This window comes from Camellia sinensis, chromosome 13 (genome assembly GCF_055761805.1).
Source record: "Camellia sinensis isolate YWXY chromosome 13, ASM5576180v1, whole genome shotgun sequence".
Taxonomy (NCBI): domain Eukaryota; kingdom Viridiplantae; phylum Streptophyta; class Magnoliopsida; order Ericales; family Theaceae; genus Camellia; species Camellia sinensis.
Genome location: NC_138973.1, coordinates 42,655,094 through 42,727,182, shown reverse-complemented (window position 1 = coordinate 42,727,182; position 72,089 = coordinate 42,655,094). Strand labels below are relative to the sequence as shown.

Sequence of the window (72,089 nt, the reverse complement as noted above, 5' to 3'; positions counted from 1 at the left end):
GGCTTGAGGATCAATCCTCCTTCTTTGCCTGTCAGGACTTTGAGAGTGACGAGGGCTGTTATTCCGCCTTCCCCTGCCACTCCTCCTGGAGTTATGTTGTTGGGGCTCCAGATCTGCCATAGGAGGGACAGAGGGTAATCCTTCGCGCCTTGCGCCTCCGTCTGGAGTTAGTCCGTCGACGGCGGACTGCGGTAGTTCTTCAATGTGCGCCATTGATTTGAGAAAAAGGAGAAGCTTAGTCAAGAGGTTTTTGTTCTTGTCTGTTCTTCCCACAGACGGCGCCAATTGTACGGGGAGGAAATAATTCTCCTCGTATAATCCTGTTGACCAAGTTCACGCTCCTCCGTACGACGTCGCTTTGTTACCTGAAAACACAAACGTAAGCTAGCCGGCGGGTGTGTGCCGGAAACCTCTCCGATGCCTAAGTCAGTAAGCTTGACAAATAGACAAAGTTTTATGCTCTCAGAAAGAATTATGTTCAATTACCTCCTCCAAGGTGATGTTTGTGGGCTTTTATAAGTTTCCCGTGGCACAATCCTAGTAGGACTTGTATTTCTACTTGCAGAGTCCTCCTAGGATTCATACTCCTAAGGATAATGCTTATCCTTTTACACCCTCCCCCACTGCTTAAACCAAGTGGGATGGTTTTCTCCATGGCCGAACTACCATTTGACCGAGGTAAAGTAGGCCGAACTAACCTTAGTTCAGCCCTTCCCTTTACTCTTCCTTATATCGGTTTCTCATCTGTTCAACCCATGGTGTGTTTGGACCGAACCAACGACTCTCGACCGGTATAACTCCCAAACTGGTATACCTCTAAGGTCGGTATAACTTAAAGTTGCTCCCAGACCGAAGTACATTTACAATCCTCTAATCGAAGTAACTTTATCATTTGTGAGCCGAAGTAATTTCACCTCCTTGGGCCGGAGTAACTTTGTCTCTCCAAGGCCGGAGTAACCCTGCTCTCCTGGGCCGGAGTATCCATTACGCCCTTTTTACTTAGTCCTTCGCGTTTTGGGCCTCAAAGCCCAACTCGCAGCTCGGTCCAATTTTTCCCAAAAATTACCCTCTCAACAAATAAATCAAGACATACACATAAATCATCCAAAATCATCACTATCAACATAAGGTCTTATATAAAATTGTCTACTGTTCCAAATTCAACATGATTTCTTTATAGAATGGTTTAAATCATTCTTGTCAACAACATGAATTGACAAAAAATTAGGAAACTGAAGAAATTCAAGGACCGATAAACAATACAACTAATAATACTTATCAACGGATCTATGCAAATGAACTTTGATCTGAGAAATCATGAGCGGGATCAAATTAGGATAATAGAATGATGTGTGTAGGGCTGCAAACGAACCGAGCCGAGCCGAGCTGAGCTTTGCTGAGCTCGAGCTCGGCTCGTTTACTTATCGAGCTCGAGCTCGGCTCGTTTACTAAACGAGCCGAGCCGAGCCCTTAACACACATCTCTCTCTCTTCATGCTTTATCAACGATGGAAAAGGGCGACAGGCTGGGTCACAATGGCGAAAGTGAGGGTAGGACTTTGAGCGATGAGGTGATGGTTTTATTCACGATGGAGCGGTGAGAGATGGGGTTGGGTTGTGACAATGGAGATGGCGAACAGGGTCACGATGACGGTGGGGTTGGGTTGGGTTGCTGATGGAGGGCGATAGCGACGAGAGGGCTTACATGGTAGTCGGCGACGGTGGTGGTTGCAGACAACGACAGTGCTGCATCCAGTGGAGATGAAGAAATTAAGGTTTGGATGGTTTGAGTGTAAGGAGAAGAGTGAAGGGGAGGGATGAGGGTAAGAATGGTATTATAAAAATTGTAAAAAAATAAAAATCCAAATTTTAAGGGTGTAAGGAGATAGTTTTGTGGTGCAAGTAGAATCACCCATTGCAAAAAGGTTAATGACTTTTTATTTACAATTTTAGCCCCGGTTTGGCATTTGTTGTGGGGCTAAATAATTACATATGGACAAAAAAAAAATTATAAAATCATAAAATGCCAAAACACTTGAGTTGGAATGCAAAATTACCAAACTAACCCATATACGAATAAAAAGTAAAAAAAGTATCATTTCCAAGTAGAGGAAATTTTGTCATTTCACTTTGAGAACATCATTTCCAATGCAAAAAAGTCAAAAAAAACCAAATAAAAAAACCAAACAAATAAAACAGTCTCAGGCTAAAAAAGTAAAAAAAACCAACTAAAAAAGTCAGTGCTGAATGAACCCTTAATTGTTCCCAATAAACTCAACTCATATAGAATTCGTTTGGAAGCTGAGTTAGCTTTTTAACTTTTTGATTATTTTAATTTGAGGCTAAAAAATCTCATTTAGAATAGACTTTATGATTTTTATAAAAGAAAAAATAAAATAATTATAAATTAAATATAATATTTTTTCTTATTAAACTTAAAAAACTTATTTTTGTCTTTCTTATAACTAAAATAGTCACAAATCCAATCCAATCTAATCTTTCCTCCCAAAGGAGTGCAAGTTATTTTATTTTATTTTCATTCTTTTAACTTCAATAGTCGGTTTTTCATTCTTTAAAGAATGGCTCTCGATCGATCGAATCCCTAATTTCTTTCTCCATAGAATCAGTGGTTTGTTGATTTCGATCCCTAATCTAATCTCTGAGACTCCTAATCTGCACTTCCAATGTTAACAAGAACAAGAACGCTGTAGCATCATCTACATCTCTTCGTCAGAAAACCCTAAGTCCGATTTCGGAACAAACGCCATATCGATCGCATGCATTAGGAGATACTCAAGGACCTCGAGGCCTCTCTCTCTCTCTCTCGTGTCCATAAACGATTAAAGGTCTCTCTCTGTCTCTCTCTCTCTCTGAAATTTTATTGTGATGTGCTATATATATATGTGTGTATTTGTTTGGAAATGCTGAACTAAGTTTGTGAATTGAGTATGCGTAACTTAGGGTTCTGTTCTGTTGTGTTTTGTTGTTTTTGTTTCGACATTCTTGTGCTGCAAATAGTGGGCCTGCTAAAACTTATAAGCTGCTTATTTCAGTTTTTGACTTAATTTAAGTTAAAATATTTTATTTTTGGTAGAACTTAAACTATCAGATTATAGCTTTAAAAAAGCTATTTTCAGCTCTTTTGGAGAAGCTGCTCTGAGGGTGCTTACAAATTATAGGGTAATTCTATTTACACATCACAAAACTTCTCAGTACATATCATTTCCATAATTTTTTTTATTACACTTATATCCCTTTATCAAATTACCATTTTGGACATAATTCTAACCCTAGACTCTTTTGGGCACCACCACCTATCACCAGCCTCCGTCGTCTACTTGCATTCCCGGCCACCGTCATTGAAACCTAACCACTATCGTAACACCCATAACTTTTCTACCTCGCCAGCGATAACTTTCCTCTCTGCAAACCCTCATCCCTCCCCCACCAGCAAACAACCCAGCCCCCCACCTCTGCCATTGCCTATTTTTCTCCATCGCAGAGAGAGAGAGAGAGAGAAAATCGTACGATTTTCAGATCTAGATCTAGGGTTTGCAAGAGTCCGATTGTGCAAACTAGATTTGAAGCTCCAATCTAGGATTTCAAGCTTCGAATCGAAGCTTCACCACTGCAGTTGCCTTCGACGAGAAACTCCTCTCCGATGGGTTGAGAAAGATCACTGTAGAGGGAGGATTACGGTGGTGGGAGTGGGTTTGGCAGTTTCTAGAGATAGAAAAGAAGAAGAAGAAGGAGGAGGAGATGGGTGGGACGAGAGGTTACGGCAGAGGGAGGATTACAGTGACTTCTCAAATAAGTTCATGTTCAATTCATGTATAAACTCAAAAAATCCCAAATGAAGTTCAAGAGAAAATTCAATTGAAATTGTAATATTTGGTTGTTATTCCTCAATAGAAATGTTAATGTGAAGTCAAGATTAATGCTTTATTGATGACCTAGATTTTCACTGTTGTGGGTTTTTCTCATTTTTAAACCATCCCTCAGGTTATTCAATGCTAAATAGAGATACACGAGCACATGTAAAACACACTCGAACGTATTAGATAGTGTAATTGGTTTGACATAATTGTACATTTGCTTCTCACTCTTCCACCCATGGAACTAACATAACCCTTTTTCCATTGGAGCCATTTTTGCTAAATGACATTAGAAATTTCTTTGATTAACTTGCAGATTAAATGAGTTTTTTCTTATATGCAATGATGGACACCAGTTTATCTAGAGATTGATTTGATGAACTTTATAAGATAACATTTTTTTAGGCAGTTCCTCATTCTGATGATCAAATCTTTCTCAGCATTTACTGCACTGCAAATTCTTCTCTATTTTTTTTTTCTTTTTTAGTTTTTCAGTTTTAGTGGACATGATGTTTATTATTTGATTCTAAATGCTGCAGGCAGCTAGATGAGAATCGACCCCATTGTAGAGCTCAATGAAGAATAGAAGGAATGTTGAGAAGGTTTCGAAAACTTAAATGGAGCAAATAAGTATAATGCAGTATGATGTAATGGACACATCACTAAGAAAGTCTCATTGTTCTATTATTATTGTGAACTAGGTGACATCTATTGGGTGATCAACCGTCAGATCCCTTAGTGAATACTGGATTAACTGCTGCAAGTAACTAGGTAATGACTAGACCTTATATCTCTGCTATCTTGTAATACTTGTAATGCTTGCATTTTAAGTATATATAATTGTCTAGTAGACATCAACTTTTTTACAATTTATGTTGAAAGTGAAGTAGAATTTGATGACAGTAATAAATTATTAATTCATGTAGAACACTAGAAATTTTGAGTGACTTTTAAGGAGGTGGATCTAGTAGAAGCGCAGAAACAACAGAAACTTATGAGGGGGGGTTTCTCTACTAATAACAGAATATTGGCAAAAATCACACATTTTGAGGCCTATTCCTCATTTGTATTGAGAAAAGAAAAAAAGAAAAGACATTGGAGTGCCAATCCCATGTGGTTGAGATTTAAAGCTTTGTTGAATGAAATGAAGGATCATTTGTGACATTTTTAAGTTAGGAATTGACCAATTTAGTACCTCAAACATGGATCATTTCAGTATGCAAAAATTGAATAGTTATATAGTACACCACGTGCTCTAGAACAGGGTATTATACAGATAGGCTTGTATAGATTACACAATTAGAATGTATTAAAATACTCCTAGACAGTGATACCATTAATAATTGGACATATACTGAAAGAATATCTATTAAACTGCATTTCTACTTAGTTTTAACATATTTTGTATATTTAAATTGATCATTTAAAAAACATTACGAAGTATATCTTTATATATTCTTGGAGTGGTCTTCAAAATATTAAAATTTTTGGACACAAACCTTATCTCCAAATAGAGATTCAAAGTTTTTGTTTCTATATTTGGTCTTCATCAATTTCCTGTTTCCATAAGTGCTTTGAGTCATGGTACATCGATTATGGAGGCCTCTATGGGCTTATTCACAACCTTTAAGATTCAAAGCTAGCCATCTCTTTTAGTTTGCCTAGACATGGAAAGCTTAGAAATCAACAACATAAACATTAAAACTGCCTTCTGAATAAGAGGCTTAACTCCTAACCATACAGAACATTCCACCCAACTTTTGATAGTATCAAAAGAATTTTGCACAACTTTACAGAAAGTTGGATGGTTTTCAGTGTGCTCTCAGCCAGGAATAGATAAGTTTAATGAAGTAGTTGACAGTATAATATTGGAAAGAAATCAATTAGGGCAGTAGAGAGCTTTGCTAACAGCCTAACAGTAATTTCAGAAACATGTAACCACCACCTCTTTTGTTTTCCCCCCTTCTTTCAGGTACTATATGGAAGTTCAAAATTTTGTTCAGTTGCAAATTTTCCTGCTAGTGGGAATCCAGCTGACACTCCTTGCAGGCATTGGCTCTTGCATGCATACTTTTTTAGCATCAACTGAGGTTAGTGAAACGCGGTGCTTCTTGCTTCTATTTTATGAAATGTTATTTAAAAAGGAAAAAAGAAATCAATGATGGAGGTTTCTTGTAAAATCTGTTGCTATTTGCTATTGCTCTGGTATTATAATGGAGGTTTCTTGTAAAATCTGTTGCTATTTGCTATTGCTCTGGTATTATAATGTTATTGTTCAAGATACTTCTTCCTATGCAGCCCAACTATCTCTAATGAATAGTAAAATTCTCTGTAATTACATTCACATCTTTGCCCTTGATACCAAGTTTAAAGAGAAAAATTATAAAAGAGCAAAATGAAGAAAATATTTCAGTTTTTAGGGGAACTTTCTGGATCATTAGGTAAGAAATTAGAACTGGTACCATCTGATAACTACTTCAGTTTACTATAGAATCAGTTATTCATGGATCCACCAACCTCGTGACAGCTTATGGCAAACTGTCCCATCGTGATATTGCTCTCATTTAATGGTTCGAAGCATATTATAATGCTTTGAAACCCTCTACTTGCTCTGACCATGACTACATCCACTGTGAAATGCATAACAAAGCGTTGAATTTCAATTTTAGAGAAATATCAGGATTGTAAAGTGGGAAAAAGAGGTATTTTTTCAATTAAAAAAAAAGGAAATTATATGGAAAGGGGGAGATTGTTTGAACCAATTAAGATTTTTGATATGTGAAAGTAGAGAAAATTACGCACTTGAGCTATAAAAACACCATACATGCGCAACCAAACCTTTCGCAGCAATTGCCCGGCTGATACGTTCTCTACCCAGCATAGTTGCCTAGTCTTCGATTGTTTAGTAACATTGATATGAATATAGGGCAACCATTAGATCATTGTGATGCTGAATGGACTCCCACATTATTCTGTATGCTTTATATGAATATGGGGCAACCATTAGAGTCGTCATTGTGATGCTGAATGGACTTCCACATTATTCTGTATGCTTTACCTATCATTTAGACGGAGAAGCGTTCTCAGAAATACAAAATGGTCCTATATCACATTGTTTTAGGTGTTTTGTTGCTTTACTTGGACCATCCTATTTGTAGCTAACTTAAACTTTTGTCTACTGTGTCTATTTCTCAACTTTCAGCGGGGCAAGTGTAACTCAAATTCTGATGTCAAAACTCAAACTACAAGTGATTTTCCTTGTTTAGAGAAATATATTACAGAACCTTATTTTGAGAAACATGATAGCTTGCTCGGTTTCGATTTCCAAAATTTCATGACAAATGAGATACGCCTTGGCTTATGTGGAGAGCTGCAAGATAAACTCAGTCTTGTGCTGAGGATGTCAGTTACGCAACGGCATCTAATTGGTGAAGGTTCTCACCGTCACCTGTCTTCATCCATTAGACTCAGCATCCAGCCTGAGTCCACAACTGAGCCACCTAGACACTTGTGCAAGATCATACTTGTAGAAAGACTGCCCTCTGGCATTTTTGCAGATCCATTTGAGCTCCAACATCTTCTTGAGCGGGGAGGTAAACTACTATTGTTTTACTAAAAACAAGGTTATAATTACAGTTCATTTCTGTGGTTTATGAGATTGTTCTATTTTGATGCAGTTTTTACAGACGCAGCTGTTTTTGGTGACACAAATTTGGAGTTGCCTTGTGTAGTTTCAAATCGGTCTGTTGTTGAGGTTCACATGGATGTTGGTCATAATATATTAGCAGGACATTACAATGGACTGGAAATCAACATTCAGCTTCCATTACACGCGCGTTATCCGGTAAGTGAAAAAGAATTTTGGAATGTAACATTTGAATCTTGACTTCGGAGGACATTATTTCTGGAGAACATGTTGTGTGCTTGGAGCAATTAGTTAAGTTTTTTGCATAAATCATTTTTTGAGCTCATGGAGTGTTCTATTAATATTTAGCCTTGTCCTCTTGGTCTTGGATTTGGGATTCTTTAAATTCAACACCAAGTAAACGCCTGCGGTCAACACTCCTAACTGAACCGATGAAACATATAGTTTTTCAATATGGCAATTGTGAGCTGTTTTTGTTGGTGATGCTGATGAATACACTTGTTTGTGCATCCTTGTAAGATTGCTAATAAAACTCATGCCTTTTGCAGCCTTTAGGTGAACATCGCTTTTCAAGAGTTGAATTTGGCAAACCTGACATATTCATACGCTGCAACATTGAAGGGAAATCACATGATCAAGGTTGTTTATTTATGCCGACTGGTACCAGTGATGAATCCCAAACTGCTGTGGTGTGGGAAATTCCTTGTGGAATTAAAGAACACTCTGAAGTTGTCTCTTTTGTCACCTTCATTTCAGCTGTTCTATCAGCTTTCTTAATTGTCTTGACATCTATTTATTATCCAGATATTCAGAAATCAGGAGAGATTTGAAACTTAAAAACAATCTTTATTTATTCCTCATTGTTTTCCTGGCATCGTCACTTGCTGAATACAAAACTGGTGCTATTTGGGTGGGAACTATTTTGGAACGTTGTGTTTAGAACATTAATTTAGATAGAAATTTGGAAAGGAATAGAAAATTGATTTTTCTTTCTCAACTTATTTCAATTACATTTGCCTACATTTTTCTTTTTCTTTTTCAAATTCTTACTCAAATTTATGATTCAAACCGTCTAAAAATCATGCTTAGAACGTGGTCAGATTTGCTAAAGTTGGAGATTTTAGTTTCACAATAAATTGACCCATGGTTTGGCATTCTTTTTGGGGTTAAATAATCACAAAAAGACAAAATTAATTATAAAAGTTAATAAAATAAAATATTATTTTTTATTTATAATCATTATATTTTTTTTTTTACAAAAGTTAAAAAAATCTCAAAATAAAAACCAAACGAGGTTAAGTGAAAAAAGCCCCAAAATAAAAACCAAACGACACTAAAAAAGTCCCAACACAAAAAAGTTAACTATATTAGCTAATGCTAAACAAATCCTTAGACTAACTCGGACTAACTTTGGTAATTTAAGTTCATGTTATACAATTAAAAAAATTATCAATATAAAAAATCAAGTTGATCCAATATTATTATCATACTATTAGATTATTTTTATCTATACGATCTATATATATTTTAAAAATAAGCCATCTATTTATTATAATATATATGTAATTTGATTATGTGATTATTTATATTTAATCAACCTAATTTTTTAAATACATGTTCCTCTCAACTTATCACATAAAATAAACGATTTACGTCATTGACATGGATACAAATTAGTTTCACAATAAATTTCACATATGAAATTGAGATATTCAACTTTAACAAATACAAATTTGCTTAGAACTACCAACCTTTATTTCTCCAATCTCTTATTGTCATTAATTATAATCCTCAAGATCTTATTTGTCATCAACTTCTACTATTATTTTTTTTGTGGAGTTATGGAGTTAAGAGAAGTTAGAGACGAAATAAGTAACAAAATGATGGAAAGAATTTACATTGTTTATTATGTTAGCTTGAAAACTAATTTATAGAATACATCTTACATATACAAACAAAACCATAAAGTCATCATAGTCTATCCTAACATTATGACGATATAGAAAATTAGCATATCAATACGTTTAAAATTTTGCTACTCTCTACCAAAGTCTATAAGCCTAGACATAGGCTTGGACAAAATTTCTACAAAAAATAAATACATGAACAAAAAAGTCTTGAGAAAAATAAGTGAAAACCTACCATTATTGGGCTTGGACAAATTTTCTACAAAAAATAAATACAAGAAGTTTGTCAGAATATGGCCAATAATGGTAGGTTTTTATTTATTTTTCTCAAGACTTTTTTGTTCTCTTATTTTTTTTTTTTGTAGAAATTTTCTCCAAGCCTAGACATTTTGGTAGAAAGGTGCAAAATTTTGACCGTATTGATATGCTAATTTTCTATAATGTCATAATGTTAGGATAAAATAAGATGACTTTATGGTTTTATTTGTATATGTAAGATGTATTCTATAAATTGGCTTTCAAGCCAACATAATAAACAATGTAAATTCTCTTTATCCTTTTGTTGCCTACTTCGTCTCTAACTTCTCTTAATTCCATAACTCCACAACAAAAATAATAGTAGAAAGTTCCTTTCCTTTTCTTTGTAATTGGTATCAGAGCTTAGTGAAGAGTTTTTGAAAGCAAGATCAAGCCATGTAAGTATCCCTATCTATGTATAAATTTTGATATATATAAGTGTGTATGGTGTGTTTAATGATATAAAAAAAAATAGAAACTATTATTCGTGAAATTTACTCTTTAATTGTGTATCCTTCGTATTTAATATCTTCATAATTATTTGTTTCATTTATAGTTGTTGTAAAACCTATGTGCTCAGTGTTTATCAAAGTCCATATACTCATTAAGATCTTTTGACTATTGGCCTTAATTAGGCATTTTTAAGTTTTTAAGATCATAAAGAGAGATTTTAGAAACTAGATAAATACACTAGGAGGGTATTAGATGCCAATAACAATCTATAATGACAATTAACCCTGAAGATATAATATGCTTTGAAAATACAAAAAATAATGTTAATAATAAATATGACTATAGTTTGCATATTACTAAAGAATCTGCAAATATAAATAGTGTGTGTTCTAATTTAAATAATATTCCGGATATTATGTGTTATTAGTTTTCTAAATTAGATAAAAATCAAAAAATAAATCAAAATTATCTAGAAACCAAAGTTGAGTTTATAGAATTTAAAATAGACAATTTATGTTCTATAATAAATATTGACTTAAACAAAGAAGCAAAAACCCAAATAAACAATTTGATGACAAAATTAGAAACTATATCCTTCTTAAATAATGATGGAATAAATAGTTTAGGAGATAACTCCATTCCTAGGCTATTTTATCGTACAGAAGATATTATGATACTTCAAACGAATACCTATAATAAGACTAAATATGAAAATATTGTTGAAATATTAGATTATTGGAGAAAATTATATAAAAATCCAGATTTAAGTATTGATGAAAGAAATAGGCTACTAGATTAAATAAGAGAAACTTATCTAGAACATGAAACCCTTTTACAGCACTTTAATTATGATATTAACATGTCAACTAATGATGATGATAGCCAATCATCCTCATCTGAAGAAACATTAGATCAAGATGTTTCAATAGAAATAAATAAGGGTAAAAGAAAGGCAGAAGAGCCAACTAATCCCGAATTATTTGGCACATGGGGAGATGGAAAAATTTTTGACTTTATCCAAACAAATGAAGTTAAAAATGATACTAACACTGGAAGTACCTCCAATCCTACACCTGGGCCAATAATATCTAAAAAAGATAATAATCATAAGTATCTAATAGCTCAAAATGGTACTTATTTAGACTTGTCTCATATTCCATTTAAGGACCAGCCACAAGCAATTGATGATTGGGCACAATCATTGTCCATCATTATTACTAATTATAAAAATAGTTGGTCAAAGAAAAAATTCCTTAATTATATTGCAGCAACTCTCCAGGGAGATGTGTTTTAATGGTTAAGCCAGTGGAAAAAATCTGAAATTGGAAAAAGTCAAAAAACAATTTTGTTGGCAAATTTTTTCACACTTGATACAACTTACTAGAGTTTGCAAAAATCATACAAGAAAATTTATGTGGTTTTGCAGAAGATACTAATTTGCAAGTCGATGCAAATTATATTTTGATAAAATTAGAATTATGTAATATTTGTCTTGAAGACTATGTTTAAATTTTAAAAGAATATTATTATCTTATTGATCCACCAGCAAATCAACCCTGACTAGATCAATTTTTCCATAAACTCCCTAATCCATGGTATGTGTGTTGATTTCTGACTACACTGCCAAACAGGTACTTAGCTGGAGAACACCGGCAGAATAGATTGCGCCCGAACAACCTGTCACAGAAAGATAAGACTCCGGCGATGGTTCGTCCACCTGGGGGCCCTCCGATGATCAAGTCAGTACTCTATTATCTCTCAAAGATAGCAAACAATGTTTGACTCACTAGCCAAGATACAAAAAGCGTATTTTAGACCCACGAAGGTGCCTTACCTTTATAGCCAGCATTGACCTGATCCCTGTAGAAGCCTAGCTTCAATGGACTCTGGCTCAATGCTTATCTTGGACTCTCAAATAGATAGAGATAAACTCCCTAAGAGCTTTATATTTATCTAGACTGAGGTCCTGCCCCATTCTAGGACTCTTATCCCTTATCCATTCATCTCGGATTCCGGTATCTCCGTAGAAAATCCTGGCCTAGACGAGATGACCTCGATGCCATGACCAGGACACGTGGCACCTCGGCTGGCACTTCGGTGCCACCTTGGCCACGTATTGTCATTCACAAAAATATGCCCCCACAACTGCCCCCTAGGCTCTATTACCTCGGCATCCTGAGGTGATGGAACCTTCATCATTTGTCCATATAGCACTTCGGCTAGGACTCACTCCATCTTTTATGACCGAAATCATCATATGTCGGCTCTCGTGCCCATGACTCTACAGTTCTACTTTACCAATGCCTAAGAACCAAGAACCAAGTTTTTTCAAGTTCTTTAACTGAGATCGTCCCTCTAGTCGAGGTTCTTGCCTTATTAAATCAAAAACTCCAAGAGTTTTATCTGCGCATGAGCTGCCATGCATGGTTTTTCTCAATCGTTTCTACCACGCGTCCTTTCCTTATCAGTTCGTACCTGACACGCACTATCAAGTCGCGTCGCTTCTGTGCACACCGCCTGACAAGCACGTCGTCCAAGGGGTTTAATTATGTTTTGCTGCCTTTTCGCTTTTTAACAAAAACACTTTTTCTCTCTTTGTCTTTTCACTTCGCATTCTCACACTCTCTCTCAAAGTTTTCTCTGTCTACGAAATTTCCCTCAACCCTCCATTACCGTTCTTTCAAGCTTTCTGCGTTCATCTGACTTCCGCCCCGGCGAGCTTTTTACTACCGGGCTCTAGACAATACCAACGTTGGACTCCGGCAAACTTCTTTCTAGCGTTTATTTGGTAAGTTCATGATTTCTTGTCTTGTAATCTTTGTCCTTTATTTTTGATTTGTTGCGTATCTGTTACCTGTTTACATACTGTTCGTTGCCATTACAAATCAATTTTTGTATTTCTTCAAAGTATACCTTAACTGTATAATAACACCGGGATATAATACCTCAGATATAAACCTTGACTGTTTTCCTCGACCAACCATTGGCATACCTCGGCTAGCACTTTAAAAATATCAAAATATTTTTACAAGTGTTATTCAGTATTGCTTTTTTTACCTCCATACGCTATCTTCTATTAAGACTTCACCATTTCCAAGCTTGGACAACCTGGTTGGTCACCTTGGGTAATATATATCTCGGATGCTTTATTCATAATTACCTCGGCTAACTCCAACTTATAAATTTCTCCAAATTTTCAACAAGTGTTAAGCTCATTTTAACTTGTAAATTTTTCTAAAATTTTCAACAAGCCCTAAGTTCCTGCTCCCTGCCCCCTAATGTGAACCTAAGTTCCACTTAAGTTCACATTAGGCATGCGTCTATGGTCTTTCGCCGAAGTCAAATTCAAACAAAGACTTCCCGAGGTGTTTTAACCTTGGTTTCTCTGTCAATGAACTTAGTTCCATTCTGAGTTTGACTCTGCCGATATGGCAAGTCCAGGTTAATTCAACTTAGTTCAACTCCATTACATGAAAGTATAATTCAACTCTGCCATATAATGAGTCTAAGTTATTCGTCATGTTTCATTCAGAAACATCGCCAACTTAGTTCAACTCTATTAGATGCAAGTATAATTCAACTCTGCCATATTATAAGTCTAAGTTATTCGTCATGTTTCATTCAGAAATATCGCCAACTTAGTTCAACTCTATTATATGGCAAATGCAAGTGTAATTCAACTTTACCATATAATAAGTTTAAGTTATTCGTCATGTTTCATTCAGAAACATCGCCAACTTAGTTCAACTCTATCATATGCAAGTATAATTCAACTCTGCCATATAATAAGCCTGAGTTATTCGTCATGTTTGATTCAGAAAAACCGCCATAGGACTGGTCAGTCCTATCACACAAATTTCAAATTCATGAAAATCAAACTAAAATTTTATTATTACTTTGACTAATGACATAAACTTCAAAAAACAAAAATCTAATGATAGAAAAATTTCAGGTTGTAAGTGTTCCAGGGCTTTGGCAACTCTTTGTCATCACTGTCCTCAAGCCGATATGCTCCATTGTCGGCGACCGAGATGATTCTATAAGGCCCCTCCCAAGTTGGGCCTAGCTTGTCCTCCCTAGGATCCTTCTTGTTGCCAACTACTTTCCTCAGCACAAGGTCCCCAACTTTGAACTCTCTTGGGTTGACCTTCTTGTTATAAGCCCTAGCAAGTTGTTGCTGGTATGCCCCCAGCCGAATTGTTGCTCTCTCTTTCTTTTCTCCTCCAGTAGGTCTAAACCTTGGGCTAGAAATGCCTCATTAGTACCATTCTCTACTCTCTGGGTTCTGATCCCTAGGATGCCAACTTCCAGTGGGATAATTGTTTCAGTGCCATAGGCCATGGCAAATGAAGATTCCCCTGTTGATCTTCTCGACGTAGTCTGATATACCTAGAGTACATTGGGAAACTCTTCCACCCACTTTCCTTTTGTTACTTCCAGCCTCTTCTTGATCCCATCCAAGATAGTTTTGTTGGACGCTTCTGCCTGACCATTGTTTTGAGGGAAGCTTGGAGTGGAGTAGTAGTTCTTGATTTTGTACTTGGCACATAAGCTCTTGATTAGCTTACTGTCAAACTGTGTGCCATTGTCTGCTATTATTGCCCTTGGGATCTTGAACCTGGTGATGATGTTCTTCTGTATAAAGTTTTTTACATCAATGTCCCGAATCTTTGTAAGGGGTTCAGCTTCTACCCTCTTGGTGAAGTAATCTGTTGTTACAAGTAGGAACTTCCTTTGTCCAGCCGCTTGAGGCAATTGTCCAACAAGATCCATTCCCCACTAGGCAAATGGCCAAGGGCTGGATACTGGGTTTAAATCTGCTGCTAGTTGATGTGTCAAAGGTGCAAACCTCTGACACTTCGCACACTTTCTGACATAAGCTTCAATATCTTTCTACATATAAGGCCACCAGTACCCCTGAGTAATGGCCCTATGAGCAAGTGACCTGCCCCCTGCGTGGCTTCCGCATACTCCTTCGTATATTTCATACAGGAAGTCTTCAACTTATGAAGGATGCACACATCTCAAAAGGAGACCAGTAAAAGACCTTCTGTAGAGATGCCTTTCTGCTGTGAGACTGAACCTCGCCGACTTCAGTCTAGTCTTGTGTGCTTCTTTGTGATCATTTGGCAACTTTCCATCTTTAAGGAACATTGCTATTACATCCATCCAACTTGGTTCCATCTCTACACACACATTGCTTCATACTCTGTGTTCAGTGGTTTTACACTTGGGCCTGACAAATAGTCAACCATTATTGTCCTTGCCTCCCCTGATTTCATTGCACTGGCCAGGTTAGCCAAGGCATCGGCATGGCTATTGTCATCTCCGCTAACTTGCTGTAGTTGGCAATCCCGAAATAAGGCTACTAGTCTGATAACCTCTTTTACATAGGCCATCATTATTTCAACTCGGGCTGTGTATTCGCCTGTTGCCTAGTTGACAATAAGCTGGGAGTCACAGAAGACCACTACTTCGTCGGCTTCCATTGATGCTGTCAGCTTCAATCCTATGATCAGTGCTTCATATTTTGCTTCGTTGTTTGAGGCCTTAAATTCCAAACGAATAGATTGTTCAGCATCCGCCCATCTAGTAATACTAGCACTACTCCTGCCCCCGCTTCTTGATAGTTTGAACTCCCATCAACAAACAGGCAGAAGGAGTCGCCGATGTAAATGTCGCAGGGTTTGGGTTTTTCTTCTTTCTTTTGCTCTGCTGTGGGATTTTTCATCCCCAACTGGGTTTCTTCTTGTTCACCTGGACCCCCTAAACCTCAGCTCTCCGGAGCCCGATGTCTTATGGCGCCGGGTATGAACTCGACCACGAAGTCGGCCAAAACCTGGCCTTTGATTGCTATTCTGGGTCTGAACTCTAAATCGTATTGGCCCAATACCACTGCCCACCTGGCCACCCTGCTTGTCAGATCTCCTTGTTGTAGTAGGGACTTCAAGGGGTGTTCAGTTAATACCACAATCTTGTGGGCTTGGAAATAGTGGTTCAACTTCTTGGTGGCCATTAACAAGGCCAGTGTCAATTTCTCCAGGGGTAAATACCTTGTCTCTACGCCTGCTAGGGTTTTACTCACATAGTAAACTGCTCTGTGTTCTCCCTTCTCTTCTCTGATTACCACTGCACTCACTGCATGCTCTGAAACCGCCAAGTATAAGAACAGTTCCTCTCTAGGTACTGGGTTTGAGAGAACTGGAGCTGTGTTAGGTATTTCTTCAAGTCAGCCAAGGCGACTTCACACTCTTCTATCCACAAGAAATCTGTGGCCTTCTTTACTAAAATAAAAAATGTTTGTATTTGTCAGAACTTCTGCTTATGAACCTATTCAGGGCTGCGGCCCTTCCAGTCAACATCTGCACTTGTTTTGCCGAAGTTGGGCTCTTTAAGTACAGGATGGCCTTGATTTGATCTGGGCTTGCCTCAATGCCCCTTCTGGTTACCAAGTATCCTAAGAACTTACCAAACCCAACTCCAAACGCGCATTTCGAAGCATTGAGTCGGAGCCGATACATTATAAGGATGTCGAAAACTGCCTTCAAGTCAGCCAAATGATCCTCAGGTTCTTTGGACTTCACAACCATGTCATCAATGTATATTTCGACTGTTTTTCCAATTAGACGTCTGAACATCTTGGTTATCAACCTCTGGTAGGTTTTTCAACCCGAAGGGCATCACTTTGTAGCAATACAACCCTTTTAGGGTGATAAATGCAGTCTTCTCCTCATCAGAGGGTACATTGCTATCTAATGGTACCCCCTGTATGTGTCCAAGAAGCTCATCCTTCCATGCCCTGAAGTGGCATCTACCAATTGATCGATTTTGGGGAGTAGGAAACTGCCTTTGGGACAAGCCTTATTTAGGCTAGTAAAGTTCATGCAGACCCTCCACTTCCTATTTTTATTCTTCACAACAACAGTGTTTGACAACCAAGTTGGATAGTTTACTTCTCGAATGGCTCTAGCCTCCAGCAACTTATCCACCTCATCTTCTATTGCCTCAACATGCTTCAAGGTCGGCCTTCTAGCTCATTGGATGACAGGTTTAGCCGACCTGTCTACATTCAATCTATGGCAAGTAACCTCGAGGTCAATGCCAGGCATCTCGTATGGCGTCCAGGCAAACACCTCAATGTTTGCTCGTAAGAAGGCTTCTAACTCCCTTTCTTCCTCCTCAGCTAATCCTGAGTCGAGTAGGAAGAAACGCTCTTAGTTTCCTTGCTGGACTAGGATCTTCTTCAGGGCTTCCTCACTCTTCTCGGTTGGTTCTTTGCCGACGTCCTCCAGGACCTCCATGCCCTCGTCCTCAATCTCTACTGTTTCTGCTTCTCTTATGTTGTAAGTGGATTTCATTGCTGCCATGGAGCAATTCTTTGTTTGCACCTGATCCCCTTTGACCTTCTCAATTCTATGCTTTGTTAGGAACCGCAACAGCTGGTGTAGTGTTGAGGGAACAACCCCCATTGCATGCAGCCATGGCCTTCCCAGGATAACATTGTAATGGGAGGGGGTGTCACTTATTATAAACTCTGTGTTTTTTTTCTTGGTGCCTGCCTGCACCTCCAAACTTATTGCTCCTAGGGGCCACGTCGGCATTCCGTTGAACCCAACCATTGGACCATTGGACTGTTATAGATCATCTTGGTGAAGGCCAAGCTCCTTGTAACAGCTGACATATATGATGTCACAAGAGTTGCCCTAGTCAATTAGAATGCTCTTTACCTGGCACTCTCCAACCTTTAGGGATATTACCAGGGCATCGTTGTGTGGATGCTGTACCATGTCTAGGTCGTCTTCACTAAAGGACACCATTGGTCCCTGGCACTTGTCTGCCCTAGGTCTTTTCTACCGGACCTGATGCACATGCTGCAAGTGTTTCACCTTCTGAGTTTTCCCACATATCTTGTTCTCATTGAGCTTCGAGTGAATCACATTGATCACTCAAGGTCCGTCTGCTTGCGGTTGTGGTGCTGGTAGAGGTGGTGTTGCTGGTGCCTGAGGCAGCCTTGCTTGTTCTTCCATTGTCCTGGCCTCATCTACTAGGTCCCTTAAATGACCTTGTCTTACCAGATCTTCTAGATGTACCTTTAAGGCTCTGCAACCCTGAGTAAGATACCCATCCTCATTGTGGTAGGCACAGCGCTTCCTCAAACTTCTTTCCATAAATTTGCCTGGAATCTTCTCTGGTGCTCTATAGTAGGGCTGATTCCTGATTCTTTCTAGGACTTTGTAAACTGGGATTGGGAACACTGTGGTGACTGCCTGTGCAGCCCTTAGTCCTATTTCTTGTCTGTTAAAGTTTGTATTACCTCAGCCTTGCTTCGGCGAGTTGTTCCTTTTCTCTTGCTTTGACGCCTTTGTCCCCGAATGTCTTCCTCCGCTCCTGCATACTTTTCAATCCTGGCCATGTGTTCCTCCATACTTTTTGGCAATGTCTTTGCTAGTGATTTTCAAAGCACACTGGTATTCGGTTAAACACCTCATAGTACCTTTTGACATAAGCCCTGAGTCTTTCATCCTTGCCAATTCTTAGAGCCATTAGGGAGCCCACCCTCAACGACTGTAGTTTTTTTGTCACAAACCTGGCCATGAACATTTCAACCAGGCCTTCCCAACTCTTCACAGTTCCTTTCTGTAACTTGTGAAACCAGTCTGATGTGATTTCCCCAAAAGACGAGGGGAACACCTTACATAGTAGTGGCTCGTTCTCGGTGTATAGTGCCATTGAGTTCAGGTACAAGCCGATGTGAAAGTTAGGATCAGACTTACTGTCGTATATCTAGAATCTCGGCATGTGGAACCTTTTCGAGGCCTCAAATTTGTCCAATTCTACCGAAAATGGCATTTTTGGCTTGATCGAAGAGGTTACCTCGGCATCTTGTCGCTTCCTCTGGAGGTAATCCCTCAAATCTTCCATGGTACGTCCAGGAGCTCGGTTGTCAACGGATTTCAACCTTTTTGGTGCGCTACTCCCGGTGTCGTTATGAGTTCTGTTGGACCTCCTTCAATTAGTCGTGTCGAAACAAAGCTCCTTCCCTTGAGCATGACGACGTTCTTTGGTGTAGGCTTTTTCGACACGATGTGTCTTCCGAGACTCTCCTTTCATTGACTCTCCTCGTCCGACCTCCCGTGAAGGCCGATGAGAATGTTCCTTTGTCCAGTCATATTGAGGGACTGTAGGGACTGTTTTCTGCCTCCCTTTCTAGGCATCATTCTTGGGTGCTGGAATCGGGGTGTCTTGTAACGGAAACGATGGCTGCATGACGTTATTCTGCATCATAAAACTGACGACTAATTGTAAGTCTGCCAATTTGTTCGCCATTACCTTCATCTCGCTGTCCCTCCGCAAGCATCTATCTTTCCATACCTAGAGGTCGTTCTTGTTATAATACTTGCCTCAGTCTGCCTTCTTTGGTACGTCTCCCTCCTGGTCAACGTCTTTCTCTCTGAGATTCTTATCCCGAGGTTCTTCGTTGCAGTTATCCTCTTCTACGTTAGGGTCAATGTGTTTACCGCTTCCAGTAGGGATGTCGTCCCCAATCTTCTCTTTCTGTCTGTCGTTGACCATTTATTCTTTTTTCTTTCCCATAGACGATGCCAAATTGTGTGTGTTGATTTCTGACTACATTGCCAAACAAGTACTCAGCTGGAGAACACCAGCAGAATGGATTACGCCTGAATAACCTGTCACAAAAAGATAAGACTCCGGCGGTGGTTCGTCCACCCGGAGGCCCTCCGACGATCAAGTTAGTACTAAATTATCTCTCAAAGATAGCAAACAATGCTTGACTTACTAGCCAGGATACAAAAAGCATACCTTAGACCCACGAGGGTGTCTTACTTTTATAGCCAACATTGACCTGATCCCTGTAGAAGCCTAGCTTCAATGGACTCTGGCTCAATGCTTATCATGGACTCTCAAATAGATAGAGATAAACTCCCTAAGAGCTTTATCTTTATCCAGACTGAGGTCCTCCCTCATTCTAGGACTCTTATCCCTTATTCGTTCATCTCTAATTTTGGTATCTTTGCAGATAACCCCGGCGTAGCCGAGATGACCTCGACGCCATGACCAAGACATGTGGCACCTTGGCTGGCACTTTGGTGCCACCTTGGCCACGTATTGTCATTTACAAAAATATGCCCCCACACATGGGATGAGTTATGTATTAAAACATATCCTGATTTTCTCAAAAAAAATGGGAAATGAGGAATATGATAATCTTGGTTTTCGCATTAATTATGTTCTAAGATTGATAGCAGATCGGTGTCTAGAAGCAAAGGCGAAAAAACAAATAAAAAATCAAATTTTCAACTCACAATACGGTCAAAAATGTTGTGATAAAATTTTGAAAGAAAATTGAAAAATTGGTTGTAATATATTTCCTAAACGAAAAGGATTTTCCAAAAAACGTGGAAAATATAAATGGAAACCTTGGAAAAAGAACAAAACGTTTTCAAAAAAGAAAAAGTATATTCAAAAAAAGAAACTAATAAGTGTTTCAAAAAAAGAAAACTTGTAAATGTTACACTTGTAACGAAGAAGGTCACTATGCACCCGAATGCCCAAAAAAGGAAAAAAATGCAAAGAAAATGATCAAAGTTCTTGAAGAACAAGATTTTGAAATAATATATGGCGAAGAAATTTCTGATGAAAAATAAATTTTATACGAAATTTCTAGTGATGAAAACTAATTTTCATGAGGACTAATAATAGTCAAGAAATATTTCAAGAAGCAGATAGTATATCTCTAAAAAAATTACAAGCCATTCGACCTGGAGATGTAATCGGAGAAGAAAATTTTTTTACCGAAGAAGAATTAACAAAATTCGAAAAAAATGCAAACTTTCCAATTCAACTTTTTTTCAGCAAGAGTGTTTGAACAATACAATGGTAACACTCAAGCAAAATGGTCAGAGGAAGAAAATATTGATATTCTTTTTTTTGATAAGAAAAAGGTTGCAAGATGGAAAAAGAAATATCCTAAGATTCAATATATTCATATTGGATTAATACAGGCAACCATAATAGCCCTATTTCACCAAGGGATAAATACTCCTATTTTGGCAATAATCTTTGATAAAAGATTTTCGGACCCAATGAAAGCAATCATTGGAGGAATTCAATCTAATTTGGCTAATGGAGTAGTTTGGTTTAATGTGAAACCAAATTTCTTTATTTCCATAAATGATCCTAATCTTGAAGACACAGTCAGAATGAGAATTAAAACACAAGGATTAGGAATGAAATCTAATTCACATGATTTGGCTATTCGTTGGAAAACAATTCACGAATTGACCAAATTTCTTGAAACAAAAACAAGATCAAACGATAATAAATCGTTGAAATCTTTGAACTTAGACCATTTGACACGGTAATCTAACCGCGTCTAATGAATTGGAGCGATTTAGAAGTCTCTCGACAATGGTTAATCCATGGCCTAGTGAAACAAGGAGAATCTTCTAAAACAAAAAATCCTGCACAAATGCAAATACAAGCGTCAGGAAAAAATTTTATATATTCAAAATACAATTTCAAAAATTAAAAGATCAACTTCTGTATTAGAAAAACATTTTCCTAACAAATCATTGTCAAGATTAAGTATTGGCGAATCAAGTAATAATTCTAATCAAGAATCTATTACTTCAACAAATGTTCAGATTCCTATTTTTCTAGGAATAAGAAGACAATCTGAACATATTAAGGCTGCATATATGTATCATTTTCAAACAAAAAATGATTCTATTATTTTTTCTTCTAGCGAAAGAAAAAGAAGATACACATATGTATTAGGCACATTTAATTTTGCAAGTTATAAACCCTATAGCCTCAGTGTTCTCATAGATACGGGAGCTACAATCAGCTCATGTAAATGGAATGTCATATCAAAAGAAAAATGGACATTAATAAAACACCCAATTTTGGTTACCGGAATTGATGGCAACCATACTTCTATACAATTCAAGGCTAAAAATATAGATATTTGGTTAAATGATAGCAAGTTCATTATACCAAAAATTCTATACTTTCCTTATATGCATGGAGATTTCCTTCTTGAAAATAATTTTATCTATAAATACCTTCCAATGTAAATACAGGAAAAAGCCATTTCATTAAGCATAAACAACGTCTTATTCATATTCCCTTTTTAGAAAAACATAAATATATTTGTGATAAAGAGATTGCGCCAATTCAGCGTGGTAATTTTACTCTCATCATCAAAACTATCGATGAATCACATTGGATTTATAAAATTCTGAAAGAAAATTTTAGTGAACATCCATTAAAACTATGACAACGTAGTCCGCGTTATTGTAGTTTGAAATTAAAAGACCCTAATGTTATCATTAGAGTAAGGCCAATGATCTACACTAGACAAGATATAGATGAATTTGATATTCAACTTCAGGAGCTTTTAGACAAAAAGTTAATCGAAGAAACTAGAAGCCCTCACTCTAGTTCAGCTTTCATGGTAAAAAGCCATGCTAAAATTAAAAGAGGAAAAGCCAGAATGGTAGTCAATTATAAACAGCTAAATGAAAATTTAGAATTTGATGGATATTTTATTCCAAGAAAAGATGGTTTAATTAACTAAACCAAAGGATCAAAAATCTTTAGCAAATTCGATTGTAAGAGTGGATTTTGACAAATTCAATTGACTGAAGAGTCAAAAAAATTAACAGCTTTCAGTACACCTAGGGAACATTACCACTGGAATGTTATGCCTTTTGGTTTAAATATAGCACCATAGGTATTTCAACGGTTGATGGATAAAATCTTTAAAGATCTTAAGGATTGTTATGTAGTTTATATTGATGATATACTTATCTTCTCCAAAATCCGGGAGGAGCATAAGAAACATTTAAAATTACTTTGTGAAAAATTCCAAAAACAGGGAATTATTTTGTCTCCAAAAAATATTGAACTAGAAAAAGAATCAATGGAATTTTTGAAATAATTTTAGACCAGAAAGGTCTAAAATTACAAGAACATATTTTGTCTAAAGTACGAGATTTTCCTGATACTCTTGAAAATATAACACAATTACAGAGTTTATTAAGTATTTTAAATTATGGACGAAATTTTATCAAAAATCTTTCAAAAATAGAAATTTTTTGGTTAACCAAATTAAAGAAAAACGTTATTTTTGAATGGACAGCAGAAGATGTTGCTTTAATTAAACAAATTAAAGAAAATGTTAAAACTTTACCAGACGTTTATCTTCCTAAAACAGGTGACAAATTAATTTTAGAAACAGATGCCTCAGAAGCATGCTGGGGATATGTTCTTAAAGTAATACCAAGTAACTTATGGCATGATAAAGAGATACCTTTATCAGAAAATGGGATTAGACCAAGAAAAAAAATCTAATACCCATAAAATTACAAAAAGAAGAACTAATTTGTGGATATAATTCTGGAACATTTAAACTAAATGAACAGGAATATGTTACTTTTGAAAAAGAATTACTTACAATAAAATTGGCAATAAAATTTTTTCAGATTTATTTAGTCGTAGAAAATTTTATTGTACGCACTGATAATAAGGGAGTAAGAGATTTCTTGATCAATAAAAAACCTATTGAGCAAGGAAGAAGATTAGCCTGGTATAATAAAATTTCTGAATATACTTTTAAGGTAGAACACCTTAAAGGTACTAACAATTTTCTTGCAGATTTTCTTAGTAGAAATTGTTTCGGAAAATTAAATTAGTAAACAAGTATTTTTATTTTTGCAGAAGACCTCTAGACCAAGAGGAAGCAATGGACAAGGGTAAACAACCTGTTCAAGGAGATTGGTGACAATTGCTAAAAAAACAATTCCTAGACAAGAAAAAGTTTATGTTGTGTTTTCAAGAAGACAATCTGAAATTTACACAGAATGGAATGAGTGCAATAAGCAAGTTTGTGGATTTCCAAGAGCAAGTCATAAAGCCTATGATAGCATGACCAAAGCTAAAAAAAGCTTTTTATAGTGCACCAACCATGCCTGTTTATCAAAAGATTTTTTGTCAAATGAGAACTAACCCAGTTCCAATTAATATTCAGACATCTAAACCAAATGAATCTGAAATAAAAGATTTTTTTGATTCTTGGTATATCCAGAGAAATTTATACAGAACTCAATGGAGTTTGGAAAACTCACATTATAGACAACAAAGTGAAATTTTGAAAACACATGGGAGTTCTGGCCAACAAATTAGCTGAGCAAATAGCTAAATTAAAAGATTTGCAAAATCTTTATTTCAATATTCTTAAATAAATGAATTGGAATGAAGATTTTGATTTTGAAAAAATAAACAATTTTCTTCAGCTATCAGACCTCATTTCAGATGAGTTTTCTAATCCAACTTTTGAACAAATAAAAAGAATTTGTCTTTTTGAAAAAACAAGAACTTTGCTTTCAAAAGAAATTTTTCTGTTAATTAAAAATCGAGTCGAGGATCATCGTGATAAGATTAGACAAATCTTAGAACGATCTTATGATAAATTAAATTTTAAAGATGGAATTTCCAAAATAACCATCATGGCAAATCATGACATGTGGTATTTTGAAGATATAGATTGGGGAATAACTTATCAAGTTATTTTCCAAATTTTAGATCCAATCCAGTGGATAGAATATCCAATGATCATAAAAGCAATGCTCTCATGGGTAGTAAAAGGCTTCCGATGGAGTAAATATTTTACTTTCTTGATCTCTAGTACAATTAGTTGGAGGGAACGAGAACATTTTTTCCAACCATACCAGATTTGATATCTCAAAGAAACTGAAGATTTTGAATTTGAAGATGATTATTTGGATGAAGATTGCCAAAGAAAGCAATTGGAAAATATTCAAAACTTTCTTTGATAGAATATTGGATAGACAGTATAATATCTATTTCACAAGCAGCGTCCAATATCCATGGCTCAGCAAAATTTCCATTCATGGTCACAGATGGTAGAATAATATTTGTAACCTATTTTCCATAACATATCAAAAGTCTCCTACACAAATTAATGAGGCTATTGACATGTTATTAAATCTCAAAAAGAGAAATAATTTGGATCTTCCGTTGGAACTAGCTATGATTGTGGATGATGTAGAACATTTTCGGAATGAGCGATACAGTTAGGATCCTAATTCCCCTCTATCAGAGACTGATGAAGAGTATCCTCATCAACAGGATGGAAGCATAGTGGACCCTACTATCACATGCAGCTATCTCCTGATCGACTCTAACCTTATCCTGGACACGTGGAGCAAACTGCATTTTTAGGCAGAAAGTGATCAGACAAATCCTTTCAGCCGACGCTACACGATAAATAAGATCAACCAAATCTTATCTCTTTCAGTCTATCTCGTTGAACAGCGGGGTGGTGGACAGTGTATTTAATTGTAGTTTGTCAGCATATGACCAATAATGGTAGGTTTTCATTTATTTTTCTCAAGACTTTTTTGTTCTTGTATCTATTTTTTGTAGAAATTTTGTCCAAGCCTATGTCTAGGCTTATAGACTTTGGTAGAAAGGTGCAAAATTTTGACCGTATTGGTGTGCTAATTTTCTAAAATGTCATAATGTTAGGATAGACTAGGATGACTTTATGATTTTGTTTGTATATGTAAGATGTATTCTATAAATTGGCTTTCAAGCCAACATAATAAACAATGTAAATTCTCTTCATCCTTTTGTTGCCTACTTCGTTTCTAACTTCTCTTAACTCCATAACTCCATCATAAATCCACAACAAAAGGAATGAAAGAATTTACATTATTATGGGAAAATTTACATTGTTTTAGGAGAATTTACATTGTTATTTGTGTAGGAGACTTTTGATATGCTATGAGAAAATGGATTACAAATATTATTCTACCATCTGTGACTGTTGGGGCCGAGAATTGGGAGTTGTAGAGGTTCCGGATAGTCGAATCTGGGAGAGTCGAGATTTGAAGCACTCGGCAATTGGCTCGAAAGCTCAAATCCAACCCTACTCGGCCAAATAACCGATTAAACAAGGGGCCGAGTGAAGATCGGTCTATTATAAAATGTGCCGAATATGAGGTGGGAAATGGATCTAATCCTGAGGCCCAAAGAAGAAAAGATATAAATAGAAGAAACATCAGCCAGAAAGAGGTATGTGAGAATTGTTGTGCTAAACTTAGAATACAAGCGTTCTTGAGCGTTGAGACTGACTTGTCCGTCGGAGTGCTAATTCCGGCACTCCCGACCAGAGTGTTTATTCCTTTTCAGGTGACTAGAAGAGGATCACAAGCGTTCCTTAGGATCAAAAGAGTATTTCCAAACCACTTCTCCACAACTGGTGCCATCTGTGGGAATACTCAAGCACATCCATGGCGAGCGTGACGGAAGATCCTCCGACAGTCGTTGTCGACCATATACCGTAAGATGAAACCACTCCAACAACATGCTTGGAACAGAGACTATCACCACAAGATGTACCTTGAATTTCGCCTCAGCCTCGACGTCGGAACACAAAGCAATGCAAGCGATCCTGGAACAAGCAAAACAAAACGAACAAAGATTGGAGAACATGATCGCAAAGAACGAACATCTCCGTCAGGATTTGGCCTTGGAGGTGGCGAAGTCCAAACAAGCTGCATACCAAGGCCCAGAATGACCTGAGAGGGTAGCTGGTCGATGATCTCGAGCCCGACAACAAGATACTGATAGCAACTCCGACTCATTATCCTCGGAGCCCAAGAAGAAGGGATGATCTGAAATTTTCAATTCTTCTAAAAAGAGTCCCCGTACAAGGCGTAAGTGAAGAAAAAACAGCTCGGATGACGATCAACATGATCCTTTTGTACGACCGCTTGCAAAGACAGGGCTACCCAAGAAATTCAAAGCACCGTCATTCACCTTGTATGACGATAAATTGGTACAAGATGGTCGGCTACAACAGCATGTCTGAAAAGGCAACCCAACCAAAGCAATAGCCTTAACACAGGATTCACATTTGCCTCGCGTGATCCATATGATATACAACCTGCCAATGTCATCGGCGGTGCACGCGATTTAGTCAAAGTCTAACCCTCAAGAGCAACTCACTCCAGCTAAACGGCCCCATGAAGCCGAGGTTATCACTTTTGATGATTCGGATTTGGCCGGAGTAACACTGCCCCACATTGATCCCTTGGTAATTGAGTTACGCGTAAACCGATTCACAGTTGAGCGCGTATTCATTGATCCGGGGAGCACATCGGAGATTATGTACTACAAGACATTCACCAAACTCGGCTTCTCCGAATCGGATCTTTCTCCGGCTCCTTATCCACTATTCGGCTTCAATGCCAATCCAGAGTACCCGTTAGGAAAAATCAGACTTCCCGTTCGAGCAGGTTCCTGAACAGTGGATGTGGGATTCTTGGTCATCAAGCTGTCGTCACCGTATAATCTCATCATGGGGCGATCCTGGTTGCATACTATGCGAGTCGTGCCCAGCACCTATCATCAGCTGCTCCGCTTCCCTACAAAACACAATATTGAGCAAATCCGTGGCTCCCAGAAATCGGCACAAACATGTTATCTCCTTGCTGAGAAAATGCCAAAGGAACTGCAGGTGAATTTCATTGAGTTGCCGGATCGAGAAAGCCTCGACGATGTTGGGTGGTCCCAAATGAAAAGGCAACGGAAGACTTAGAACGAGTTCAAATCGATGGAAGCCCAGACAAGTTCTTCATGGTCGGCGCCTCCTTGAATCATGCCGACAGATAGCAGCTAATATCTTTCCTACTCAGCAACCTCGATGTCTTTGCATGGACTCCGTACGAGATGCCGGGTATAGATCTGTCAATTTCACAGCACCATTTGAATGTCGATCCTAAGTGCAACCCGATCATTCAGAAAAGTCAGCAGTCAGCCGCAAAGCACACTGCCACCGTTGTTGAGGAGGTTAACAAGCTGCTTGACACCGGGGCAATTAGGGAGGTGACCTACCCTACATGGCTCTCTAATACACTGGTGGTAAAGAAGAAAAATGGAACTTGGCGAGTGTGCGTCGACTTCACTGACCTAAACAAAGCCTGCCCAAAGGATTGTTTTCCTCTTCCCAGGATAGACCAGCTTGTAGATACTACGGCGTGCCATCAGCGTATGAGCTTCCTTGATGCCTCTAGAGGTTATCATCAAATCGCCATGCATCCGGAGGACCAAGAGAAAACTGCATTCCTCACCCCAAGAGGAACCTATTGCTCTAAGGTAATGCCTTTTGTGTTGAAGAATGCAGGGGCAACCTACCAGAGACTGGTTACCACCATGTTCAAGGAGAAACTCAGCAAAACTATGGAAGTGTACATTGACGATATGGTGGTCAAGTCCAAAGAAGAGCAGAATCATATAGCCGATCTGGAAGAGACATTCGGCATCCTACGCAAATATGGAATGAAGTTGAACGCTTCCAAATGTGCGTTTGGTATCGGCTCTGGCAAATTCTTGGGCTACATTGTCAACCACAGAGGAATCGAAGCCAACCCAAGGCAAATCACAGCAATCCTGGAGCTCGGCTCCCCTCGTTCAGTAAAGGAGGTTCAAAAGTTGATAGGGATGGCTGCCGCACTCAACAGGTTTATCAGTCGGTCCACAGATTGCTGCCGACAATTCTTTCATACACTACGGCAGGGCAAGGCCTTTGAATGGTTCGCCGAGTGCGAAGCCGCTTTCAACGACCTGAAGACCTACCTCCGATCAGTACCGCTCCTGACAACACCCTCTACTGGCGACCTGCTCATTTTGTACCTGGCAGTTTCTGACCGAGCCGTCAGCGCTGTATTGATAAAGGAAAAGCTGGGGGAGTAGCGGCCAGTGTATTACGTAAGCAAGGCAATGGTTGACGCCGAAACACACTACCTTCCGCTGGAAAAGCTCATCCTAGCCCTAGTTATGGCGGCAAGGAAGCTCATGCATTACTTCCAAGGGCATAGCATTGGGGTGCTAACAGATTATCCCCTCCGATCAATACTACGCAGTGCGGAAGCATCTGGATGTGTTTCAAAGTGGGCTCTGGAACTTGGCCAGTACGATATTCAATTTCAACCCAGAACCTCAATCAAGGGACAGGTGCTTGCCGACTTTATCACCGAATTCACAGGGGGCCTTGCCGACTTCAAGTCTGATGTCGCTGACTTTAAGTCAGATGAAATTCGACCGAAGCCGAACTGAAAGATTTATATTGGGGACATCTGGCAGTTGTATTGTGATGGATCGTCCAATCAGCGGGGCAGTAGAGCTGGAGTTGTAATCATGACCCCCGACGGCGCAATAATTGAGCAAGCCATCAAGCTCGGCTTCGAAGCATCAAATAATGAAGCCGAATACGAAGCCCTTTTAGCCGGTTTGCAGAATGCGCATATTCTTGGTACTCGGCGTCTGCTTGTGTTTTGTGACTCAAAACTGGTGATCAATTAGCTAAAGGGGGAGTACACGGCAAGAAACGACCGTATGGCGGCCTACATGAAAACGGCCAATTCCCTGTTGGCAAATTTTGACCATCATGAGTTGAACCAGATAACACGTGATCAGAACGCCCATGCAGATGCCTTGGCTTGCCTAGCCTCCGCAATCAACTCAGAGATTAAATGGACCATCGAAGTAGGATTCATCCCAGAGCCAAGCATTGGCCCTTCGGAGGAAGTCCAAATCAACGTTATAGAATCTGCACCAAGTTAGATGGATCCCATTTTTGCATTCCTATCTTCTGAACAACTCCCAGAGGACAAGAAAGAAGCACACAAGCTGCGAAACAAAACCATGCGCTACTACTTGGATCCGCAAGGAAGGCTTTATAAAAAGTCACTCTCTGGCCCGTATTTGGAATGTGTGCACCTGGACAAAGTTGGGGAGCTTCTGACTGAGATACATGAAGGCAGTTGTGGTGCCCATTCTGGCGGACGCTCTTTGGCCCATCGAGCTATAACGCAAGGGTATTATTGGCTGATAATGAGAGCGGACGCCGAGTGTTATGCAAAAAAGTGTGAACAGTGCCAGAAATTCTCCCCGTTAAACCATCTGCCTGCTGAAGAGTTGAACTCTATCACCAGTCCTTGGTCGTTAGCCCAATGGGGGCTTGATATCATAGAACCATTGTCGAGGGCCCCAGGGAACAAGCGATACTTGATCGTCGCAACAGATTACTTCACGAAATGGGTCGAAGCGGAGGCATTAACACACATTTGAGATGCTAACGTTAAGCTCTTTGTGTGGAGGAACATTATAACACGATTCGGCATTCCCAGAGCTCTTATCTCAAACAACGGTACCCAGTTTGATTGTGGCGTATATCGAGAGCTGTGCAACAAATATGGTATTCGGCCTTACTTTTCTACGCCGACTTACCCCCAAAGCAATGGCCAAGCCGAAGCCTCTAATAAATCCATCTTGGACGGCATCAAGAAGAGGCTGGAGAAAGCCAAAGGCAAATAGGTCGAAGAATTGCCGAGTGTACTGTGGGCTCATCGAACTACACCGAGAAGATCGACTGGAGAAACGCTGTTTGCCTTTTGCTTTGGAACCCAGGCAATCTTACCCCTGGAGATCGGCCACCTGACACTCAAGTCGCAAGTTTTTGATACGGGCTGAAACGACATGATGCTGGCTTTGGATTTGATTCTAATCAAAGAACGAAGAGACTGAGCCCTCGTGTCCATGGCACGGTACCAGCAGCAGCTGGCAAAGTCGTATAATCAACGCGTTCAACTACGCCGCTACACACCAGGAGAGTTGGTCCTAAAGAAGGTGCTCCTAGCTGACAGGAAACCGGCCGATGAAAAATTGGGTCCTAACTGGGACGGCCCCTATCAGATCGATTCGATTGCTGGAGTAGGGGCATATCGACTCAAAGACATGTCAGGAAGGAGTCTACCACGACCTTGGAATTCCACGCATTTACGCAAATTTTATCATTAACCCGACTTGTGGGACATGATGCTTGTTCCGAACTGTTCGCCATGTACATCTCTTTTTCTGTAATACAAAGATTCCCATTCACCTACTACAGAATCTAGTTCAAAGATGTTCTGAATAAAGCCTCCGGATTCGGAGCGCCCTTCGTGGATATCACGATTGGCCAAATAAAGTCTCCGGATTTGGAGCCCCATCGGCGAATGACATCTTTGGGCCGTTAAAGCCTCCGGATTTGGAGCGCCCTTCGTGGATATCACGATTGGCCAGATAAAGTTTCTGGATTCGGAGCCCCAACGGTGAATGACGTCTTTGGGCCATTAAAGCCTCCGGATTCAGAGCCCCATCGGCAAATGACATCTTTGGGCCGATTAAGCCTCCGGATTCGGAGCGCCCTTCGTGGATATCACGATTGGCCAAATAAAGTCTCTGGATTCGGAGCCCCATTGGCGAATGATGTCTTTGGGCCGTTAAAGCCTCCAGATTCGGAACCCCATCGGCGAATGACGTCTTTGGGCCGATTAAAGCCTCCAGATTCGGAGCGCCCTTCGTGGATATCACGATTGGCCAAATAAAGTCTCCGGATTCGGAGCTCCATTGGCGAATGACGTCTTTGGGCCGATTAAAAGCCTTCAGATTCAGAGCGCCCTTCGTGGATATCACGATTGGCCAAATAAAGTCTCCGAATTCGGAGCCCCATCGGTGAATGACGTCTTTGGGCCGATTAAGCCTCCAGATTCAGAGCGCCCTTCGTGGATGTCACGATTGGCCAAATAAAGTCTCCGGATTCGGAGCCCCACCGGCGAATGACGTCTTTGGGCCGTTAAAACCTCCAGATTCGGAGCGCCCTTCGTGGATATCACGATTCGCCAAATAAAGTCTCCGAATCCAGAGCCCCATCGGCGAATGACGTCTTTGGGCCGATTAAAGCCTCCAGATTCGGAGCCCCATCGGCAAATGACATCTTTGGGCTGTTAAAGCCTCCGGATTTAGAGCCCAATTGGCGGATGACGTCATTGGGCCGATTAAGCCTTCGGGCCATGCGTAACACAATGATGTCGATTAAATCAGGCCGATCAATGTCTATTTACTCGTCTAAAATACGTTTATTCAAACATGTATATAATAAAACACATGCAAGCACGTGTGTGTCGGACAAAAATTATAACAAAACATTGAAAATAAAATTCTTCTTTTTATTCGACCAACCAATAATTATATAATTCTAGACGCGATCCGTGTTTGAACATTACAACGAATATTTTTATTCGACGTCGCCCTCATCATCGCTCTTTTCAACTTCAAAGGCGGAAAAAGGCAAATGATCACGATGATCCAGGCCACATAAGTTGGAATCGACACCCTTTGCTCAGATAGCCTCCGCGGCCTGAAGAGCCGCGATCCAACCATGCTTAAAACCATGATTCTCGCATCGGCAGACCTCCTCAGCAAGTGTCTCTTTCATTTTGTTGATCCCAACCTTCCAACCAGCATGGAAGCCCTGCTCGTAACCCTTGGCCCTTGCATTTTCTACAGCAAACATGCTTGCCGTATCTCGGTCAGCGATGGCATGACTCAATAGCCGTTGAGTCACCCTCTCATCCACAATCGGGTTAGATTGACCGGCCACATGCGGATTGGCGACTTTAACCTTCCTAAGCTCCCTAAGCTCGCCCTTGGCTTTCATCGCACGAGCCTCCGAACTGCAGACCCGTTCGTTCATTTTCTCCATCTCCTGCTGCACGGCGCGCAGACGCATGCCGACTTCGTAGGCCGTGTACAGCCCCTTCACCGCCCCATGAATACCTTCTCGAAACACTTCGAAATCTCGTCGTCCAACCATCAATTATTGGACTTCCGGTGGAAAGATCTGTCAAGCGAACTCAACCGCTACACCCGGATCATTGACGATAAAATCTACCTCAGTCATCGGTTTATTCCCCACGAACACCACAAAACTCAATGATCGTGGCATCGCATCTGACTCATTCCTCGGTCGTGGTCGCGGGGAGCTTCCCCATTGATATTTCTCTCTTCGGGGTGATATGCTTCGACGGCTTGAAGGTTGACGTTTTTCGCTTTCCCTGGACATCCTTCCTCCCGCACGCGCAGGCTCGCTGCTGCGATTCATCGCAGTATCTAGCTCAGCTAGAGTTCGTCCCTCTCCTCTGCTGTTGAAGAACAGTCTGTTTGACATTCGCCTTCGCCCCAAGCTAGTTCAAATCGAGTCTAATTAAGAATAAGTGGACCCACTGGCGCGAACTCACCCCATTTATTCGTAGGTATGCAACGGCCCCAAGGCAATTTCATTAACGCTTTTGGTAGTCTCCAAACGACGGATGCCGATTGATATGTGCCACAGCCATTTCATGCACTAATCTTTGGCTTGTTAAAACGGCCTAATTATCTAAACGGCAATTATGGGAGAATTCCTTGAAGTCCATGCACTGGCTGGGGCAAGGGCAGATGTATTAATCTAACCGGTCGAGCATCTTGGCCCCATGCCGATTGATAGGCCGAGCATCTTGGCCCCATGCCGATTGATATGTGCCACAGCCACTTCATGCACTAATTTTTGGCTTGTTAAAACGGCCTAATTATCTAAACGGTAATTATGGGAGAATGCCTTGAAGTCCATGCACTGGTTGGGGCAAAGGCAGATTTATTAATCTAACCGGCCGAGCATCTTGGCCCCATGCCGATTGATATGTGCCACAGCCACTTCATGCACTAATTTTTGGCTTATTAAAACGGCCTAATTATCTAAATGGCAATTATGAGAGAATTCCTTGAAGTCCATGCACTGGCTGGGGTAAGGGCAGATTTATTAATCTAATCGGCCGAGCATCTTGGCCTCATGCCAATTGATATGTGCCACGGCCAACTGATTTTTGGCTTTTTAAACGCCTAACTATCTAAACGGCCTAATCATCTAGTCGGCAAGTATACAAAACGTTTTATCCAAAATAGCAACCAAACAATTCCGTTCATTAGTAACAGCAAAGTACAAATTGAATTTTCATTAAGTAAATTGGGCACAAATTGTAACCATTTTACATATGAAAATCACTAAACAAAAAGCTGTAAAAAGCTAAAAATTACATGCAAATCTTAAAACAAAAACAAGAGCCGCCCAAATTAGCCCTCGGAGTCAGACTCCAGCGGCTCAACATCCACTTGCTCATATGGAATTAGCGTAGCCAATGTCACATCAGCAGCAGCAAGGGCTTTGAGCCAACCGTGTTTAAATCCCCAATTCTCAAATTTGGGGACTTCGTCTACATATTCATCAAAAGCAGATTTTTTTCCAGCATCGAATGCGCTGGAAACCTTCAGGTCGGCTGTTTCCTTCGCTGCTTTCATCTCTTCCAACCCAGCCTCCAATTTAGAGATCGCCTCCTGGGCCAATTTAAACGCGTCATCGCTCACATCCGCCTTCTTCTCGGCAACTGATCTCAATTCTTCAGCATTGCGGGTTTGGCCTCGGCACGGGCGCCCTCCGTCTGCGCCCTACTCCTTTGGCCCTCAACCTCCGCTTGTAAACGGCCAATTAGCTCGACGACATCGTGATAGTGACGGCCCATGTCGACTATCCTTCCGACGACCTACAAAATAGGAAGTTAAGAACAAAATAATATTTGCGTAAAGAGAAAAGACAAAGTCTAGATATATACCAAAAAAGCCGATTGTGCGGCCAACCCAATTGCAACCAGATCAGGCTCTACCCGAAAAGCCGCCTTGTCAGCAGGCAGTGAAACGGACGTCACCAAGCTGAGTGCAACCGCTAGATCTTTGATTACCGAAGCATCGGAGGAGATCGGCATATTTTTTGTCGGCATGGTCCGACTCCTCCAAACGAGGTCGTTTGTCGGCACGGTCTTCTTCTGAACTGGCCTCGACATCGGCAAGGCGCTTCTCCACCCTTTGTTCAGCTTCCACATTCGCCTGCACAAAAGGTTCCACCTCGGTACTTCCATTCTTTGTCGTCCCCTCAATAACAGGCAAGGAGGAGTGGGACTAAGATTCGGCATTCGCCGCGCGGCCATCCTTTCTACGTTCGCCTTCTTGGCAAGTTTAGTGAGGCTTAACCCAGCCATATCTTCTGGGAACGCGATGGGAAGGTCCTCCAGACCGTGAAAAATATCGTCAAGTAGACAGTCCTCTCGACTCGAAGTGGACGGAGGATCAGCCGAATTGAGGCCGGCTTCTTCAAATGCTAACTTCAAAGGCTCATTAACCTCAGTTTCGGATTGGTTTGACTCGACGGCCTCAGCTACTTCCAGTAGCTCCGAATCTGATCCCTCGCAACCGACTTGCCTCAAATTTCTGAAATCAGTCATGATAAGGGCGATAAGAAACTCCTCACCCTTCAGAATTGGGATGTTTTCTGCCGCTGAAAAGGTCGTATAAGTCGGCTCGTAGCGGAGTAGAACGTGGGCCACCCTCTCCTGGTTCTGAAGACTCGGTCGACCGAAATACTTGAGGTCGGTCTTGATTTCTGAAAGGACGGTGTCGTCGGTCGAGGTCAAGACTTTCTTCAAATCGTTTCCTACAAAAGCAAAACCATGAGGTCCCGAAAATAAAGTTTTATAAATATAACAAGTAAATAAATAAAAGAAGATACTCGGCCACCTGGTTCGCCCCTCCATCTAGGAATACGATCAAGGCGATCCTCGCCTTCGCCGAATTCCTAGTTTCCTTGGACGACGACCATAACATCATCGACTCGCTTCCCAGAGCTGGAAAACATAGTCACTAGTTGATGGTCGGTGTCTTTGGCCTTAAGGAAATAACGCCCGTGCCGACCAGAAGACTTGGCCAAGGCGTAGCAATGCTGAATAGCGGGAATGCCAAGGTTAAGCCCAAGGCGGCGGTTTAGTGCGATAATCCCCATCACGATCCTAAAGAAGTTGACGTTGGGTTGGGAAGGGATTAACCCCCAATGGCAAAGCACAGTCCTAAGGAGTGGGTGAAGGGGGAAACGGACCCCACCCTCTGCGATTGGTAGAAGAGGGAAGATGATCGTAGTTTCATCAACCCTCTCCATATCGAGGGTGTCGTCTGCCACAAATGACAGACGGACGTCACCAGGAATGGAAAAATGGCGTCGGAAGCCAGAAATTCGATCTGGTGAGAGGAGATCTTTTAAATGTTTCGTCATTCCCCCCAGCCAATAGGATTATGCTAAGCCAAAAACAAAGCAGAGAAGAAGAGAACTTACAAGAGGCGAAGGAGATAGAGAAGAGTAGGAAGTTGCAGAGGTAGTCCGGAAGGCAGTCCAACGACGGGCGTCTAAAAGCCTGTATGCATTTGAAAAGACGTCGAAATTTTAAATCACAACAAATAGAAGTGTATGAAGAGGTGGGAAGTTGAAATGATAACCAAGAAACGTGTGTACAAACATTTGCGTTGGAATACGGTCAACCGCCGAATTTCGGCTCTGACTCTTCGAGTTCGAAGCCAAACACTCCAGCCAACGGTCGTTAGTGGAGTGCTTCGGGGGTAGTTGTGGGGGCCGAGAATTGGGAGTCGTTGAGGTTCCGGATAGTCAAATCTGGGAGAGTCGAGATTCGAGGCACTCGGCAATTGGCTCGAAAGCTCAAATCTAACCCTACTCGGCCAAATAACCAATTAAGCAAGGGGCCGAGTGAAGATTGGTCTATTATAAAATGTGCCGAATATGAGGTGGGAAATGGATCTAATCCCGCGGCCCAAAGAAGAAAAGATATAAATAGAAGAAACATCAGCCAGAAAGAGGTATGTGAGAATTGTTGTGCTAAACTTAGAATACAAGCGTTCTTGAGCGTTGAGACTGACTTGTCCGTCGGAGTGCTAATTCCGGCACCCCCGACCGGAGTGTTTATTCATTTTCAGGTGACTAGAAGAGGATCATGAGCGTTCCCTAGGATCAGAAGAGTATTTCCAAACCACTTCTCCACAGTGACCATGAATGGCAATTTTGCTGAGCCATGGATATTGGACGCTACCTGTGAAACAGATATTAGACTGTCTATCCAATATTCTGTCAAAGAAAGTTTTTGAATATTTTGCAATTGCTCTCTTTGGCAATCTTCATCCAAATAATCATCTTCAAATTCAAAATCTTCAATTTCTTTGAGATACCAAATCTGGTACGGTTGGAAAAAAAGTTCTTGTTCTCTCTAACCAATTGTGCTAGAGATCAAGAAAGTAAAATATTTACTCTATCGGAAGCCTTTTACTACCCATGAGAGCATTGCTTTTATGATCATTGGATTTTCTATCCACTGGATTTGATCGAAAATTTGAAAAATAACTTAATTAATTAGTTATTCCCTAATCTATGTATTCAAAATATCACATGTCATGAGTTGTCATGATGGGTATTTTGGGAATTCCATCTTTAAAATTTAATTTATCATAAGATCGTTCTAAGATTTGTCTAATCTTGTCATGATGATCCTCGACTCGATTTTTAATTAACAAAAAAATTTCTTTTGGAAGCAAAGTTCTTGCTTTTTCAAAAAGACAAATTCTTTTTATTTGTTCAAAAGTTGGATTAGAAAACTCATCTGAAATGAGGTCTGATAGCTGAAGAAAATTGTTTATTTTTTCAAAATTAAAATCTTCATTCCAATTCATTTGTTTAAGGATATTGAACAATGATTTTGCAAATCTTTCAATTTAGCTGTTTACTCAGCTAATTTGTTGGCTAGAACTCCCATGTGTTTTCGGAATTTCACTTTGTTGTCTACAATGTGAGTTCTCCAAACTCCATTGAGTTTTGTATAAATTTCTCTGGATATACTACGGTTGAAAAAATCTTTTATTTCAGATTCATCGGGTTAGATGTCTGAATATTAATTGGAACTGGGTTAGTTCTCATTTGACAAAAATTCTTTTGATAAACAGGCATGGTTGGTGCATTGTAAAAATCTTTTTTAGCTTTGGTCATGCTATCATAGGCTTTATGACTTGCTCCTAGAAATCCACAAACTTGCTTATTGCACTCATTTCATTCTGTGTAAATTCCAGGTTGTCTTCCTGAAAACACAACATAAACTTTTTCTTGTCTAGGAATTGCTTTTTTAGCAATTGTAACCAATCTCCTTGAGCGGGTTGTTTACCCTTGTCCATTGTTTCCTCTTGGTCTAAAGGTCTTCTGCAAAAGTCAAAATTACTTGTTTATTAATTTAATTTTCCGAAACAATTCCTACTAAGAAAATCTGCAAGAAAATTGTTAGTACCTTTAAGGTATTCTACCTCAAAAGTATATTCAAAAATTTTATTATACTAGGCTAATCTTCTTCCTTGCTCAATAGGTTTTTTATTGATCAAGAAATCTCTTACTCCCTTATTATCAGTGTGTACAATAAAATTTTCTAGGACTAAATAAATATGAAAAATTTTATTGTCAATTTTATTGCAAGTAATTCTTTTTCAAAAATAATATACTTCTGTTCGTTTGGTTTAAATGTTCTAGAATTATATTCACAAATTAGTTCTTCTTTTTGTAATTTTATGGGTATTGGATTTTTTTCTTGGTCTAATCCCATTTTTGGATAAAGGTATCTATTTATCATGCCATAAGTTACTTGGTATTGCTTTAAGAACACATCCCCAACATTCTTCTAAGGCATCTGTTTCTAAAATTAATATATCACCTGTTTTAGGAAGATAAACGTCTAGTAAAGTTTTAACATTTTCTTTAATTTGTTTACTTAAAGCAACATCTTCTGCTGTCCATTCAAAAATAACATTTTTCTTTAATTTGGTTAACCAAGGAATTTCTATTTTTGAAAGATTTTTGATAAAATTTCGTCCATAATTTAAAATACCTAATAAACTCTGTAATTGTGTTATATTTTCAAGAGTATCAGGAAAATCTCGTACTTTGGACAAAATATGTTCTTGTAATTTTAGACCTTTCGGGTTTAAAATTATTCTCAAAAATTTCATTGATTCTTTTTCTAGTGCAATATTTTTTGGAGGCAAAATAATTCCATGTTTTTGGAATTTTTCACAAAGTAATTTTAAATGTTTCTTATGCTCCTCCCGGACTTTGGAGAAGATAAGTATATCATCAATATAAACTACACAACAATCCTTAAGATCTTTAAAGATTTTATCCATTCACCGTTGAAATACCTGTGGTCACTACTAAAAATCGGAGTTTTTGCGACGGTCTTAAATGTCGCAAAAGGTTCACATATCGTCGCAAAAATTTGCGACGGAGTAGCGACAAGAAATAAGGGGTGGCAGAAGGGGGCGTGACAAAAAGTATTTGCGACGGTTACAAACTGTTGCTTTCTTGTAGCGACGGCTAATCAAAGGTTTTTGCGACGGTTTAACCCGACACAAAAAAAGGAGAAAAAACTTCACTTTTAGTGACAATGTCGGTTGCTGTCACCAAAAATTTTTTAGCGACAGTATTTGACGTTGCGAAAAGTATTATTAGTGATGGTCTAAAATGTCGCAAAAAAGTAGAATTAAATTAATACTGTATTTGCGACAGTTTAAACCATCGCTAATGATTTAAACTAATATGTTATATGCGACAGATTAATCTGTCGCTAATAATATGTAAGGAAATAATGATTACATTAGTGACGGTTTATTATTGTCACAATAAAATTATTTTCCTATAATCAATATATATTTTATTAATTCATTTCCTATACAAATTATTAATATTTTCTAAAATAAAATACATCTACATCTACATCTACATCTATATCTACATCCACATCTACATCCACATTCACATCCATACCCACAAAATCATAAACCAAGAATAATATATATGTACCCTGTAATAATTGTCAACCAAATATTCTTTACAAAAATATATAAAACATCCTCCAACAACACTAATAATTTTTTGTATTCAAGAACTCAAATTTTTGTATCTAAAACAAAATAAAAGTATCGACAACATAAATATAAAAAAAACATACATATTATAGCTTGTTTTGATATCAATAATAAGCTCCAATATCAATATATGAAGATATCATCACATACTCAAGGGTTGCATCTGCAAAAAGAAACCAAAAAAAAAATTCATCATTTACAACATAATTAATTTCAAGCTACGGAAAAAAGTTTTTAAAGGACAAGTTTTCACAAACGAGAATTAGGCTCTAGATTCAAAATCGGAAAACGGGAATCGATTTCGAGTCCCGTCTTTTTCTACAAGTCATTTGTGCCTAGTTAGTCAAGTGTGTCAAGTTTCGTTGACATCCGATGTTGTTTGACCATTTTAGTGTGTGTTCGAAAAAGAGTTTCTAAAGGATAAGTATTCACAAACGAAACTTAGGCTCCAGATTCAAAATAAGGAATCAGTTTCAAGTCCTGTCTTTTCTTACAAATCATTTGTGTCTAGTTAGTCGTGTGTGTCAAGTTTCATTGACATCCGACGCCGTTTGAGCATTTTAGCGAGTCAACTGGTTCGGAAAAAGAGTTTCTAAAAAGCAAGTTTTCACAAACGGAAAATAGGCTCCAGATTCAAAATCGGGAATCGGTTTCGAGTCTCGTTTTTCCTACAAGTCATTTGTGCCTAGTTAGCCATATTTGTCAAGTTTTGTTGACATCCAACACCGTTTGACCATTTTATTATGTTAACCGTTTCTGAAAAAGAGTTTTTAAAGGACAAATTTTCACAAATGGGAATTAGGCTCTAGATTCAAAACCGGGAGTTAGTTTTGAGTCCCGTCTTTTCCTATATGTCATTTATGCCTAGCTAGTTGTGTGTGTCAAGTTTCATTGACATCCGACACCGTTTATGTATTTTAGTGTGTCAATCGGTTCTCAATATTTTGCTATGATAATGCCAGAAAAACTTATAAGATCAATGTCACAATGTGTGAATATTAATTATTAAGATTGGTTAAAAAAACTAGTGCCATATTATACAATAAAATCATTAGATTTAAATACGAACCCATTATTGAAAATATTTTTACAATCCAATGTCTATTAATAAATTACATAGAGATAAGAAACACTATAATATTGAATTCCCAAATTGGGTTTGTATAATCTATTTTGAATTACATTTTAAGTTTTGTTCCAATTAAAGTATTAGGGTTTCTATTACACACTAATTCTGTCACGACCCGAACCCGCCCCCATGGGTTAAGGACGTAACCGGCCAGTAATCCTAGGATTACCTACGGCCTCAAACCAAAACAGACTTAACACATCAGAGTAAAGGGGCCAAAAGGGAAGCAAAATTTAAAACTTTGTCCATAGAGCTGTGCTTACATGGCACATCAAAACAAACCATACATATGTACGTTAATAACTCACAACAGAAACATAGCGACATAGGTTCTGTACAGACAGGATCATCCAAAACTAAGTCAACCCATAAAAACTATAAGCAGACATATACAAAACTTCGCCAACTTGACAAAATGTAAATACATAACAAAAGGGCGAAGACGGGTCTCGTGCGTGAGACACAAGGGATGACTCTCTCAAAACCTTAGTTGTTCCATACAGACTTCACTGAGACTGGGTCTGGACTTCTCTTGGCTCACCTACAAACACATGAATGAGCGTGAGCGATAGCCCAGTGAATAATATCAAATCAAATACAGAAGTTACATAACAATGTAGAACAACGTGTTCCAAACGGCCTTAGGCCCAATTCATATTTCTATTTAACAGATATATAACTATACGAAATTCAAACCAAGTGACTGTAGTTCTAAACATTCTGGCCTTTGGCCCATTCAGATTTCCATTCATGTCAAAACGGCCTTTGGCCCATTCATTTATGTCAAAACGGCCTTTGGCCCATTCATTCATGTCAAAACGGCCTTTGGCCCATTCATTCATGTCAAAACGGCCTTTGGCCCATTCATTCATGTCAAAACGGCCTTTGGCCCATTCATTCATGTCAAAACGGCCTTTGGCCCATTCATTCATGTCAAAACAGCCTTTGGCCCATTCATTCATGTCAAAACGGCCTTTGGCCCATTCATTCATGTCAAAACGGCCTTTGGCCCATTCATTCATGTCAAAACGGCCTTTGGCCCATTCATTCATGTCAAAACGGCCTTTGGCCCATTCATTCATGTCAAAACGGCCTTTGGCCCATTCATTCATGTCAAAACGGCCTTTGGCCCATTCATTCATGTCAAAACGGCCTTTGGCCCATTCATTTATGTCAAAACGGCCTTTGGCCCATTTATTTATGTCAAAACGGCCTTTGGCCCATTTATTTATGCATTCATATCGGACTTACGTCCACAATCCCAATTAGCAGTTCATAAAGCTTAAAAATGGGGTAAACAATTGGACATTCACAAGCATTCAATCGATATTACTCACAGTGATCCGCTTGTTGATTTGCCCTGGAGCTTGACCCTACACGTTTCATGAACACAAAAGGGGTCATTAACAGTTTAATCCGTTCTTTAATTCACATATTCCTCTTTAGGCTTTATTATTATCTCGTTAACTCATTTACAATGCTTAACATATGCCTAAGAGCGCTTGCAAGTGAAAGAGAACGGAAAACAGAACACAAAATGCAAAAACAGGATTTCAGAAAATAGGGTCCCCGCTCGAGCGTAGACTCCCCCGCTCGAGCGGACCCTTAGGTCTGCAAAAGTACTGGTTGCCTTCAATTCCAGCTCGAGCGTGAACTCGGCCGCTCGAGCGTAATGCCTGCCTACATAGCTCCCCGCTCGAGCGTCAAATCCCCCGCTCGAGCGGGAATCATGTCTGCAAAAAGATGCTGGGAGCTCGTTTTCTACGCTCGAGCGTGGACTTCCCCGCTCGAGCGGAAGCAGAAATTCTGGAAATTCCAGATTGTGTTCTTGAGCTTCAACTCGATTTCCCAGCTACCCTTCTTGCATGCAAGGCTCAAATCTCAAATATAATCATACTAACATGGTTCCCTTGCAAGATCATAACATTATGAAGTTCAATTTCTTGATTTATCTACATGCATGTCCCAAAATATCTCAAACCCATCATTAACATGCTCAATTTCAAACATTCAAGACTTATACTCCCATGATTTGTACATGCATGTGGGAGATGCTCATCATTCTCAACTTAGATGGTACAGATGGTGATCAAAATATGAGTTTCAACCAAAACTCTACATGAATCATGTGTTTCAAGCTCAAACATGCAAATTCAAAGCAATTTCTTACATGCATGAGTTCTAAGACTCCAAACTCAACAAAAATCAACTTATTACATGCTCTTGATCACAACAACCCTTGAGCTTACAAGATCACAATCTCAAACTTATGAATTCAAGACCAAATGCTTACCTAGAGGCTCAATCTTCCAAACTATAGTAATTCCTTGAGTTTAATCCTCCGATTCTTCACAAATTTGAGCCAAACACCAAACTCTCCTCTTTTCCCTCTCTCTAGCCGACTCCCCTCTCTCTCTCTTACATTTAAGTCAGCCAAGAGGAATAACAAAGAGGGATTTGAGTGTATAGAGCCTCACTAAGTCACAATATAATAATAATATAGAGTAATTGGGCACTCATTTTACCAGCTTAATCAATTTAATTGGCCCAAATAAATTTTTAATTAAACTTCATCGTAGGCTCTAAAAATTATGCCAACCACAATGGCGTAATCAATTTTGGGTTCTGTGGCCGATAAAGCCCTCAATTTAGTTTCCAAAGCAGGTTATTCAAACTGATATTCCTACGATGGACAGATACGAATTCAAAATCACATAATGGCACACAAAATCATGCTAAACACATGACCATAAACAGATTTAGGACCAATTTAGCATAATACAGAACAGGGATGTCACAGTCTTCCCCCCTTTAGGAAGTTTGGTCCTCCAAACTTAATTTACCTTCGTTGGGAAACAAATGTGGATAGCGTAGTCGCATTTCCTCCTCTTTTTCCCACGTAGCATCCGTCCCATAGTGTTCCTTCCATTCTACTTTCACCATTGGGATGGACTTGTTTCTCAGTTCTTTCACTTGTCGGTCAACGATTCTTTCCGGCCATTCAGCGTATTCCATATTTTCATCAATAGCTACCCGATGATAATCAATCACATGTGACGGATCTCGGAGGTAACTCCTCAACATCGACACGTGGAACACGTTATGGATTTGCTCGAATCCCGGTGGCAAAGCAACTCTATAAGCAACTGGACCAAGTTTCTCTAAAATTTGAAACGGCCCAATGTAACGGGGCAACAACTTGCCCTTTTTCCCAAACCTGACTTGGCCTTTCATCGGAGAAACTCGGATGAACACATGGTCGCCGACCTCATATTCAAGAGGTCTTCTCCGAACGTCTGCATAATTCTTCTGTCGGTCTTGAGCTGTCTTGAGCCTTTGCCGAATAGTTTTGATCTTTTCAGAGGTGTCTTGTACAATTTCAGGCCCAAGCAAAGCTCTGTCTCCGACCTCTGTCCAACAAATGGGTGATCTACACCTCCTACCATACAAAGCCTCGTATGGTGCCATACCGATGCTGGAGTGGAAGCCATTATTATAAGCAAATTCTGCAAGTGGCAAGTAATCTTCCCAACTCCCCTGGAAATCCAAAGCACACATGCGAAGCATATCTTCCAAAGTTTGTATCGTTCGTTCTGACTGGCCATCTGTCTGTGGGTGGAATGCAGTACTGAACCTTAGTTCTGTTCCCATAGCTTCCTGCAAACTTTTCCACAATCTAGATACAAATTTCGGATCTCTATCCGACACAATGGATACCGAAACCCCATGTAAACGGACAATTTCATCAACATAAATAGTAGCCAACCTGTAAGCAGTAAATGTAGTTTTGACAGGCAGGAAATGTGCGGATTTAGTCAGTCTATCAACTACAACCCAAACCGAATCCATACCTCGGGAAATCCGAGGTAGGCCAACAACGAAATCCATAGTCACATGTTCCCACTTCCATTCAGGAATAGGGAGAGGTTGAAGTAGACCGCCTGGTTTCTGGTGTTCAGCCTTAACTTGCTGACACTGAAGGCACTTGGACACATATTCTGCAATTTCCCCCTTCATTTTAGGCCACCAATAGGTTTGTTTCAAATCCCGATACATTTTATTGTTACCCGGATGCATAGCAAATACGGATCTGTGGGCTTCATCCAAAATCCTCTTTTTTAGTTCTGGAATGTCTGGAACACATATTCGGTTCCGAAATCTCAACATTTCGTTCTCAATACTGAATTCTGCTTTCGGGCTCGCTTCAAATTCGTTAATCACCTTTTTGAGGAACTCATCCTCTTTCTGTTTTTGCTTGATTTCATCAACAATTGCCGGTTCGGCTGTAATAGCGGCTATCAATCCGCCCTGTTCACACACTACCACTTCAATTTCAGACTTTTCAAAGTCTTGCAAAATCTCCCTTTATTCAGTAAGCAAACAAGCCATACTCCCTGTTGATTTTCTGCTCAAGGCATCCGCCACTGTATTAGCTTTCCCGGGATGATACTGAATCTCTAGATCGTAGTCCTTTATCAGTTCTAGCCATCTTCTCTGACGCATATTCAACTCTTTCTGCGTGAAGAAGTATTTCAGGCTCTTATGATCCGTGTAAACTTCACACTTTGCTCCACACAAATAATGCCGCCAAATTTTCAAGGCAAAAACAACTGCGGCCAATTCTAGGTCGTGCGTTGGATAGTTCTTCTCGTGTGGCCTCAACTGTCGGGAGGCGTAAGCAATAACCTTCCCGTTCTGCATTAACACACAACCCAAACCCTTATAAGATGCATCACTGAAAATTACAAAATTTTCCGTACCTGAAGGTAGTGTCAAAATTGGTGCAGTGGTCAATCTTGTCTTTAATTCATGAAAGGCTGATTCTCTTTCACCATTCCACTCAAATGGTTGTCCCTTACGTGTCAATTGGGTAAGAGGTACAGCTAATTTCGAAAAGTCCTTTACAAACCTCCTGTAGTACCCAGCCAAGCCCATGAAACTGCGAACTTCTGTCACATTAGTTGGTGTAGGCCAATTCACAATTGCTTCTATTTTCTGCGGGTCCACTGAAATTCCTTCCTTGTTGATCACATGCCCTAAGAAAACAACCTCGTCCAACCAAAACTCACATTTCTTTAGTTTAGCAAATAGTTTTCTTTCCCGAAGTATTTGTAAAACAGTCCTCAAATGATGTTCATGTTCAAGTCTATCTTTAGAGTATATCAAAATATCATCGATGAAGACTACAACAAACTCATCAAGGTAGGTTTTAAAAATTCTATTCATTAGGTCCATAAATGCTGCTGGAGCATTAGTCACTCCAAATGGCATAACAAGAAACTCAAAATGACCATACCTCGTTCTGAATGCGGTTTTCTCCACATCCTCTGCTTTAACCTTCAGCTGATGATACCCGGATCTCAAATCAATCTTAGAAAACACCTTTGATCCCTGCAACTGATCAAATAAATCATCAATACGGGGTAAGGGATACTTGTTCTTTATCGTTATCTTGTTCAGTTCCCGATAATCGATGCACAGGCGCAAAGTACTATCTTTCTTCTTTACAAACAACACTGGTGCACCCCAAGGCGAGGTGCTAGGCCGTATAAACCCTTTATCAAGAAGGTCCTGCAACTGTTCCTTTAATTCTTTCATTTCGGCGGTAGCCATCCTGTAGGGAGTTTTTGAGATAGGCTGGGTGCCTAGCACAGTCTCAATAGTAAACTCTATCTCCCTGTCTACCAACTCCCCTGGTAATTCATTCGGAAACACGTCCGGAAATTCTCTAACAATAGGAATATTATTCAATTCAACATTCACGGATTGTTCAGTCAATACATAACACAAATAACCCTGGCATCCCTTCCTGATCAATTTACATGCTTTCATTGCAGATATCAAATAGGGTGGAGGCACTACCCCATTTCCCACAAACACAATCTCTTTCTGTTCTGGGGGTTTAAACACAACCCTCTTTGTCACACAATCTATAGTGGCACAATATTTAGTCAACCAATCCATGCCCAAAATTACATCGAAATGTCTAAAGTTTAAGGGCAACAAATCTACATATAGGGTAGCATCCTCAATATGCATGTCACAAAACCGATATATATAGTCACATAACACAGATTCCCCCGACGGAGCAGACACACATAACAAATATGGCAACAATTCTAGGGGTCTTTTCAGTCTAGATGCAAATGCATATGTCACAAATGAATGCGTTGATCCCGAATCAATTAACACAAAAGCATCCTGATTACATATTGAAATGGTACCTGAAACAACGGCATTGGCATTCCGTGTATCGCCCGGAACAAGTGCAAAGACTCTCCCCTGTCTCACTGTGTCCCCAGTAGTAGTAGGTCTCAAAGTATTTCCCGGCTTTGGAACTGATGCAGTTGAACTAGCTACGAGTTTCCCACTGTTCTGATTACATTCTCGGGCTATGTGCCCTTGCTTTCCACATTTAAAACAGGCTCCTGATGCATGGTAACAGACTCCACGGTGCCTTTTGCTACAAATATTGCACATGGGAGCTGCGTCTCGGGAAGAACTCGAAGTAGTTGAGGAGCCCGTGTTTTGCTTTTTCAGAAATTTCTTCTTCGAAAAGAAGCCTTGTCTTTTATTGCCTTTCCATTCGGTTGTCGGCTTAGCTTGTCTAGCTATGTTAGCCTCTGATATGATGGCCCGGTCAAGCACCCCAATGTAGGTCTCCAATTTCAGGACATTCACCCTTTCTAGGATGTCGTTGCGGAGTCCACCTTTAAAATGTCTTGCCTTCTTATAATCAGTGTCAATCACGTGTGGTGCAAATCTGGCCAACTCAGTGAATTTGGCCTCATACTCCGCTACAGTCATGCTGTCTTGCTTGAGTTCCATGAACTTTGCCACTTTCCTATCCCGGACACACTGTGGGAAGTACTTGTCATAGAAGATTTCTAAGAATTTCACCCAATCAACATCTCTGTGATTTTCTCTCATCAACATCCACCATCTTCTCGCTTCATCTTCTAGCATAAAAGTGGCTAGAAGCACTTTCTGGGTCTCCGAACAGGGAAACACTTCAAATAACTTCTCAATGCCGAGGACCCACGCTTCGGCTTTCAACGGATCTAATCCCCCGTGAAACTGTGGTGGTTTCATTTTCTTGAATTCCTTGGTGAGAGCTATAATCCGGTCATCATTCTGATGGTCTGGCACCGGCGGTGCCGGAGGTGGAAGGGGCGGGTGTGGTTGCTGCCACTGTTGTTGCCACTCCTGTTGCTGTCTCAATGCTTCTGCCATTTCTTGGATCAGTCTTTCCATTCTGTCCAGTCTGGCAGTAGAGGATTCCTCTAACTCATCACCTCTAGTTCTCACCATCTGATTAAACTTGCATTATATTTCATACAAAAGGTACACAAGTACACATACACTAAGGAGCACATATTTCCAGATAATTTGCAATGCAAGTAGTTCACAACTTACACATATAATTATTCCTAACAAAACATTTAAGCATATAATCAATGCTTCCAAACTCATACTTATAAATGCAACCTAGAGCTTATCTAGACGCTTATTGCTCTTTTGGACAAGTGTGTGAGTTATTAACTCATGCTCTGATACCACTCTGTCACGACCCGAACCCGCCCCCATGGGTTAAGGACGTAACCGGCCAGTAATCCAAGGATTACCTACGGCCTCAAACCAAAACAGACTTAACACATCAGAGTAAAGGGGCCAAAAGGGAAGCAAAATTTAAAACTTTGTCCATAGAGCTGTGCTTACATGGCACATCAAAACAAACCATACATATGTACGTTAATAACTCACAACAGAAACATAGCGACATAGGTTCTGTACAGACAGGATCATCCAAAACTAAGTCAACCCATAAAAACTATAAGCAGACATATACAAAACTTCGCCAACCTGACAAAATGTAAATACATAACAAAAGGGCGAAGACGGGTCTCGTGCGTGAGACACAAGGGCTGACTCTCTCAAAACCTTAGTTGTTCCATACAGACTTCACTGAGACTGGGTCTGGACTTCTCTTGGCTCACCTACAAACACATGAATGAGCGTGAGCGATAGCCCAGTGAATAATATCAAATCAAATACAGAAGTTACATAACAATGTAGAACAACGTGTTCCAAACGGCCTTAGGCCCAATTCATATTTCTATTTAACAGATATATAACTATACGAAATTCAAACCAAGTGACTGTAGTTCTAAATATTCTGGCCTTTGGCCCATTCAGATTTCCATTCATGTCAAAACGGCCTTTGGCCCATTCATTTATGTCAAAACGGCCTTTGGCCCATTTATTTATGTCAAAACGGCCTTTGGCCCATTCATTCATGTCAAAACGGCCTTTGGCCCATTCATTCATGTCAAAACGGCCTTTGGCCCATTCATTTATGTCAAAACGGCCTTTGGCCCATTCATTCATGTCAAAACGGCCTTTGGCCCATTCATTCATGTCAAAACGGCCTTTGGCCCGTTTATTTATGTCAAAACGGCCTTTGGCCCGTTCATTTATGTCAAAACGGCCTTTGGCCCGTTCATTTATGTCAAAACGGCCTTTGGCCCGTTCATTTATGTCAAAACGGCCTTTGGCCCGTTCATTTATGTCAAAACGGCCTTTGGCCCATTTATTTATGTCAAAACGGCCTTTGGCCCATTCATTCATGTCAAAACGGCCTTTGACCCATTCATTTATGTCAAAACGGCCTTTGGCCCATTCATTTATGTCAAAACGGCCTTTGGCCCATTTATTTATGCATTCATATCGGACTTACGTCCACAATCCCAATTAGCAGTTCATAAAGCTTAAAAAGGGGGTAAACAATTGGACATTCACAAGCATTCAAATATCGATATTACTCACAGTGATCGGCTTGTTGATTTGCCCTGGAGCTTGACCCTACACGTTTCATGAACACAAAAGGGGTCATTAACAGTTTAATCCGTTCTTTAATTCACATATTCCTCTTTAGGCTTTATTATTATCTCGTTAACTCATTTGCAATGCTTAACATATGCCTAAGAGCGCTTGCAAGTGAAAGAGAACGGAAAACAGAACACAAAATGCAAAAACAGGATTTCAGAAAATAGGGTCCCCGCTCGAGCGTAGACTCCCCCGCTCGAGCGGACCCTTAGGTCTGCAAAAGTACTGGTTGCCTTCAATTCCAGCTCGAGCGTGAACTCGGCCGCTCGAGCGTAATGCCTGCCTACATAGCTCCCCGCTCGAGCGTCAAATCCCCCGCTCGAGCGGGAATCATGTCTGCAAAAAGATGCTGGGAGCTCGTTTTCTACGCTCGAGCGTGGACTTCCCCGCTCGAGCGGAAGCAGAAATTCTGGAAATTCCAGATTGTGTTCTTGAGCTTCAACTCGATTTCCCAGCTACCCTTCTTGCATGCAAGGCTCAAATCTCAAATATAATCATACTAACATGGTTCCCTTGCAAGATCATAACATTATGAAGTTCAATTTCTTGATTTATCTACATGCATGTCCCAAAATATCTCAAACCCATCATTAACATGCTCAATTTCAAACATTCAAGACTTATACTCCCATGATTTGTACATGCATGTGGGAGATGCTCATCATTCTCAACTTAGATGGTACAGATGGTGATCAAAATATGAGTTTCAACCAAAACTCTACATGAATCATGTGTTTCAAGCTCAAACATGCAAATTCAAAGCAATTTCTTACATGCATGAGTTCTAAGACTCCAAACTCAACAAAAATCAACTTATTACATGCTCTTGATCACAACAACCCTTGAGCTTACAAGATCACAATCTCAAACTTATGAATTCAAGACCAAATGCTTACCTAGAGGCTCAATCTTCCAAACTATAGTAATTCCTTGAGTTTAATCCTCCGATTCTTCACAAATTTGAGCCAAACACCAAACTCTCCTCTTTTCCCTCTCTCTAGCCGACTCCCCTCTCTCTCTCTTACGTTTAAGTCAGCCAAGAGGAATAACAAAGAGGGATTTGAGTGTATAGAGCCTCACTAAGTCACAATATAATAATAATATAGAGTAATTGGGCACTCATTTTACCAGCTTAATCAATTTAATTGGCCCAAATAAATTTTTAATTAAACTTCATCGTAGGCTCTAAAAATTATGCCAACCACAATGGCGTAATCAATTTTGGGTTCTGTGGCCGATAAAGCCCTCAATTTAGTTTCCAAAGCAGGTTATTCAAACAGATATTCCTACGATGGACAGATACGAATTCAAAATCACATAATGGCACACAAAATCATGCTAAACACATGACCATAAACAGATTTAGGACCAATTTAGCATAATACAGAACAGGGATGTCACAAATTCAGACCATTTACATATTATTTCAGAATCGCATATACAAACATAATTTCTAGCAACATTGCAAAGTCATAGAAATGGATTTGCCAGAGAAGTACTAATTTATCAAACCTACTAAAACAAGAATGATGAAGAGAGAGAATGAGGAAATGGGTAGTTTCCCTTACCCTGTTGAGTTTGGGATTTGAAGGTTTGAGATTGAATTGATGGATAAATTGAGCCGAGGAACGAGGTTGGCACCGATAAGCACACTAGCACACCATCAAGAGTTGGTGAGGAACCAACGTAGCAAGGAAAAAACAACTAAACAACAAGACAAAAGGGTGGCCCAAACACATGAGTACATCAGATAGCCAACACTAATGAAAACAGCAGCCCAATAAAGTCAAGCAAAAACTAAGCAAACTACACCACACTCAGCCAAAGCACTAAGTAAAGCATAGCAACACATAGGTAGAGCATACCACAAAACCAGATCATACTCCAGCTTGCTCACTCCCATCTGAGAAAACCTCTACAACCTGATTGAAAATCCAATGCTCCTCCTCACCTATTGCAAATTATGCACCATCTCATTAGCTGAATAAAAATATCCTTTTAACTGAGACTTCACCCAAATGGCGACCCTAATTATGATAAGATCACACAGTTCCCCAAAATTTGGTTGAAGATTATTGAAGATGCACTCAATTTACTTTAGATTTTCACATGGAAATGTTGAAGAATTGAGGTAGTGTTTGGTACACTGATCACTGGAATGAAGTGCAATAAAAAGTCATTCCATCAAAATGTCAATTCCCATGTTTGGTTGACTAAAAAAAATAATTAAAAATACATTAGAAATGGGATCATCATAACGTGCAAAGTGTATCAACGCCATGAAAATGCTGACCAAAAACAAATATAAAACAAGAAAATTTAAATCCAAAAGGAACAATGCATCTAATGTCAGTTAGTCAACAAAGAAAGCAAGACAAGGAAGTAAGATATGGCAATAAAAGTAAATAGATGTAACTGACAAGATCCAAATCTAAGATTCACAAGCACAAACACGAGGAAAAAAGAATAGGGCAAGTTAATGCTATTCTATTCTACTTTGCCTATACCTGTGAACCATAGTTGTCAAATATGTATGCATGGCATATTTTCTGATTGACAAGTATACCATGTCATGACAGTGCCACCAGAAAGATTCAATATATTACTGACCTTCATGCTGAACCCAGATGTACTAGCAGAAGCACCTGACTCCATTTTAAGTCCAGTAACAACGTTACCTGATGACGTACCGGTAATAGGAGAGCTTATGAGCATAGATCTGCAGCCATTAAATCCAGGGTTCAAACCACAGAACATTGCAAGGAAGGTCGTGTGGATTTGTATGAATTTAAGAACATGACAAGGGAAGTATAATATCTACAGATATGAATGATGGTGGTCATATTTGTGCATCTGGATCAATATACACACATATTTGATGACAACTTCTATGAACAAATGAAGATGTCAACGAAAGGACATGAATTTATTTAATTTAACTGAGTCTATAACCCTTGACAGAGTAGCATGACAAAAATGATTCATGTAGCAACCCAACTTGATTGGGACACAAGGCTTAGTTTGGTTTGGTTTCGTTTGTTTTGTTTTGGTTCCTGTTGTTACAGTAAATTACTATGTGAAAGTAGTATTTTTCTCTTATTAAAGATGAAGGGTCAAAGAATGTTTGTACACAAAGTTGTTGATGGCTGACAAAAGGTATATGTGTGGTGATGATGGCAATGAGAGTAGAGGAAAAAAAAGAGGTGGCCCTTGGCAGTGACAGACACTAAATAAATGAAGTGGTGCTGATGATGACAGCAATTAAAATATTGAACTTTAAGCTTATTTCAGAACAACATTTCAGGAATCATTACTTTAACAGAATCTCAAAAATCACCTTTCATAAGTTTCTTCTTCACATGAATTTCCCAATGAAGAAAGCCAATCCACGTCCCAAAAATTTGAGTAGTGGAATGAATCTCGATGTCCATCCAAACAAACACGGTCATTTTCCAGATATTGGTTCTGCTGCATATCTGGAAAAAGTTGTCTACTAGACATGGAGGGGGTATACCTACATAAGACAACCAATTAATTAGAGGAATGTTGCAATTATTAAATTATATAAGTGTACAATGTGAGATATAATTGGCCATCATATCGCATACCACACCACATGTTCAACACTAATTGACACACAAACAGTGACTTTAACTTCCAAGAAGAGTCAAGCTATGCATGCAAAACAATACTAGAGAGACGTTTTAAATATAAGATTTATTCAATACAATATTCAAGCTTCAAATGTTTATCATATATGATAAGCTCATTTGGTATTTGAAATTACTCATTCAATTTTCAAAAGACAGTCTAAATAGTAATCAAAATCCACATGTTTTTGTTAGATGTGTAACGCCCTCAAAATAATAACATTAAACCCATCAAATAAGACATATGAAATAACCACATTCTTTTATACATCAGAGTTTCATACAAAAGTATTACATGTTAACAACAAAAGCAAAATGCACTACAGGCTTACAGCGTTCCAAGTTAACACTTGGTTACAACAAAAGAGTACTAACTCGTTTACACATTAAGCCCTTAGCTTGAATTTACATGTAATACATCAAAAAGTAAAACGACAAAAGTATGTCCGCCTCTAGCCTCCCAAGCTATGTCCTTGGAGGTGGCATGCTACCTGTACCTGAAAATGATATTCCCATATAGGGTGAGCCACAGCCCAGTAGAAATATACTAAACCAACCATGAACAATGACTAAAAGATTAGCAATTGATAGATGGCCAACACTGATACATTCACATAAATCACAAATTTATGTCATACGACTTATGAGTCCAAGTTACCTTTCATTTTCCCTTTTTCAACGGATAGGCATATAAGCACTAACCGCATTCTCAACAGATATGTATAACAACAATATCCACATTCTCAGATAAGCAAATAAGCTATATCCACATTCTACAACAGATATGTATAACCACAATATCCACAGATAAGCATATAAGCTATATCCACACTTCACAAAGATAAGCATATAAGCTCTATCTTCACTTCTTTAGACAAGCATATGAGCTGTATCTACGGAGTTCATCCCCTATCTTCTCCCAACACTATCCGGTTTAGAGGTACATCCCCTATCTTCCCCTAAACCGCGGAGTACATCCCCCATCTCCTCCTCTACACATAACGTATACAAACACATTGGTTCTATATACAATCACTCAATACATACAGTTAATGTATTCTATCAACCGTCAAATTCCATGACACATTCCATTGATTAGTTTCCGTTTGCCTAATCATCATGCATTGTCTACAACAATCACGACTATCCTCCACCGATAGCCTAAAGCAGTTATTTCTAAACAGAAAATAAATACACAATGGATATTCAATCAACATTTCATTTCCTCATTTCTCACAATTAATTATCCCAATTAATCAAACAATGTAATTAGGTCATTAACCATAATTAACATTTCAACCCTTAGGTCCCATTTTCATCAATGATTCAACATTTATTCCATTTCTCTATTCCAATCATGCATCTAGGTTTATTATGAATAAAACCCCAACTTTTGTAAAATTACACAAAAGCCCCAAACTTTTACAAAATTACCAAACCAACCCCAACATCTCAAAATACTAAAATTTAAAGACAAAATCCATAGAGAGGAGTAGGATATCCCTACCTCGAAGTTTAAGCCAAAAAGGAGATGAAGACTCGAAGATCAACGTGCTCCAAATCCAAACTTTTTCAGATTAAGACAAAGCTCTCAACGCCCTCTATCTTTTTAACAAAAGCCCTAGGCTAGATTCACACCCTAGGGAGATCAATTTTTAGAGAGAGTGTAAGTTTAGAGAGAGAGAGTCTCGGATCTAGGGTTTGATCAAAAAAGAAAGTGAAAAAGTGATGTTCAAAAACGCTATTGACCGCTGATATAAAACACGCTCGCTCGAGCGAAGCCTTTGTCGCTCGAGCGACCAGACACAGAAAACTCTCGCTCGAGCCAAGAAGCTCTCGCTCGAGCCAAAAACTCAGAAGTGCGCTCGAGCGAAAGAATGCTCACTCGAGCCAACAACTCAAACCCTCAGGTCTGCAACCAGAAGCACGCTCGAGCGACAGACCTCTCGCTCGAGCGAAGAACAAACCAGACCGCTTGAGCCATGAAAAGCTCGCTCGAGCCAAGAAATACAACTCTCAGGTCCAGAACCAGACGCCATCGCTCGCTCGAGCGAAGCCACTCTGGCTCGACCCACCAGACACGAACTCAACTCTCGCTCGAGCGACCAACTCCTCGCTCGAGCGAAGGTCCAAAAATCTGGGCAGCAATACTAGGCTCCCAAACACAACCAACCTGCCCAACACATCCTATAACTTAATATACAAAGTAAAAAGGATGCAAACAAGATAATAAACAACTACCAACATCTACGGACACATGTCCGGATCACTGTACAACAAGGGTAAACCCGGGATCGCTATAAGATGATACTTTAATAGTTTCAAATTCACCATTCATATCATCTGGGTAGATTATTTGTCCACTCATGATGAATCCAGAAAGTTAAAGCTTTAGTGCAGCTACACTTTTTGAATTTCATCAACTTTATGGTCACCTGGGCATTTGGTCTATAAGAGCTCCACATCTGAGCCAATCCAGTCCAATTGGCTAGTCCAAACTGGTTTTTTGACAAATTGACGATTTTGGAACATTATATTTTTATCAGAGCCTTTCTACTTTATTCTTCAAAGAATTATGTAAATTAGATGGTCAATTTTGGCCATTATATTAGCTTCCGTAAATCAAATAATGGGAAAGCCCAATTACACTTGTAGAGAACAAAGTTAAATGATAAAAGAGCTCCTTCAGGTACTAGATTTAACAAAGTGATGTAAGCTCACCTTGAATAAGATAATTCATTTTCACAAGTTAAGATTTCTGGAGTTGGCTCTGAAAGACCTTGCGTCTTATCAAGCAAAAGTTGATTGTGATATTCATTTTGTCAAACATTAGTGGCTTCAATGGGTGAATTGCTTTCACAAAGAATGTTGCCATCTGACAATGACCTCTTTAAAAATGTCCTATACACATACAAAATGTAGACTTATTAAACATTTTGAAAGAAACCTCATTTTGTGTCATATAGTTTAATAGATATCATATCACAAATATAGTATTTCCAACATGCTTACATACATAGTAATGGATGAACTTAAAAAGAGCATTCAAAGAGGATATCTCCAGTGTATAAAATTTGTAGACGATACAAATTTAGTTAACGAAACAAGAGAATGAGAAAACTTTAAGCTAAATTGTGGAAAGGTATTTCAGAATCTAAAAGTTTAGATTTAAGTAGGACTAGGATAGAATATAAGAATTGTAACTAGCAAAACTAGAAATAGGAAGGAAGATAGAGTACAAATTGTTGGGTTTATAGAGTTTAACAAAGAAGTTTTCTTTAGCATCAAGTCTTTTATCTCCAACATTGCATTAAATGAGGCATATAATTCACGAGTCTGCCAAAGCTTTTCTTGCATATTAAGCAGAGAGTGAATACATTTGGTTAATTTAGTTAAGATTGGAGGCAATAAGAAATTCATAAAAGAAAATATAACAGAACTAACCAATCATAGTATTTCCATACCACATTTTTTCTCATTACACCAAAATAAAGAACCATTACAGTGAACCAAATTGATCGTAAATCTTCCAAAAAGAATTTTGCTACTCTAATTTATTCTTTGTATTTGTGGAACTGATTTAATTAAATTTGCTTCTCAAAGATTATCCAACAACATGGTATAGCTATTCAATTTAAAACACTAACCAAAGCAGACAAAATTAGGATTTTTTTCCCCCTGACAATTAGCACGTGGGTGCTCTGTTTTGTTGGTAACAAGCCCATCTCATATTTGGAATGCCACACTGTTGCTTGGGGGCTGATGTTGTGGAGTTGAATATAGAATCTTAATTTTAGAGTGATCTCAATTTCAAAGGTTATGGAGCAAAGAGTAATTAAAAAAAAAAAAAAAAAAAAGGGAAATCAAATAATACTATGAACTTGAATTCTCTCACTTTCAATTTCATGCATAATGACAATCTTTTGTAATCTTGTCATTTCAAACCAAACACATAATTCGTATTAGAAAAATACTGCAATAATAGTTTTGTTTACAAATTGTATTTCTTGCATAGAGTTTTTTTTTTTTGTTTTGTTTTGTTTTTTTTTTTTTCTTGGTAAACTATTTTGTTCAATTTTCTTAAGGAAATACTACCATGCACAGTCCACTATCATAAGAAAGTTGAGAATTTTTTGAGGTGAAGTTATGAATTTTTGTAGTGTTTGTTATGAATAATTGTAGTGTAATTCTAAAGGGCCATGTAAGAAACCCCGTGAGACCAAGTTGAACCTAATAAACCGTGAACAACATTTCCAAGAAAATAAGAGAGAGGCAATCTGAAGAATGACAAAAAATATGGAAGATTAGAAGAGAAGGGAGTAAATTACCTGCAGAGCCAATTGAGGAGGGAATCCCACAACCCCATTTCGGAGAAAATGAGAATTTTAGATGAATCGAATAGAGTTTTTGTTTTTGTTTTTGAGTTCTGAGAAAGCAATCAAAGCAAAACAAAGCAAATCATCATGTTCTGTAAATTGAATTGAAGAAAGAGAGAGATCTGAAACTGCTTATATATACATATATATATATATATGAGAGAGAGAAAAGAGAAATAAAATTAGGGTTTTTGATTCCCCTACTACATTCCGCCCCTACTACGCATCTCAATTGCCGCCTCTGTCGATTCTAGCCTCTAACTTTGGCCAGCGATCTCAATGTCAAACCCCTTCTATTGCGTCTCCTCCATTTCAGAGAATGGTTGCTAGTTTGCAATGGTGATATCAATGGCGGTGGTCGTCATGTGCTCATGTACCGACGGCAGTGGAGAGAGAGAGAGAGAGAGAGAGAAAGGGGGCAGAGGAGAAGGAGGGCGTGACACAGAAACACAAGCGTGATAGAGAGAGGATAAGAAGCTTTTTTTTTTGGGTCCATTAGCCACGACAACAAAGGCCATGGCAAAAGAAATCTTTTTGCGATGGGGATAGAAAGCCGTCTCAAAAAAATAGGTCTTTTACGATGGTTAATGGTTTGCCATTGCAAAAATCATCCAACATATCCTTCTCTCTTTTCGAGACAGGAATTGCCATTGCAAAAAGTGACTATTAGGGACAAGATATTAACCGTCGCAAAAGGTTACTTTTTGCGACAGAAAATATACCGTCGCTAAAGGTTCCGTGTCATATACCCATTTGTCTAGTAGGGGGTGCTATATTTAAACCAAAAGGCATAACATTCTAATGGTAATGTCCTCTAGGTGTATTGAAAGCTGTTAATTTTTTCGATTCTTCAGTCAATTGAATTTGCCAAAATCTACTCTTACAATCGAATTTGCTTAAGATTTTTGATCATTTGGTTTAATTAATCAAAACATCTTTTCTTGGAATAAAATATCCATCAAATTCTAAATTTTCATTTAGTCGTTTATAATTGACTACCGTTCTAGCTTTTCCTTTTTTAATTTCAACATGGTTTCTTACCATGAAAGCTGGACTAGAGTGAGGGCTTCTAGTTTCTTCGATTAACTTTTTGTCTAAAAGTTTTTAAAGTTAAATATCAAATTCATCTATATCTTGTCTAGTATAGATCATTAGTCTTACTCTAATGATAACATTAGAGTCTTTTAATTTCAAACTACAATAACGCGGACTACGTTGCTATAGTTTTAATGGATGTTCACTAAAAAAATTTTCCAAAATTTTATAAATCCAATGTGATTCATCGATAGTTTTGATGATGGGAGTTAAATTACCACGCTGAACGGACGCAAACTCTTTATCACAATTATATTTATGTTGTTCTAACAAGGGAATATGAATTAAGACATTATTTATGCTTAATGAAATGGTTTTTTCTTATACTTGCATCGGAAGGTACTCATAGATAAAATTATTTCCAAGAAGGAAATCTCCATGCATATAAGGACAGCATAGAATTTTTGGTATAATGAACTTGCTATCATTTAACCAAATAGCTATGTTGTTAGCCTTGAATTGTATGGAAGTATGGTTGCCATCAATTCCAGTAACCAAAATTGGGTGTTTTATTAATGTCCATATTTCTTTTGGTATGGCATTCCATTTACATGAGCTGATTGTAGCTCCTGTGTCTATGAGAACACTGAGGCTATAAGGTTTATAACTTGCAAAATTAAATGTGCCTAATACATATGTGTGTCTTCTTTTTCCTTGGTTAGGAGAAAAAATAATATTATCATTTTTTGTTTGAAAATGACACATATATGTAGACTTAATATATTTAGATTGTCTTCTTGTTCCTAGAAAAATAAGAATCTGAACATTTGTTGAAGTAATAGATTCTTGATTAGAATTATTACTTGATTCACCAATGCTTAATTTTGACAATAATTTGTTAGGAAAATCTTTTTCAAATACAGAAGTTGCTCTTTTAATTTTTGGAACTGTATTTTGAATATATAAATTTTTTCCTGACGTTTGTATTTGCATTTATGTAGGATTTTTTGTTTTAGAAGATTCTCCTTATTTTACTAGGTCATGGATTAACTATTGTCGACGGACTTCTAAATCGCTCCAATTCATTAGAAGCGGTTGGATTATCGTGTCAAATGGTCTAGGTTCAAAGATTTCAATGATTTTATTATCGTTTGATCTTGTTTTTGTTTCAGAAAATTTGGTCAATTCGTGAATTATTTTCTAACGAATAGCCAAATCATGTGAATTATATTTCATTACTAATCCTTGTGTTTTAATTCTCATTTTAACTTTGTCTTCAAGATTAAGATCATTTATGAAAATAAAGAAATTTGGTTTAACATTAAATCAAACTACTCCATTAGCCAAATTAGATTGAATTCCTCCAATGATTGCTTTCATTGGGTCCGAAAATCTTTTATCAAAGATTATTGCCAAAATAGGAGTATCTATCCCTTGGTAGAATAGGGCTGTTATGGTTACCTGTATTAATCCAATATGAATATATTGAATCTCAGGATATTTCTTTTTCCATCTTGCAACCATTTTCTTATAAAAAAAAAAGAAATATCAATATTTTCTTCCTTTGACCATTTTGCTTGAGTGTTACCACTGTATTGTTCAAATACTCTTGCTAAAAAGAAATTGAATTTTAAAAGTTTTAAATTTTTGGCACAACAACTTCTTGCATTTTTTTGAATTTTGTTAATTCTTCTTCGATAAAAGTTTTTTCTTCTCCGATTACGTCTCCAGGTCGAATGGCTTGTAATTCTTCTAGAGATATACTATCTGCTTCTTGAGATATTTCTCGACTATTATTAGTCATCATGAAGATTAGTTCTTCATCACTAGAAATTTTGTATAATAATTCTTTTTCATCAGAAATTTATTCGCCATATATTATTTCAAAATCTTATTTTTCAAGAACTTTGATCATTTTATTTGCACTTTTTCCCCTTTTTGGGCGTTCGGATGCATAATGACCTTCTTCGTTACAAGTGTAGCATTTACAAGTTTTCTTTTTTGAAACACTTGTTGGTTTCTTTTTTCAAATATACTCTTTCTTTTTTGAAAAAGTTTTGTTCTTTTTCCAAGGTTTTCATTTATATTTTCGGCGTTTTTTGGAAAATTATTTTTGTTTAGGAAATGTATTACAACAAATTTTTCAATTTTCTTTCAAAATTTTATCACAACATTTTTGACCGTATTGTGAGTTGAAAATTTGATTTTTTATTTGTTTTTTAACCTTTGCTTCTAGACACCGATCTGCTATCAGTCTTAAAACATAATTAATGCGAAAATCAAGATTATCATATTCTTCCTTCCCCATTTTTTTGAGAAAATCAAGACATGTTTTAATACATAATTCATCCCATGGATTAGGAAGTTTATGGAAAAATTGATCTAGCCAGGGTTGATTTGTTGGTGGATCAATAATATAATAATATTTTTTAAAAGTTTAAACATAATCTTCAAAAAGACAAATATTACATGATTCTAATTTTGTCAAAATATAATTTGCACCGGCTTGCAAATTAGTATCTTTTGCAAAATCACATAAATTTTCTTTTATGATTTTTGCAAACTCGGCTAAGATTGTATCAAGTGTGAGAAAATTTGCCAACAAAGTTATTTTTTGGCTTTTTTCAATTTCAGTTTTTTTCTACTGTCGTAACCATTGAAACACATCTCCCTGGAGAGTTGCTGTAATATAATCAAGGAATTTTTCCTTTGATCAACTATTTTTATAATTGGTAATAATGATGGACAATGATAGTACCCAATCATCAATTGCTTGTCGCTGGTCCTTAAATAGAACATGAGACAAGTTTAAATAAGTACCATTTTGAGTTATTGGATACTTATGATTATTATCTTTTCTAGATATTATTGGCTTAGTTGTAAGATTGAAGGTACTTCCAATGTTAGTATCATTTTTAACTTCATTGTTTGAATAAGGTCAAAATTTTCTCCATCTCCCCATGTGCCAAATAATTCGGGATTAATTGGCTCTTCTACCTTTCTTTTCCCCTTATTTATTTTTGGTGAAATATCTTGATCTAATGTTTCTTCAGATGAGGATGATTAGCTATCATCATCATTAGTTGACATATTAATATCATAATTAAAGTACTGTAAAAGGGTTTCATGTTCTAGATAAGTTTCTCTTATCTGATCTAGTAGCCTATTTCTTTTATCAATACTTAAATCCGGATTTTTATATAATTTTCTCCAATAATCCAATATTTCAACAATATTTTCATATTCAGTCTTATTATAGGTATTAGTTTAGTTTGAAGTATCATAATATTTTCTGCAACATAAAAAATAGCCTAGGAATGGAGTTATCTCCTAAACTATTCATTCCATCATTGTTTATGACGGATATAGTTTATAATTTTGTTACCAAATTGTTTATTTGAGTTTTTGCCTCTTCGTTTAAGTCAATAGTTATTATGGAACCTAAATTGTCTATTTTAGATTCTATAAACTCAACTCAACTTTGGTTTTTAGATGATTTTGATTTATTTTTTGATTTAATCTAATTTAGAAAATTAAGAACACATAATATCCGGAATATTATTTAAATTAGAACACACACTATTTATATTTGTAGATTTTTTAGTAATATGCAAACTATGTCCATATTTATTATTAACATTATTTTTTGTATTTCGAAAGCATATTATATCTTCAGGATTAATTGTCATTATAGATTGTTGTTGGTACCTAAGACCCTCCTAGTGTATTTATCTAGTGCCTAAAACCTCTCTTTATAATCTTAAAGACTTAAAAATGCCTAATTAAGGCCAATAGTCAAAAGATCTTAATGAGTATATGGACTTTGATAAACACTAAGCATATAGGTTTTACAACAATTATAAATTAAACAAATAATTATGAAGATATAAAATCCATAATTAAAAAGTAAACTTCACGAATAATATTTTCTAAATTTATTTTTATTTTTATTTTTATACATCATTAAGCACACCTTACACACTTATATATATATATATATATATATATATATATATATCAAAATTTATGCATAGATAGAGATACTTATATAATTTGATCTTACTTTCAAAAGCTCTAACAAATGTAGTATACTCTCCATCTGTTTTGGACATTGGGTGCATAGTGACCACCTTCGTTACAAATATAACATTTACAAGTTTTCTTTTTTGAAACACTTGTTGATTTCCTTTTTCAAATATACTTTCTTTTTTGAAAACATTTTGTTCTTTTTCCAAGATTTCCATTTACATTTTCTAAATTTTTTGAAAAATCCTTTACGTTTAGAAAATGTATTACAACTAATTTTTCAATTTTCTTTCAAAATTTTATCACAATATTTTTGACCGTATTGTAAGTTAGAAATTTGATTTTTTATTTATTTTTTTACCTTTACTTCTAGACATCGATCTGCTATCAATCTTAGAACATAATTAATGTGAAAATCAAGATTATCATATTCTTCATACCCCATTTTTTTTGAGAAAATCAAGATAAATTGCTTCTCCTCCCAAAATGGTTTTGTTCACACTAACAAATTGTGACAAAACACAACTTGCATATCTGCAAGCAGCGTCAATCAAATAACCTTCACAAGGTACTCCAAAAGTCAACGCAAAAGGTTGATCAATTCAAATAATTCAAAACAGCCAAGACATGAGGAAATTCTCCACAAGAATCGTAATTTTATTGACAGATATAACAAACTGTGCCACACCCTCAAAACCCACAAATCAATTTACAAAAGAAAACACAAACCCCCACCCACTGAATAAAAACAACTCGGTATTGGTAAACATACTGTAAAGCCGCGATTAAATTGGACTCAAAAGATCAACACTCCAGTCAACAATCATGCCTGTGGAAAAAAACATTAACCGAAAAAGATACCATTTATCTTCTTCCAGAGCAGATTCTGAGTTCACTCTATTCAAATGTATTCATTGAATTGAGACAAATTTCTGATCAAGCCGCTAGTACTATGATCACGATCAGAAGCACAATGCCAAATATCACCAAAAGCAAGCAGGCCTGTGTTGAAGACAAAGGTTAATTTATCATCCATGAAAATCATTATGGTAACAAATATTCAAGATGGAGTTAAAATAAAAGATCTATGTATATACAAGTACATATTTTCTAATCGGTAATTTGACTTAATCAATGGACAGCTGTAGCCAAACCTAAGAGAGTGTCCTATCGAGGTTTATTATTTGACGTCACGAACATTAACTTAAAAAGTATCCTCAATACTGGCCCACCAATAAAGCCAAACCTTAAGTAATGATAACAACTGCACTCCTTTGGTCACCTGAATACTAAATCTTGACAGATTGAAATGGTTTCCAGTTCAGACTACAGGTCTATTAAAGAAGTCCTACCAGAGCAATGCCCATGTTGAATGGTTTCTTGTGAAGTCAAAAGTATAAAGCCAATCCTGGGGAAGACTCTAACGTTACATTTCAAGTCCCACCTAACCACTACTGATAAAATGGCCAAAAGGGCCTACTAAATGGGTGGAAGTGACCCAACATGTTAATTCGATGATGATGGAAAACTTTACCATTGAACCTTCCAAACTTTACAGTTCTGATAAAAACTAACATGATAACACAGGTCAAATATAAGACTGTTTACGTGGTTCCTTCCGAAGTTAAGACTGCAAGAAATAGAGCCTCACAACTAATCGAATTTTTAGCAAACAACAGAATAGCAGTAGTGCTTATAAATTACCAGAGATGAATTTGATCTTTGGGTCTTTGCTGCTTTGGCAAGATGAGCTTTTCCCTGTGCAGTTGCGGCATGAGCACCATCAATGTTGGAGCCAATATCATCTGAAAGATAAATTTTCATGGCATTTAACAAATGAACCAGAAGTGATAAAATGAGTACATTCGAGGGCAAGAGCCTGACTTACCAATCATGGTTCCCTGTTCATGGACCAGCACAGCAAGGTCTTTAAAAATCTCATTCACCTCCCCAATTTGTTGCTGGATATCTTGTATTCCCTGATCTCTTTCTTCAATGATAGCCTCGTTAAAGGAAATTTCATTGTCTAAGAGCAAAACCTCCTGTCTGTAGCACAAATTACTCAGAACTTAAGGGACCCTGATTTCACCAGGATACAAAACAAAGTATTTCAAAAGAAGATTTTGACTCTTTCACAGAAACTGTTTATGTTGAGATCCCTGCCCAATTTTGATCAAATAAGAGGTGATGCAAAGAGCATTTAGCCAGTTTGAGCTTTACACCTCTCTCGGATGGAAATGTTCCTTAATTAAATGGGTCTTTTCCGGAGAGGGAGGTTGGGAGGTTTGGTTCAGGTTAAGGCCTCTAGGTAAGCACAAACACTACTAAAAAGGCTGTGTACATGTATCTGATATTCGTCCAAACATGTCCTATTTTTTAATAATTGACAAATCCTAAAGAAGTTACTTGTAACAATAATAATAATTATTCACCCAAAAAAAAACAATAATAATAATAAATCCGATAGTAGGATTTGACAAGTACTAGTACATACTTCTCTTGACTTAAGTCTTTGGCCTCTATTTTTTCCCTCATCCATGTGCCAAGACCTCAAATGTGTTCTGTGTGTCAAACTGTCCAAGTGACAAACATTTGTTTCCCACATATGCCCAAAGCATGTTAATTTTGAAAATAATAAAAATAAAAAAATAATGAACATTTTGAAAGCCTGTCTGACATGCATTCTAAATGTTTCAAGGTTGTCTGAAAAATGTCAACGACCAGCATGTAATGGACACAGCCATGACGCCCCAAGTGGTGTGTCCATATACCCCACTCCTCTTCATAGAGCTCACTCTTTTATGGGATCCATGCATGTGAAACATCCATAGTAAATTATACATCAGACAAAAATAATATTTGCAACATTGAGATATTTGCAGCATTTTACTTCAACAAAGCCAACACATGTATCCATGTGCAGATATATTAATCATCTCCATATATACAACATAGAAAAAGAAAAAAAAAAAAAAAATTAATGTAACTCACCTTCTAGATTCAACAAGAAGAGCACGTTGTTCTGGACTCTTATCCGAAGTTACGCCAAGCTCGCTGGCCGTGTAGCTGTTCAAATAATATAATCAAATCCACAACATAAGCAATGTGGACAAATGGACATTTTCATTTCAAAGCATAAATATTAGCCTGTCTGTCTATATGGAAGATGAAATAATCACAAATGATGACCATGTAAACATCCAAAACATACTTTGTGCACGCAATCGATGAAGGAAATTTCAAAACTGTGTAAATGCAAATCCTCCAACAATAACTACCTCGAAGGAAGAACAGCTTGGGGAACAAAAGCAGTATATGCTGTCTCCCTTTCAGCTGCAAGACGCTGAGCCTTCTGGAACTCTTTCAAAACTGCTTGGAAGTCTTTAGCAAGTTTAGCATCTGTAATCTTCTTGTTGGCCTGCAGTTAAAGCGTGGTATTTAACAACGCCAAGAGAGAGAATCAGAAGAGGGTTTTGTTTGGGGTCCTTGCTCAGCCACTTATTTTTATTAATTTAGACATATTATGAAATTAACAGAATTAGTTCAATTGGCTCAACAGCACTTCCTTAGGCAACCACCCCCCCAAAAAAATGGATAAAAAAGAATCTCAAATGGAGGCACAAGAAAGTATGTTTATATTACAGAAATACAATACAAAACGTTTATGAACAGGATTTTGGGAGAATGAGAAAGCAAGCTTCGTGAGAGAGAGAGAGAGAGAGCTCCAGTCCAATACAAACAGCAAGTTAACAGACAAACTTACACTAACTTCAACACGATGATCTGTTTCACTAGCTTGCTTAAGTTTAGCAGATGTGTCCTTCACCAATTGCCCAATATGTAACCTTGTTTTGTGCCTGCCAATTGAATGAACAAGGTATATGAATAAAAAGGAAAAGGTTGAAGGAAACCATAAAACAGCCAGTCACATAAAGAAAGTAATGAAGTCTCTAGGCATAATTATTTCTGGCTAATTTGATTTTTTAGTTTTTGAAGTTTGATGCTTTGAGAGTCTACCCTACAATAATTTCAGAAGTTTAACTAAAGCAACAAAAGAGTAAGAAATTACAAGTGAATTACAAAAATAATATGAAACAGCTGGTTGAAATCATCTGCTTAATTAGAAAATTTTTCAAATGAATTCTAAAAACTTTAAAAAATATAAACAATCTTGGTATTTGCTTGTTTAGTTTCAACCATGCAAACAACTGGAAATAGGTCAACGTATTTATTCATTAAGAAAAAATTCAACCAATTCAGGGATCAAATCAGTTTTCTACGTCCACAATGGAAAACCAACCAACTAAAGAATTGGCCTACAATACAAACCCCCTCCCTCAACTCAAGAGCCTGGAGTATCAACTCATAATAAATCACATAAATTAATAAAAGAATAGGAAACGGAAACCCCCTAAACCAGGATAAGTCTCTGCAGCATTTCTAAGCATAGTTGCATGCAATATCCTTTTAAGTTCTACCACATTATAACCGGCTGCATTGAAGTGACCTTATCCCTAGGAGGAAGAAAATGTGTACCACCCTAGTAAACTCATTTGAGGTGTCAAACAAACTTCTCCATGGCGCCCTGAAGCATATTAACAAATCCAACCAAAAACCTCAATCAGACACCACACATTAGAAAGGAAGATTGATGACATTCGAACTTGATTGGGAACAAAGCAAATTTGAAGAGTTAGTTAAAATGAGACCTAACTTTGTAAATACGATGTGTGGGCTAAAGAGGTCATTTCATTGCCTACCACAAAAATGGAAGAGCGAGCAACTGAATCCCTCAGTAGTTCAACTTTCAACATCATGCGACTACTGTAGTCTATATGCAAAATGCTTGACTAAACAAATGGTGTGTAGATCTTAATTTTTTTTTTGATAAATAAAGTTTTATTAAGAAAGCATCAAGGAGATGCTGAAAGAATACAAAAAACCAAACCCTCAAATAGGAACCTAACCAACTAAATCATCCACAAAGTCTAAAACAGCAAATAAATTAGGATCTACCCGTCCCGACATCCAACTGTACAAAACACCAAAAAAACAAGACTGTAACTGAACAATCGACTGAGCCCTCCCCTAGAAAACCCGACGATTGTGCCCTACCCAGAGCAGCCACATCAAACATAAATGAGCTAACGCCCAGGCTCTCCTCTGGCGCTTCCCAACTCGAACATCCCCCGCAACACTGAAGCACATCCAGAACTTGCTTTGGCTGCACCCACACCACACCAAATAAAGAAAAACAAGCACTCACAAGCGAGAAGCAAGCGGACAGTGAACAAGCAAGATCCACTGTCTCCACATCCGCACAACACATGCAACACCAATTCACCAAAAAATGATGCCGAAAAATCAGATTATCAATAGTCAATATCCTACCAAATGCAGCCATCCACACAAAGAAAGTCACCTTCAACGGAACACCAGAAACCCACGCATGACGCGAAGAGAAAGACCTCCCACCGTCGCCACACAAAGTCCCATAAAAAGACGAGACAGAAAAAACCCCTTTCGCACGAGGAGCCCACCAAACCAAAACATCCTCCTCCTCACGACCAAGCCAAACCCCATACAAAAAGGCCAACAATCCACCAACTGCCCAAACTCCCAATCCTGAGGCTGCCGACGAAGCACTACATCCCAAACCAACCCCTCACCTCCACCACCCAAATATGAAGCCACCATCACATTAGGATCCACCGCCAACTGAAAAATCAAAGGAAAACGCTCTTGTAAAGTAATCTCCCCACACCACCGATCTTTTCAAAACCACACACACATCCCATCAAACAATTATCTAGTCCCTTCCAATAGCAGCTCTTTTTGGGACAAGATCCCAATTGTGCTTTCTAAAGCCTCCTTTTGGTTACAAAGTGCCTTCAGAAAGATTTTAACTGTTGACCATCTTCTTCACTACCAAGAAATACACAGAATTTATTGAAAATACCTCAAAGTGATGCCACTTACAACAAAGCACCAAACTAATTTTAAGAAAACATACCTAGTATTAAGAGCCTCTTAAATTGTTTTGACAGTTGTCAATTCACAGCCTCTACTTCTTACCTTCAGGGTTCTTGGGTTAAAAGATTTGAGTATTAGAGAGAGAGATAGAGAGAGAGAGAGAGAGTGTGCGTTGCTTTCCCTTGGGCCTTACTTGGGCAGAAAAAGTCAAGCCCAGAAGTAGGAGAGTAATGTATCAACCCAGTGGAGATCAAACTCTCACATCATCACCCCATTGCCAATTTGAAGCATTTGATGAGTTCCTTACTGTATTTTACCTCACAGACATAGATTGATCATGAAACCTGGAAGTCATTTGCCATGAATTTAGGACTATGCAATGTACATCTAGTAAATAGCTTCTTTCTCTTGTTTTTTTTTTTTATCCCTCTATTCCTGTTATCAAGGATTCTAAGCCAAACCCAGGCGAAATTCACTTAAGTGGGTAGATAAAATAACAAACCTGTCCAAAATACTATCTTTTTAAACTATTCAATCAAAATTGTCTATTACATTTTGCTTCCGATTCAGTCTTTGGCCCTCTGTTTGTTTTGTTTTCTTTTTGTCTTTGCACTCTTTCTTTTGAATTTAAAAATAAATAAATAAATAAATAAATAAATAATAATAATAATAATAATAATAATAATAATAATAATAATAAGTCTTTGAATCGACATTACCAAAATTTGTTGACAAACTCACCATAGATTAATTCAGATCCGTAATAAAAAATGAAATCAACAAAATCCCCAAAACCCACCAAAAAACCAACCATAATTCACCAAAATCAAGCTTCAATCGACCACAATCCAATCAAACCCAAAATTCAAAACCAGAAAAACATGAAATCGAAAGGACGATGGGCACTCACAGCTTTTCCCGGAGCTCGGGCGTGTCCTTGGGGGTTCCAAGAGTATTGACAAGCCTCTGAAACGTAGAGACGGCGGTGTTGATCTGAAAAATCCCGGAAGCAACAGCTTGCGTGGGATCTTGCTTGCCATTGATGAGGTCTCGCCTCGAATTCAACGAACGACCCGCTTCGAGATCTTGAAAGCTCATATCTTTATCAACCACTAACAATTCTCAAATGCGTGTGAAAATGTATAGAAAGAAGAAACCTAGAATCTGGGTTTGGGGGAAAATCCAGCAGGAATTGGAAGGTTGGAGGGTAGGATTAGGGCAAGAAGGTGCTGAAAAGAGGGCGACAAATGAGGAGCAAAATGGAAATTAATGGAGGAGAGAGATGGAGAGTTTTAGAGAGAGAGAGAGAATAATTTGAAGACAAAGAGAGGGGGGAAGCAATGATTTGATACATTGGGATGGTGAGGAGACTGGCGATGCCGGCACGTCGATGTTGGCTAAAAGGGCGACACGTGGAGTGGACTGAGTTGAGGTTTTTTGGGCATAGGTTTGTTGGACCGTTCTCTGTTTTTTTTTCTTCTCTTTTTTGTTGGTTTGCTCATTATTGAAGGAGGTATATTTTTTTATTTTTTTTATGTTTTTAAGAAGGTATTGCAGGACGGAGGTTGGATGAGTTTTTTTTTTAAAAGAATAATGCTATTGTATTAGTAGTTTATTTTCAATTAGAGATTATGGGGTGGTTTGGGAGGGTCTTGCGATGCTGCTGTGCGATGAAATAGGTTTATTTTGAAGTTTATTTTGATAACTTAAATTGTTCATATTTTAAAATATATTAAGTAAAATATGTTTAAAAAAATTTAAGTTAATCGGATATCATTTAACTATTCATTTATACACATTTGTATTATTTTAATACATTAAATTACAATTATTATTTATTTTTGTAGATACAAATGTGAGTAGATGAATAAGTAAACGATATTCGATTAACTTGATTTTTTTACTTGATGTATTTTAAAATGTGAACGGTTCGAATTATCAAAATGAGCCCCGAAATGGGTCCATTTCGTCACACAACAGGTGCTGCTGCACAGGTTGCGCAGCAACATCCTCAATTTCGGTTTAGGATGATCTAAATAAGTATACTTTTTGACTTTTTATGAAATATGAGTTGAATATGGGTTGAGTTTGAAGTGATGTGGTAGAGAGGTGATATGACCTAAATAAGATGATGTGACTTAAATAGGATAATAATTTTTTAGCTTTTTGACTTTTTGGGTTATGACAAACAAGGCCTAAGATTGAATCCATTCAGTTTTTATTATAAATTTATTTTTGGGTCCTGTTTTAATAATTCAAATTGTTCGTATTTTAAAATTCATCGAATATATTTTTTATGTAAAAAATCAAGTCGATCGGATAACGAAATCCTGAGATCAGATAAACATTACACGATCATTATCCAAACACATAATAAAAATTAATTTAGTAAAATAAATGTATAAAAGATTTATCAATTTTACATGATTTTATTTTTGTGGGTAGAAATAATTTTTCAAATTTTAAAAATATTTTTTTGACATTTATTTTTGTCAAATTAATTTATACTTTGTCAAAGTGATGATTTTGTTCTTGAAATTGAGCAATGGTATATTCAATTATTTTTAGGAAAAATTGGCCTAAGGTCCCTCCACAACTTTTAATAAGAGGAGAGGTACACAATAATATGTTATGATGGCTAAGGTTCCTCAACTTTATTTTATGTTATAAAATACCTAATTTACCCTCGTTATAACATAAGATTGTTTGCATTTTGGCAATGCTGACTTCACGATGAGATTTTGGAAACCGATTTCACGGTGAGATTTTGTAGGGATTTCGCAAGTGTTGCAGTGGACTTTACGATAGAGATTACGACAATCGTGTAGGTGTTATAGTGTGTTGATCGCGTAGGTTTTTCAGTGGAGTTGAATCAGGTATGGTTTCAATAGAGATTCCACATGAATTTTTTATCTTTGTTTTGAATTTTATGTAAGGATTCCGATTTCATATTAGTTTTTCGAGTGTATTTTTGCATTAGGTTTTTGTTTTCAGTTTTGATCAATTTAAAAGAGAGGCTAGCTCAGTGAAGTTATTTATGATTTTTTGAGTTGATTTTTCATTTGATATTATTGACCAAT

The 72,089-nt window shown here is 38.0% G+C and overlaps 3 protein-coding genes across 11 annotated transcripts; 1 reads left to right on the top strand and 2 right to left on the bottom strand.

The window, feature by feature from the left end:
* The first annotated feature begins 2,488 nt into the window (after positions 1–2,488).
* LOC114274659 (phosphatidylinositol-glycan biosynthesis class X-like protein) lies at positions 2,489–8,360 on the top strand. Of its 3 annotated transcripts, none has more exons than XM_028216630.2 (7): positions 2,489–2,845; positions 4,414–4,504; positions 4,576–4,645; positions 5,847–5,964; positions 7,077–7,467; positions 7,552–7,718; positions 8,069–8,360. In XM_028216630.2, the coding sequence occupies exons 4-7, from the start codon at positions 5,854–5,856 to the stop codon at positions 8,348–8,350; spliced, it is 951 nt and encodes a 316-aa protein (XP_028072431.2). In that variant the 5' UTR covers positions 2,489–2,845; positions 4,414–4,504; positions 4,576–4,645; positions 5,847–5,853; the 3' UTR covers positions 8,351–8,360. The 3 variants fall into 3 exon arrangements, with proteins under 3 accessions (XP_028072431.2, XP_028072430.2, XP_028072429.2); XM_028216629.2 differs by having other exon boundaries at positions 2,494–2,845; positions 4,414–4,476; XM_028216628.2 differs by lacking the exon at positions 2,489–2,845 and adding an exon at positions 3,199–3,830 and having other exon boundaries at positions 4,414–4,645.
* A 31,473-nt stretch (positions 8,361–39,833) lies between these two features.
* On the bottom strand, positions 39,834–58,529 carry LOC114302230 (phosphoinositide phosphatase SAC3). 7 transcript variants are annotated; one of them, XR_014348759.1, is made up of 7 exons: positions 58,180–58,519; positions 57,928–58,025; positions 56,321–56,500; positions 53,287–53,463; positions 51,815–52,668; positions 51,518–51,653; positions 39,834–40,097 (listed from the first exon to the last, which is right to left on the bottom strand). XR_014348759.1 is itself a non-coding variant. In XM_082902082.1 (6 exons), exons 2-4 carry the CDS (start codon positions 57,963–57,965, stop codon positions 52,473–52,475), a joined length of 411 nt encoding a protein of 136 aa, XP_082758208.1. In that variant the 5' UTR covers positions 57,966–58,025; positions 58,180–58,426; the 3' UTR covers positions 39,834–40,097; positions 51,518–51,653; positions 51,815–52,472. The 7 variants fall into 7 exon arrangements, 3 of the variants coding, with proteins under 3 accessions (XP_082758208.1, XP_082758209.1, XP_082758207.1); XR_014348760.1 differs by having other exon boundaries at positions 51,518–51,601; XR_014348761.1 differs by having other exon boundaries at positions 58,196–58,442.
* Positions 58,530–63,664: 5,135 nt separating this feature from the next.
* Positions 63,665–70,526, bottom strand: LOC114294561 (syntaxin-22). The gene is made up of 7 exons (XM_028238677.2): positions 69,920–70,526; positions 66,800–66,893; positions 66,315–66,454; positions 66,028–66,102; positions 64,925–65,082; positions 64,741–64,841; positions 63,665–64,038 (listed from the first exon to the last, which is right to left on the bottom strand). The coding sequence occupies exons 1-7, from the start codon at positions 70,105–70,107 to the stop codon at positions 63,973–63,975; spliced, it is 822 nt and encodes a 273-aa protein (XP_028094478.1). The 5' UTR covers positions 70,108–70,526; the 3' UTR covers positions 63,665–63,972.
* Between the last annotated feature and the right edge of the window lie 1,563 nt (positions 70,527–72,089).

Excerpts from the sequence above, each read along its gene's own strand:
- LOC114274659 (XM_028216630.2), top strand. The coding sequence starts at position 5,854 with ATGGAAGTTCAAAATTTTGTTCAGTTGCAAATTTTCCTGCTAGTGGGA. Across the intron at positions 5,965-7,076 it reads CTTTTTTAGCATCAACTGAG|CGGGGCAAGTGTAACTCAAA; the intron begins GTTAGTGAAACG and ends CTCAACTTTCAG. Across the intron at positions 7,719-8,068 it reads CATTACACGCGCGTTATCCG|CCTTTAGGTGAACATCGCTT; the intron begins GTAAGTGAAAAA and ends TGCCTTTTGCAG.
- LOC114302230 (XM_082902081.1), bottom strand. The coding sequence starts at position 57,965 with ATGGGGTTGTGGGATTCCCTCCTCAATTGGCTCTGCAG. Across the intron at positions 53,464-57,927 it reads CTCCTCAATTGGCTCTGCAG|GTATACCCCCTCCATGTCTA; the intron begins GTAATTTACTCC and ends TGTCTTATGTAG. Across the intron at positions 52,669-53,286 it reads GAAGAAGAAACTTATGAAAG|ATCTATGCTCATAAGCTCTC; the intron begins GTGATTTTTGAG and ends TAATGGCTGCAG.
- LOC114294561 (XM_028238677.2), bottom strand. The coding sequence starts at position 70,107 with ATGAGCTTTCAAGATCTCGAAGCGGGTCGTTCGTTGAATTCGAGGCGA. Across the intron at positions 66,103-66,314 it reads CAAGCTGTTCTTCCTTCGAG|CTACACGGCCAGCGAGCTTG; the intron begins GTAGTTATTGTT and ends TTATTTGAACAG. Across the intron at positions 64,842-64,924 it reads TGAACAGGGAACCATGATTG|ATGATATTGGCTCCAACATT; the intron begins GTAAGTCAGGCT and ends TTTATCTTTCAG.